General features: G+C 44.0%; 3 protein-coding genes across 3 annotated transcripts in view; 1 reads left to right on the top strand and 2 right to left on the bottom strand.

The window, feature by feature from the left end:
- The window catches only part of LOC119445984 (evasin P991-like), a 17,420-nt gene extending 16,672 nt beyond the window's left edge, over nt 1-748 (bottom strand). The window contains exon 1 of the mRNA XM_037710285.2: nt 687-748. Within this exon, the coding sequence (XP_037566213.2) occupies nt 687-693 (7 nt within the window). The 5' untranslated portion in view covers nt 694-748. The remainder of the gene's footprint in view (nt 1-686) is intronic.
- Nucleotides 749-20,125: 19,377 nt separating this feature from the next.
- On the top strand, nt 20,126-31,867 carry LOC119444086 (uncharacterized). Its single transcript, XM_049665059.1, has 5 exons — nt 20,126-20,177; nt 21,352-21,419; nt 23,620-23,666; nt 26,521-26,623; nt 31,684-31,867. The coding sequence occupies exons 2-5, from the start codon at nt 21,362-21,364 to the stop codon at nt 31,812-31,814; spliced, it is 339 nt and encodes a 112-aa protein (XP_049521016.1). The 5' UTR covers nt 20,126-20,177; nt 21,352-21,361; the 3' UTR covers nt 31,815-31,867.
- A 3,206-nt stretch (nt 31,868-35,073) lies between these two features.
- LOC125944393 (uncharacterized) lies at nt 35,074-59,481 on the bottom strand. The gene is made up of 10 exons (XM_049664818.1): nt 59,225-59,481; nt 54,503-54,881; nt 52,727-52,819; nt 50,272-50,346; nt 47,746-47,811; nt 45,263-45,406; nt 43,562-43,651; nt 42,502-42,671; nt 41,681-41,806; nt 35,074-35,161 (listed from the first exon to the last, which is right to left on the bottom strand). The coding sequence occupies exons 1-10, from the start codon at nt 59,479-59,481 to the stop codon at nt 35,074-35,076; spliced, it is 1,488 nt and encodes a 495-aa protein (XP_049520775.1).
- Nucleotides 59,482-72,089: the final 12,608 nt, after the last annotated feature.

Genomic DNA, 72,089 nt, shown 5'->3' with positions numbered 1-72,089 from the left:
ATACAAAAGAGTTGCTTTTGTATGATATTGCGATTTTTAGGTGTCATATTTACGAACACTTCATCATCGTCATCATCGGCCAATATTTATGTCCACTGCAGGATGAAGGCCTCTCCCTGCGATCTCCAATTATCACTGCCTTGCGCTAGCTGATTCCAACATGCGCCTGCAAATTTCCTAACTTCATCACCCCACCTAGTTTTCTGCCATCCTCGACTGCGCTTCCCTTCTCTCGGCACCCATTCTGTAACTCTAATGGTCCACTGGTTATCTACCCTATGCATTACATGGCCTGCCCAGATCCATTTTTTTAATGTGAATTAGAATATCGGCTATCCCCGTTTGCTCTCTGATCCACGCCACTCTCTTCCTGTCCTTTAACGTTAGGCCTAACATTTTTCGTTGTTAAACTCCAAGTTTCTGTCCCATATGTTAGCACCGGTAGAATGCAATGATTGTACACGTTTCTTTTCGGCGACAATGGTAAGCTCCCAGTCAGGATTTGGCAATGCCTGCCGTATGCACTCCAACCCAATTTTACTCTTCTCTAAGTTTGCTTCTCATGATCATGGTCCCTAGTGAGTAATTGACAGGTCTAGAGGCTGACTGGCCTCTAGACTTACGAACACTTACACCACTTTAATTTTACAATGCCAAATTTTCATAAAATTTCAGGCGCAACTTACTGCACATAGCGAGAGCTGCCGCAAAAGTCGAGACAAGGTAGACGATACGTTGTGATCCAGATGAGCGCTGTAAGTAGAAAAGAAAAGCCCTGGTTCTTACAAGGCCAGCATAAGAAAAAGCCGGCAGATCCGACGCCTTGTGGGAATCGATGTTATTCGAAGCAGTATGCGGGGAGCCTATACGAAACGAACATGAGGGCACCAAGACTTAGGCGGCTGTTTCACGACCTACATGACACGCCTGTCATGACATTCATATCATGAGTCCTGAGGAGCCCTTTTACCTAAGCCTAAAAGACCTTAAGGCGAAAACCTTAGTCATGCTCATGATTATGACTTCGACCATGAATCTTTAGCCTTTTCTTTCACTTAGTACCACATCCGAAGCCATTACATTGGTTTTTGAGTGTTAATCTTCTTTCGCTGAGTCAGTCATTTTTGCCGAGTCATGTTCATGACTATGGCTTCTACCACCATTCTTTAGTGTTTCCCTCACTTAGTACCCACGTGCTAACCCATTTCAGTGGTTTTTGAGTGTTAATCAATTTTTGCTGAGTCATTGTAATTTTTTCTGAGCCATGCTCAAGACTATGACTTCTACCATCATCCCGTACTGTTTCCTTCATTTAATATCCACGTCAGAACCCGTTTCAGTGGTTTTTTAGTGTTAATCTTTTGTCACTGAGTCATCGTCATTTTTGCAGAGTCATGTTCATTACTATGGCTTCTACCACCATCCTTCGGTGTTTCCTTCACTTAGTAATCACGTCCGAACCTATTTCAGTGGTTTTTGAGCGTTCATTTTTTGAGTTATTGTAATTTTTGCTGAGTTATGCTCATGACTCTGACTTCTACCATCATCCTAAAGTGTTTTGTTCACTTAGTAACCACGTGAGAATGCATTACGGTGGTGTTTGAGTGTTAATCTTCTTTCGCTGAGTCATTATAATTTCTTCTGAGTCATGCTCATGACTATGACTTCTGTCATCATTTTTTAGTGTTTCCTTCACTTAGTACCCACGTCAGAACCCATTTCAGTGGTTTTTGAGTGTTAATCTTTTCTCGCATAGTCATTATTATTTTTGCTGAGTCATGTTCATGACTATGACTTCGACCATCATCCTTTAGTGTTTTCTTCACTTAGTAAGCACGTCAGAACTCGTTTCGGTGGTTTTTGAGTGTTAAGGTTTTTTGCTAGGTCATTGTCATTTGAGGCGGTTGCTTCATGACCTACATGACACGCATGTCACGAAATTCATGTCATGACCCATCATTTATGTTCATCATACACTGTTGTCATATTACGCCAATTTTGGTAAATACCAAGTCAACGATACGACCATGAGAGCACCAAAACGTAGGCGGCTAGATAGATAGATAGATAGATAGATAGATAGATAGATAGATAGATAGATAGATAGATAGATAGATAGATAGATAGATAGATAGATAGATAGATAGATAGATAGATAGATAGATAGATAGATAGATAGATAGATAGATAGATAGATAGATAGATAGATAGATAGATAGATAGATAGATAGATAGATAGATAGATAGATAGATAGATAGATACTGTCAAAGTGGCAAATGCTCGCCAAGAAATGCTTCGCCGTTAAAATGGTTTCCAAACCACACTTTGAAGGTGGTTGGACTAGAACGACCACTAGAACGATTACACATTGCGACGTAGCTTGAAATTATTCTCATGGCGACATTCACATGCACTTTGCCTAAATACTAGCCAAAGACGTTTCAACGGCCTGCGACTTGGCTTGCGCCGATACTTCGTGCACCTACAAAGAGTGTATACCAGAGAGAAGAGAAATGAACTTAGCCTCACTTTCGCCGCATCTCGCATGCACGCTGCTATTCAGGAGTCTTCACTAAACGTGGTCTTCCCATAGTACAGTCACAACACAAATCACTAGCTAGGCGAGTTCTTGTTTTACATACGAAAGTGTTGTTACGTCACTCCCTGCTTCGTATGGCAGGAAGTTGCAGTTGCCGGAACACCAATGCATTTATTTGCAAGCTCTGAAAATGCATATCACGAAACTGGTGTCATCCTCAGAATCCATTTCAACAAGATAAGGCTTTAGAAGTCATAGGCAACATTTCTTAAATCGCAATGTGTACCGTAACAGAATTTCTTTAAAGTTTATTAACGAAATTTTGTAATTATTCAAGTTTTCATTTTCATTTCTAGTATAAATAATGTCCGCCTTGAAGAGCAATTCGGGTACATTCAACGGGTAACTTTTAAAAAGAAACAACACCCTTATATACAGGGTGCTCATTTTTAAGTTTTACAGAATTTTTAGAAATCTGTGGCAGGTAGCATAATTCTTATAATTGAGCTGGTTTACTAGATGAAGCGGAAAAACCAGCACGAGAAACCAAAACACAGATTCAGTTAATAAACAAAAACTTTGTAATTAACTTCTTAGCTAATTCCTTTACGACACATATTTCAATTTACGAATTGTGGCCGGCGAGCTTGTCAGGCGTATCCACTTGGAATTAATTTCCAGAATGACACTTGTTTGAAGATATGCGCCATCAAACTCGCCGTAAAAATGCACTGATGTTCCACTTACGTTTTTACCAAAATGCTTTTTTAGACGTTGAAGCACAAAAGTAACTGGAACATCCATGTATTTTGTCCCACACTTAGGGAAATAATATCTCGAAACTGGTGTCACCCTGAAAATTCATTTCAATTGGATGCGCCTTGCGAACTCACCGGCTACAATTCGTAAATTGCAATATGTTTCGTAAAGTAATTAACTAAGAAGTGAATTAATTACTTTTGTTAATTCGTTGAATATGTGTTTCGATTTCTCGTGCTGCTAAAGTCCGCCTCTTCGAATGACCCAGCTCAACCATAAGAATTATGCTACCTGCCACAGGCGATTTTACAGCGTAAGCTGTTATGGGCTAATTCCAATAGCCATTCCGGTTCGCGATGTCGCCGCCGCCACCGTTCGACGACCCGAGCCTCCACCAGTATGGTGGCGCCATCTAGTTAAGGTGCCTGCAAACGCAGCGCGCGCAGGCGCAGACGACGAGATGCGATTCAGACAAGGCGCGCAATCAATGCGATTCTGATGTAAGATGCGCGCCACGTGTGCAGAGAGCATTACAAGCCGCAGCTCGCACTCGAAGCCGGGCGGACAGTTCAGATCGTTCTCGTCAAAACGAGGCGAAGAGACTTTGCCGCGAAGATCCTGGTGTGCGTGGTGCCGAAATTGGAGCTACTTTTGAGCCGCTCCACCAGCTTACGCTGTGACTGTGTTGCGTGTGCCGCGCAGGCCTGTGACTTTTTAAAAATTCCATAAAACCTAATTTTGAACACCCGGTATATCATAAGAAGCCAACAAACAAGGACACCAAGAACAACACAGGCGAAATTAGTCATACTTAATGAGTTAACTAAATGATAAATTAGTACACGTACAAGCAATTTCCCCTGTGTTGTCCTTGGTTTTTTTTGGCTTCGTATGATATGATTAATAAATATCGGGCCCTCGGTTTCCTTTCTTCTCGCTTATATATATATATATATATATATATAGCCGTGGTCCCTTATCGGATGACGAAGCTTTCACTATATCTACGTATCGAAAGTGAATAATATTAGTTTTGAAATACACAGTGAAATTTCAAAATTGAGGACAAGTACTCATGAAGTAATGTCCTCACAGCAGAAATTATATCTTGCCGCATTTACGAGATATTAGTTCCCTAAATGCACTACTAAATGCGTTCGCATTCTAGTTAACTATTTTCCTGACTCCTCACTCTAGCAGTTCACTGACAGTTGCGCAACGCCAATACATCTTTATCAGATTTCGGGCATGGATGTGTCAAAACTGGTTACAATCTTCGAATTTATTCTCAGTTGATAGGGCTCGATTATTATGACACTTCATTTTGCATTCACAACATCTGGTGTACTGAATAATTAATAATATATTTAGTTGAACATTTTATATACTTCAACATTGCGATTTAGGTCCAGGTGACTTCCGCACTTGGAAAAATTAACCGTTAAAGCCAGAAGCATTGTCATAGACGACAGCATTTCATTTCTTCGGATTCTTAAAAAATAAACGAGTAGTATGTTGAATGCGCGCATTTACAATATATATGGGGTCTATTAGCGACGACGATGTTCTACGCTAGCGAAGTCATTGCAGTGCCTGCAAGAACTACTGGCATAAGTGTCGGGATAAAGCTTGTGTAATAAAGCCGGGCTGGGATACGAGCCTGTTTGCAATAATCTGAGGGTCAATGCCTGCGCTGTATTTAACTTCTTGTGAGGAAGGGGAAGTTAAATAGAGCGCAGGCATTGACCCTCAGATTATTGCAAGCAGGCTCGTATCCCAGCCCGGCTTTATTACACAAGCTTTATCCCGACACTTATGCCAGTACTTCTTACAGGCACTGCAATGACTTCGCTATCCTAGAACATATGCTCTGGCGTTGCCTCTCGTTGCGAGGCACGGCACAAATCAATGAGGACAAGTGGCTCTCCGCTATCAAGAGCCCCGATGCTGGGGCGCAACTATGGGCTGTCCAGAGGGCCCACGATGCGGCGGTCGGGCATGGTGTGACTGTCCCAACGTGGGAGCGGCCCGCTGCGCCCTGAGTCGCGTACCTCAGGACTTTCATTAAAGTTTTACAACCATCCATCCATCTACGAATAATAAAATTAGGGTATTTGAGATAAAATTTAAATTTATCCTTGACGCTTGTGTCATTTTCAAACATCTGCAATTGTTCCCGCATCGTCAAACAGCAGACATTTCTCAAACCTTATTACTTATCTTGAATATTTATTTCGGGGCACGTCATAAGCGAGCCATCGATGAAGATCAGTTCTCAAGGCAGATCCCCCTATAATAGTGTCATGAGTGTAACGCCACTCCCTCATTTTCTTAGATAACAGAATAAACAAACTGCCATAAAAAATTCCTGTCCCACATAGCTTTTTCACGAACTGCCCAACAAAGGCTTCTAGGGCAACATAAAGTAGTACACTAATCCATTCCGCAACAATAATGCAACTATTGTCTTCGAATTTTTACTAAGCCTCGGAAACCGACTTCATCGGATTACGGAACAGAGCTAGAATTAGTAGTTTGAATTGATAATTCGAAAGATAATTGGTCAACCTTCTGAAATGGTTCATTGACGGATATCGCAGGCTTTCTAATATTCTCGAAGGCAATAAATTTCGCTAGAAAATTTTGTGGTTTTTCTATTTAGTGCAATGTAGTCCGCTATTAAAAATTGCCATCGCATAAATAGCATTTATAGTCATCTTTTCAAATCATAGAACTGCTGTTCTGATGAAATTTCTAGCACGTACATTTCGTGTCATCCTTCTTGCAGCGGCAGTCCAGCGTCAAAGCACCAACAAACTCTCGCTTAATTTATATACAGTTGGCCGTAAGGCTGGCGTCAATCTTTCTTCTTATTTTATTAAAAAAACAAACGTTTCCTTATAAATACTACAATTCTTACTGAATTTTCTAGTGTAAGTTCTCACTCAATGAGACAACGGGACATTTCCTATGATTCTGTTTCCCTCACCATTTTTCAGATTCGTGTATTGCAGCTGCCGCTACTATAAGCCATAACAAGTTCAAGACAGTCATAACTGGATGTACATTTTGTTCACGCGAACTCAAGTACGTCTCGTCTGTGATGCCACCTGGGAAATTTATAGTTTAACCTAACCCATAAGTCCTTTGTCTGGATAAGTAATGCTCAGAACATTATATTTTTTCAGCGCAGTAAGGCCGCTCATTTCACCTCTTTTCTACGTCACTAGACGCAAGCGGAATGTTTTCGTTTCTGGCAAAGCTGCATTGTTTCGGATAACATTTTTCAAACTCACGAGTCAAAAGTGGGATTTTGAATGTTTTGACAGTCATATTTTGAGGGTGGAGGTTTCGGAAGTTAAAACTACCTGTCACACAAACCGTGTTTACTCGTCTTGGCTTAGTTGCCCTTCCTATTCTTCTGAACGGTAAGTTGGGTGACGAACATATAAACATAGTTCTCAGCTTGAGAGCAATGCTGAGTTTAAGCAAAGCTTCGTTAGACTCCGCCTATAGCTTTTAGTTTCCTTCCATAGTAAGATACGCCCTATATGTTAGTGGAGTTTACCAGCTCAAGCGTAGTTTAGAACAGACACATCATTGTGAATTTGGTGTTACCGCGATGTCTTTAGCGCGTGCCCCAAATACTATAGCCATTAGGACAATGGAGGTGGCGCGTACGGCAGCTATGTCAATTCTCGCAAAATGCCAAGAAGAAATGCCGACAAATAACGATTCTGGAGCCAAACGAAGAGTTCTATATGTTGAATTCCTGCGACAAACTGATCGCGACTATTCGTTGTCCACATAGAAGCAAACAGATAAGTACGGAAGTTGTCTCTCGGTTGGCTATATTTAGCAACACGAGGAATTCGGATAGTTGGTTAGCCATGAACTTAAGCGTAGTGTGAAGGGTAAAACGGGAAAGAGCGTTAATAGCATCAGTAATAAATAACCAACAAAAATTATCTGAAAAACGCAGATAAAATATAATTCTATTGCCCGCAGTCCTCGTGACAACTGTTTGTGCCTTAGTACAACAAATGATTTGCTTATGCATACGGTTCAATCACGTGCCACGGGTGATCACCATGTATGCCCATGTTGGCAACTTTTTAACAACAGAGCTGTTTAAGCCAACCGTCAGTCAGTAAAGCGTTACCAAAAAACATCGCTGAGCGATGAGTCACCTGGGTTGCCTAGCAACCCCCTCGGGGAGCGGCGTGTGCTTCGCCTTCTCTCCGTGCCGTGCACATGTTGCCTTGACATGGGACATTTAGGAGAGGGAAGTTGAGCATGCGCGCGGCGCGCGCTATGCTCGGGAAAGAGAAAGTGAAAATCAGAGCGAGAGAAAGAGAGAGAAAGAAATTGTAGCACCACCAACGAGGCAACGCGCAGAGCTGCTGCCGGCGCCGTCCGCGTTTCTCCGTTTCCCCGCGTTCGAGTCGAACACGCACGGTGTGCGTGACTGCAGCAGGCGCCTCTGGCGGCGGCTTGGCAGGTTTCGGCCAGACACGCCCCGATAAGTGTGAAGGCGCAGCTGGGTCGTGACGTAACGGGGGAGATAAGGCTCAGAGCCGCCGCGACGGCGGCGGAACTCTAGTTGACTCTGCGGCGAGTACATGTACCCTTGACATGGGGCGACCAAAGACGATCCGGACAGCCGAAGAAGTCGTTCATATTGAAGAGCGTCGCGCGGCCAAGCGAGAATCTGCGCGTCGGCGGCACGCCGATTCAGAATACCGTGCCTAGCAGCACTTAGCATTTCCTAGCAAAACTTATCCAAGCCCAGTAAAACCTGGAAGAAAGGCTAGGTCGATCACCATCTCCACTATTTAATCCAGCCTTACATCACTAGTGCAAGCTGCCCACGTTGTGTTTTTTTTCTTCTTTTTGTAAGATATAGTAACCGGCCTCCTTACCATAAACTGAAATCTGAGAACCTGTTGCGAAATTCGCTGCCACGTTTCCGTAGGTGGTCATTGAGGCCTGTCTGGCCTGCGTAAGAACACAACTTAGACTCTCTGGACCACATCGCGTACACCCTATACCTAGAGTTACAGTGCTCAATAACGTGCTCTCGTTTTCACGGACAAGTTCGCCTTGGTACAGCTGACAGCTTGTGTTGCGCGCAAAAAGCCACCTGTACGTCAAAATATTCTCCTATCTTCTCCAGACGGGGCAAGACACACATGAATGTGCAAAATTATCTCAACTTTGCGATGTTTTCCTATTTCTTCTGAATGGTGTGTGTTCATGGGCTGACATCATGCCAGCGCATGATTGCAGCCTCTGCGCTAGACGTGAGAGGAATTCGTGGGCATCCTACAAGCGAATAAATTGCTTCCGGAACCTACTGCAATAACACGCCGGCTATATTGATTTATTGCGTCATATAAGGAAGTTCACAGGATGTCCTATTTTTACATTTTTTTTCTTGCAACCAATTTAGTTTAACGTGACATTGATTTCACCGCACAGGGCTAAAACTACCGACAAGCCTTCCCTTCAGTGAAGAAAAGTACTGAATTAAAAAAGGCTAATAAATTTTGATCTGGCAACTTGTGTTTAAGACTCGTGAATGTGAAGGCAATTCTGGAAGCTTTGATTAGTTGTAGTCAGAAAGGCGAATAAATCCTGCAATAGCGCTGTTCAGCAAAACTAAGTAAACATAAACGTACCTTAACCTTTTACCAGATGGGCACCTGGCAAAAACTTGCGTAACCTTCTGTCCAGTTCTCACAAATACATGAACACTGAAGTGCAGATCATCTATGTTACCACAGAAAAAAAATGAAGCCTTCATTGATGTTTCTGGCTATGAACTCATTCACTACAATGGCCCCTTACAGAGCCATCTTCTCAAGAACTGCTATATTTCGATGCACATAACGTCCGTGTTCGTCCGCTATTGTGTTGCGTCTTGTGATCATCAGAAGGCTGCACAGTCGTCGCCACTCTCATGGCCTGTGGTAAAGTGATAGTCAACCAAGTGGCCAAGCTGCTTATGCACGTATGTTCTTATGTTTTATGTCTCAACTACGCGCACAGGGATGATATTTGCCCTATTTGTGCTCCAATTTTGGGTTTGGGAGTTCTTGACCTTATGAAATATTTAAAAAAATATCTGGAAAAAATTCGTATTTACGAATTATTAAGCATATGCTATGCGAAAACATAATCGAATGGGGTATAATTCAATTCGTTATTCGAGAGTTACGAATGTTAGCACACCTCAAGTTCTGAGCTTCTCCGAATTACATGAAATTCTTGAACGCGTTATACAAGCAACGCCAAATCAGCGCTTCTGAAATGGCACCGCACACATACATGTAGCTTTGTTTTGCAGACCTCGGGATGTACTATCAACCAAAAAACTTTACGGACCACGGGATCTCAGAAAACGCTAAATATCCGAGCAGCCTTCAAAAGTAGCCAGTAAAACCGTACATCACAATGATGTTCGCATATATCAGTAGAGGCTGGAAATGAGAATACCAGGCTGCTTTTTGAGGCTGCGGAGATATTCAGCTTCTTGTCAGATCCCTCGGTCCGTAAACTTTATTGCTCGATAGTAAATGCGTGAACGAAGACAGTTGGGTAAATTTTTATTGCGATGGCAATTAAATAGACACTTCAGGCAAACTTCTGCCGTCGCCATGAGGTTCCTTATAAAGTCTAAGGGCGATAAGATGGTCGCCGTGCGCCGTATGTTGTGTGTGCGAGTGAAATCGTACGAGGGTGAGCCAGCGATCGCGCCTTGATCTCGCCCACGCAAAAGAGGGAAGCTGACAGCAAACGCGCCGTCTTCCGTCGTGCGAAAGGCCGTGGGGAGATGGGACGGAGAGGGGGACGGAGAGATGGGACAGAGAGCCACACGTGATTTTATTATCATTAATGGTGACGTAACTGACGAGCATGTGATGTTATGGATGTCATGACCTATCAGTCATGTTAGTCATACATTCGTATCCTTCCATGCCTATTTTGGTATATACGAAGTGAATGAGAGAGACACGAGTTTTCGATAGGTTTTCGATGGGTTTATTTCCCCCGCAGGGTTTCTGTGGTCGGACCACGAGTGTTTTCGCCTAGGCATATACAACTTCGCTGTAAATCCACAGATGCGTGTATTGTCAAATCAGTGGTAGCCAACGGCCACATCCCATGAGAAGTGTTTGACCGCACAGGGAATGTGTGGTGGTAATTGTGAGGGAATTCGTGGTGGAGATATTTGTGATGGAACGGCCTTTTCTGGCATTACGTAGTTGAAGAAAGATAAGAGTGGAGAAAACGTAAGGTGGATATTGCAGATTACATGAGTATACAAGCACTTCACTCTCCTTGTGGTGCCATTCCAGCTGCTAGCACCATCGCAAGAAGCAAAAGATAAAGCCGGCGGCCACATTAATTTACAGTTCTGCACTCAGTCACACTGGGAAAGAAAGCTAGTAAAAATATTACTTAAAGTCGCACACACTTATTGTGTGCGACTTTGATTAGTAGTAGGGCATTTGTGCCTGTCTAAGAATTGCGACAGTAAAACATTCACCCTCCGAATGTCTACATCAACGTCGTCGTCGTCGTCGCTGTGGTCGTCGTTGTTGTGGTTGTTAAATATGTTACTGCTGGAAACAGAAACATAGTCGTCTTCTATGTCTTCTCTTTATGGAGTAAAATACTTTCATAGCGTAGCCGCAAATTTTGAACTAATGATGTCGTGTTTGTAAAAATGCCTTCCGGAGAATAAGAAATCATGGTCACCAGTATGACAGTAGTCACGGGCATAGGAAATCTAGAAGTACTCGATAAACATAGCAGGGTATCAAAAAATTAGCATGGAAACACAACGAGGGGGGAAAAAAGGACGAGATTTCACTGTGCTCGCAAGTCACGAGTTTTCATCTATACGCTCTAAGTGCGCATCTACACGAGTTTTCACGGGTATATACTTTGGTCTTTTCCACTTAAGCTTAGTTGCAATTCCTGTAAAACGTAGACCTCTTTTCTCTGCCCGTGTGTTTGTGCACTCGTCTCCAAGATGCAGTCATATCAACTCACCCAGTTTACTGAGCTTCTACGAAACATAATGGTGCCAGCTGCAGTTTTTTCAAATATCATAAGTTTAGGTTACCAATTTTTCGCACAATGAAACTCTGAAAGCCGGTTATCGCTTGAGAAAGTTTCATATAACTGATCATCTGATTTTGACGCTATTGCTCGCACATAATTTCTTCTCGCAAGCTTTTGTCGAAGCGTTCGAGATACGATACTCTTTAATGGGGGCTGCACAAGTCACGATAATCGTCGACCTTGTGCTCTCATCTCGACACCAGTCTAACCTTCGATTTCATCCTTGTGTGCCTATCTGCTTATATAAACAGGGCAGTTAGTATTGTGTTAGCCATAGGGTGAGTTCCGACTCCACCCGCACTCATCAGGTTCCTGTGATTTAATGGGCGTTCACTGCTGCTATGAGAAAGCCCCATTATATCAGATTGCAGGACACTATCTTCGAGTGCGCGCGCACACACACCCACACACATGAGGTAAAATACGTTAGAATTGTATAATGACCTTCAACTTGGGCGCATTTTGTCTGACACCCGAAACCAGTAAATTCGGCAAGCCGTTCACCAGGCCAACATTGTGCGCACAGACACAGCCAGCGAAAATGAGGCTGTTCACTGCACTGCACACAACAATGATCTGTCTTCACTTGCTCGTCAAGAGCAGAGTGCATGAAAGACAATTCGAAAATGATGCAATCATCAACTGCTTCCAGTCCAATCTGTTGTCATTGTCATCGGCGTGCGATTCCGGGACAGCCACGCTACGCAACCCCGCCGCCGCGCCTCGTAAATTGTAGGAATTCTCCACCTGTTATGCCGTGGCCGATTTTGAGCGCAGCCGTGCTTATATTGGTTATAATAAGCACAGCTGCACGCTGTTTTTCTCGCATACGCCACCTGTCGCAGATTCAACAGCACGCGTTGTCCATCATGCAAACGGGAAAACACATGCCATTAATTTCAAATCATTCTTTTTTATGTTCATACTGAATGGCTCAGCACAATATACGGGTCGAAAACAGGCTGTGAATACGTGTATTTAAGAAACGTGATAGAGTGCATGAGAGACGCGCCTCATTCCAATGGCGCCGCCGGAGTGATAGTGGCACTTCGTTCACACTGGTTCACGTGCGAAATATAGCTAATTGATGTTTTACAGATAGGAGACAAATACTGCAGAATATTTTTTTAAGCGCATATCCCACGTAGTTATGCAGGGGGCACGGCTGAATATTTCATGCTTATTTCACGCATAGCAGCGGCCAGCAAAATACTTTGTCGTTCGTACACACTGCGATAATTAAGACGCTTTCCTTAAGTTGTAATCCTTTGTTAAAAAGTTTTAAAAAGGCAAGCAGCGTAATGTAAAAAAAAACGAAGGAGGAGAGCAGAGTGAACGTCCATAACCTCAGGAAACAGGTGATGTGCGTTCCATCATTAACACCTTAAGAACTCAGTGCGAACAGGCTGTTCTTTTTTTTTATTGTGAACAAGATTTCCAAAAATGTTTCATAACATGCAGCACAGTTCTACTTATTCAACTTATTCGGAAATTCGTCAACGGTACTCAGCATCTCGAAGTGACTAATTATGACCCACTGCTACCGTCCGTGTCAACAGGGTCCGCTAAAGACGGTGCTCGGCATGCACTCCTTTCTCTTATCTTTATCAATGGTATTCTTTGTTCATTTCTATCAATAAATCTTTTACCACGAATGCGCTGTTTACTACAGATTATTGCCGTTCTAAAATCTTCTTCGAATAAAACATGGTTAGTTCGTCAATAGAGAACCGCAGATACGGCGTATTGCTCTTAACCTTTTTCCATTCCCTAAGTTCGTCACACTTCTGTTAACGCGCGTTAATGTCTTGTCCGTCTTGTTGATAACCTTTCGTGAAGCTTGCTGACTGATTACACAATCAAAACGTCTAACGCAGGGTTTCTATTCCTATACTGTAGCTGCTCCTTTGCCCCGAACTGTGCAGCGACACTGTTGTAAAGTCTCGTGCGTTCAAATTTCTACTGTCGGTCTTTTTTTGCATTGTGCTGTCTAACTCCCTCTCCCTTACCCTCGAGCTCATGCAGAAATGGTAGTTGCAATTTTTCAAAATCCTTCTTTTTAAAGAAATAAAGCCCTCCAGCTTCTTTTTCCACAGCGCAACTCTCAAGCACAATATGTAATGGCGGTCATCTATTAGTATTTTCTGTAGAGAAAACACGTGATTAGTGCATGTCAGATACAGGAACTATAGAGGTGTATTCCAAAATCAACCAGGTAGGTTTATAGGAAGCAAATATTGCTTAACCTTGAATGGCACAGCCATAAGGTGTCTGTGATATGCATACGTACGTAATAATGAAAATGAACAAGTGGAAGCGATTCCCGTACGGTTGTTACACGTATCCAGGAAAGCAAGAAATTTGAAGCAGCAAAAGAAATTGCACAGACAGTTATGTCATTCTTCAGCGTCGTAACTATTCCAAGCAGCGAAACGTCTGAGCAGTAAATAAAACTATGCGGCTCCAGTGCACAACCGACGGGTCAGGCAGGCAAAAGAGAGCTACAGGTTTTTCCAAGAAATGAAAATCATCATCAATTGCAATGAACAGTCTAAACCAACCAACATAAAAGTGCACCTCTCCCAAAGCTTGTGCCTTGTTTCTTACTCTAATATTGCATCTGACGTTCTATCACACTGCTGTTCAATTGCTGAAATATTGTCACTTATGTGCAGCATAGCTTGTACATGAAAAAGTGGTTTTGCCATCTGAATGTACCACATTTCACAGCAAAATAAAGAAAGCAGATGAAGTCCCCGCACCACGCTACAGTACAAGCAAGTCGACACACTGACCAAATATTTTCATGGTGCCCTTTCACGCACCCGTAAAGCACTCTCAAAGGTCACATCAAATAACCGTGGAGCCACCATTCTGTATCACGAACCTGAAGACAGCGCATGGATTGCAGAATAAGTCGTCGGACCGCTTCTCCTGTTCTTTTAACGGATCTGAAGTGTGACGGCACTCGTTAGTGAAGCGCAATTTATTTCCAACTTAACTACGTCGCTAGAGTGCAATAAATCCTCCCTTCGCGCTGACATCATTTCGCTTTTCACATCTGCTATATAAATCGGGGGCTTGCGCGTAAACTGAGTCAATGCCACCAGCTTTCACCAGGAAAAGCAGCTTGCATTCAACGGCTGATTTATATGTATTTTTGCTCCATACACAAATTAGCAGCTAGATGGCGAGACCGGCTAATTGCTTCATGTTCGTCGCGATTGATTGATATTTTCGAAACGCCTTTGTAAACATCCAGCCTTTCTTGTTTTAGTTTTTTTTTTCTTAAGCCTTTTTTGTGTATATCTGCGGTCGCGTTATTTTTTTTTTAACACGAAAGTGTTTTATGCCGGGGTCCACCAAGACTTCACTGACGTATTTCCGTCACGGAAATACGTCATAGAACATAATACAAAGAAAGAAACCAGAAGAAAAAGTTCCACAAACATGCAAAATTTGGAAATCGAACCCACGACCTCTCGGTCCACGACGATAGATCGCCGAGCGTTTAACCCATTGCGCCACAAACGCATTTGCAGAGAGCTACACAGACGCGCCTTATATATCTAACACTCCTCCGTGTACCCGCGCTCTTGCTCGGGGCGGTGCCGCCGCCTACGAGCAGAAAAGAGAAGTACTGCATTATGACACTAACGCGCACCGACAGTGAACGCTTCGGTGGTCTCAGCACTACGACGCCTCGATGCCAGCATTCGAAGGGACGCTGGCATCAAGAAGCACTACCAACGCCACCTAGGTGGCGTTCACCGTACTCAGCACAGCGGAGCGTGGCCTCCGCAATTAGCTCTGAAAATGTTTCTGAAGTTGATCGCGGAGGCTGCAATTACGACGCGCTGTACGCGCTGATTTGACTCGGTGACGATTCAGTTACGTGCTTTGTCTTGCGCGTTGTATTAGTGTGTCAGTTACGTGCTTCGTCTTTCGCGTTGTGCTAGCGTGTGCAGCGTAGTGCAGCTTCCATATGCACGACGGTTGCTCATGGTCATCGACGTTGGTAGTCGTGATGGAGGAGACGTGCCACCAGGCGTCAGCGTGGGTGCATCAACGCCTAAGGGCGCTTTAGCCACAAAACACCAATAGACATTATATATCAATGTGCAATAAACATTACAGTACTTCTGTGAAGACACGTTTCACTTTCGTGTTCTATACCGATTCCTATATAAGAGGGATCAACCACATTTTTTTCCTGTAACAGCTTGTCGCTAGGGCATTCGTTATATGTGGGTAATTTCACGCAAACTGTACCAACTTTAGCGATCGACAATCTGCGATATTTTTCTAAAATTTTAGTCGCTTCAGCATAACACGAAAGGTCATTTCAAGAAATAGTTTTTTCGAAAGAAAGTTTCCACCGGCACGGAAGTATGCATCGTCAAAGACATTGCCAAAAACTGCGCTCAAACATTTTTAAATCAAGTCTTCTATTTTATCAAGAGAATATGACACCTAAAATTGTATTCATCGCTTATTAGTCAATCATACATTTTTATAAACCCTACACATATGAGCCAATTGGTTCATATTTCTGATATTTATCAGCTAAGTGCCCAGGGACGGTATTTTGTAGCGATGCGTTATGCTTTATTCTATACTAGTCTTATCATCCACCGCTCACGGCCGGCTGATCCCGTTGATAACGTGAGCGGACCGTCGCTCTGACCACTGACCAAGCGCGAAAAGCGCGAAAAGGCATTAGCATCGGAAAGGCATCGCTACAAAATAGCGGCCGAGGAGCTGTCAGCTGGGTTCTAAGCTGATAACAAATCCCAATGACTGTAAACATTTTTTAAGGTGAATTTTAAAATAAAGGCAAGTATTCGCGACATGAAGCATCATCGAAGTAGCACTGTGTGGAAACAAGCAGGCCACTGAATAGGGAATAAAAACTCATAGAGGACTCACTGTGAGAATTTTGAAAGAAACTGCTGCGTCACCAATATTGTTGGCAGTTGCGAAAGGCGCAGATACATTAGTTTGCACTGCAGTTGTATAGCTTATGGTTGCGATAAGCATGGAACAAAAGGAATTTTATTGGCAATGGAGTACTGAGTAGAATAGTTTGGTTCCAGAAAGATTACTTTATGCAAATAGTAAAAAAAATTATGACTCAGAGAAAATTGGACCCACCGCGGTTGCTTAACTGCTATGGTGTTGGGCAACTAAGCACGAGGTCGCGGGATGAATTCCCGACCGCGGCGGCCGCATTTTGATGGGGAGAAATGCAAACAAACAGAGCCCTTCCTCTGTCGAGGGAAGAGGGGTAAGTGAAGCTTGTGGCAAGGCGACACAGTCGAAGGCGTTCCGCTTCGTTTGCCCTAAACTCAGGGTCGGCGGCTCATCGCTGACGTTTTGCCTGGACTTCGGAAGCCCTCACAGTAGAATCGGCACGTCGACAATAAGCCCCTTCCCGAGTGAGTTCGCGGCCCCGTTGCCCAAACGCAGCCTGCTCCTCGGTGGAACGCACTACGCCGTGCCTTCCCATCCGATCGCCGAAACTGTTCTGAGGCAAGGGAAGCCCGGCGGAGCGCGCGCCAACCCCTTTCCTTCCATTTCCCTCCCCGCGACAAACCAAATGACCTTGATTGGTCGGGCGCGTCACGGCACAGCTTTCCCCGCACCTGTTCTTTCTTTCTTTCCTTCCTTTTTCTTCATTTCTTGGCCCTGGCTCATACCCGCATATCCAATGCGGGTATGCGCCACACGTAACTTTTGCATGACTACGCCGTCACCGAAATCTGTAACGTAATACAAGCTTCGCTTGAAAACGCCCTTATCCCGTGCATTGGGGGATTAAGCCGGATTGCCTCACTACGGCGTGCCTCGTAATCAAATGTTTGTTTTGGCACGTAAAACCCTGGAATTCATTCACTTAGAAAAATGTAAATAGATACGTTCCTAATTGAACAAAGATAGTTACTTTATTTAAGCATTTTTCCACGCAATGAGCGAGCAGTCCGTCTTGAAGAACATATATTTTATGAGCCACGTGCGGCAACGTTTCAAACTAGCCTGTTAAACAAGCAATTTAGTACTTGGTCAAAGTCCGCAACCTGTGCAATTCTGCAAAAAGCCAGGGAGGTGACAATGCACGGCTAACTTCAACATTTTTTTCAGAGTGATGCTCGGACGTGTACCGGCACCCAGTGTAAGTGTCTCGGTACACTCGAATTTCTCAGCGAATGTGCATATGGAAAGCACATGTATTGTAAAATGGTTCTTAACTTAGCTTTTCAGTAGGACGACATAATACGGCAAACAGAGCTAACACGAACAACGTTCATCAGCAAAAGCAATAAGCCAATTTCTGAAAATAGTTGTTCTGTTACAAGCACACAGAAGCACGTGTACATTCGATACAAATAATTAATCGTGAGAAAATAAGCTAAGCCTTAGTCTGTAGTCATATTACCAGTGGATACCTGGTGTGATATTTGCAAACGACAAACCCCTTCCACATTTAAGGTATTATCATTAAGCAAATAAAGAAAAACCATGCGCGATAACCTGCTTCGTTCTTACTATGGGTGCTGCACTATATCTGCAAGAAATTTAGGAACAACTTTTTTTTGCTATTTCACTATTTAAAATGGGCAGAACCATTGCAGTGGTTTTTTTGTATGACCACGTGCGCATATGAGCCTTCACTTCAAATCTAGGCTGTCTCGCGATATCGTTGAGACGAGGGGAGAAGTTAATTTGGCAGAAACTATTGGACAGGCGGGTTGTTGCATTTTCATAATAAAGCTTGACGCAAACACGACGACGCAAGAAGGTCACATGACAAGGCGCCTTGTTCAGTACCCTTCTTTCATCCTGCAGTTCACGCTTAGCTTTATTATGAAGAACAAGCTAAAGCTTGAAACCATCGAGGCATGCTATAAGAAAATGTGTTATCATGCGATCAATTCTTTTCTTGCAAGGTGAACTTGAGATCCGAAAACATTTTTTTTTCTTGTATGCCTATCAGGCTCCGGGTAAATAATTATCAACAATGAAAGACCGATGGAAACTTCACACTATTGTTCAGAGTTTCAACGTATGTCGCTTCCGGAATAAATTTAGTAGGAAGATGGCGCCTGCGCTGTCTGTAGACTTTCTTGTATAATTTCTTCGTTCTTGGTGCCATTGTACGCACTAAACTTCAATAGAATTGACTCTTGGCCTAGGTGGTTCTTGCTGAGTGACATAATGCCACGTAATTGTCGTCGTCTTTGTGTTTCTTTTACCTTCTGTGTGCGCTTTTTCCGGCAATTATAGCACTAAGCATTGCATGCATTCTAACAGCACATAAAGCTACCAGTGCGTTAACACCTGCTGTGAATTTATGGAGTTAACGCAACGAAAGTGTTGTGGCATGCTTTCCCGCGGAATACAAGTAGCGTGTGACCAATCATGTGCATGGTTTTTAAAGAAATTAACCATAGCTTGAGAATTATTAGCAATGACCTTGGTGTTTCGATACTTAATGACGCCGTATATACTCGCTGTATGAGCATAACAACATTTCTCCACTCTTTAATATGACGCAATAGTTCAGCGGAAACCCACTAGGTGGAAAGAAGTAATTAAAATGAAAAGTGAAACATAGACGGAATCGTAGCAGTTGCTACTAAGGAATCCCATACAGGTTCCTCAAAAGAAAAGCCTCCCAGTTGAACAAAAATTTGTCCTGGTCAGGGACTTGAACCCGGGACCACCGCATTTCGGGGGCAGCCGCTTTGCCATCTGAGCTAACCAGGCGGCTAGCAGATGGTCGGGCGAAGTCGAATTCATCAACAACTCGAAGCAAAGGCAAGTGTCTGACGTAATAGTTCAGCGGAAACCCGCTAGGTGGAGAGAAGTAATTAAAATGAAAAATGAGACATCCACCCAATCATAGCAATTCCTTAGTAGCAATTGCTACGATAGGGTGGATGTCTCATTTTCTATTTTAACGCTTCATTATATAAAAACAAGTATAATTTAGACCAATGCAGGCAATGTATGATAAGTAATGTTCAGTTTCTTTAAAAAGATTGTGGAATATATGTTTACACATTCTTCATTTGCTTCTTAGCTTGGTGTATTTGGTTGTATTATTGTAACTGCGTATTTACACAATTTGCTTGTGCTGAACAAATTGCAAAATTGTGTTAGCCATCACGAGCTTCACACATCTGAGAACTGTGGTTGTTAGCATGAAATAAAAAAAAGCGCTTATAGCTTCTAGCAATGAACGCGCCTAGGGCTAGCTAAATGTGTGCGCTGTTTATTCATCTACGTTGCGTTGTTTAATATTAGATTTTGGCAAAGTAACTGCCTGCTATATGCTGAGGAAGTAACAGCAGATTTTAACACCCCGAAAGTGCGAGTGCATACATAATATCGCGGGGAAGCTCGCAGGGCCCACCACGATCATAATTATTGCAGGTTATACAGGACTTCGGGACATACGCATAATTGGGCAGTAAACAAAACGCTGGGTTGACCACTGCGTAAAGAGTTGAAGAAGTACGCAGCTGCGTGGCTGGCACGTAATAAAGGCATGGAATGAGAAATTAGGCAGTTGCCTTGATTTTCTCGTGCACTCGTTCTGAATGAGAAATAACAGGAAAGTCATTTTCCTCCTTTCTTGTTTTCTGCTCTAGAAGATTGCATGCGGAACTCTTTATAAAAGACGCTTTCGTCAAACGGGATGAGGTAGCTACGAGCTCCGTCGCAGTTCGGCCGTTCACTAAGGTAAGTTGACTTCTGCGTTCTGCTGAAACTCTGCTCCTCACAAAGGTGAATCTGCCAATTAATAAGACATTTTGTTTATTTTATCTATTTATTCATACTGTCAGCCCTTGACTGGCTATTACAGGAGTGGAATTAATATACATAAACAGAGGAGTGGCATTATAGTGCACTTGGGACTATGCACTAAAAAAGGTATGCGAGAATAAGAATACGCAAGTAACAATATGCGAGACATCGTGGCACGTGGAAATGTTTTACAGCGAAGGTGCATAGGGATAGGGTTTCGTGTGAATGAAATGAATGAATAATTTTTTTGTTCTCCGTCAACGTCAACAAAAATGTGAGCCGATCCTGGTGATTGTGCAGAAAGGGTCCATGCGCATAGCACATACTCCGGTGGACTCCGGGTGGTGGGCTCCGGGACGCGCCGTTGAACTACCCTTGTCACACCTGGGACATAAAGGGGTCCCAGGCACAAGGGTAAGAACGTATACTGCGATCGGATCTTAGCCCAAAAAGGCGACCCGCGTCGGCCATGTCTACGTTCGCACCGCCCTCTTTTTGTCGGCGTTCCAAGCGCTTGCGTATCTAGTTTCCTTTCCTTCCGCTCTCCCGTGGTAGCGGTGCCGTCGAAACGTCAGGCGTGTCTTGTTTCCTCCGGCTCCTCGGGGCGGCGCTCCCGTCGGCCACGCAAATGTATATAAACAACCAGAAATACAAGTTGCCTTTCACTTGGCGTTTTGTGCACGACCTTGATTGGTGGTGTTAACCGCCAACAGCGACGATTGCATTTTGTCTCTAATCCTGCCGTCGCTATTCGTAGGCGCGTTGCTCCTCCGGAATCCGGGCTATACGCGAATATGATGGAAATAACATAATAATAACAGAGGTGATACGAGACTGTGTGTACGTACCTGTCATCACGATGACCACCGATCAAGACAATAAATGTTTATACCTTTCTTCAAAATTTTGTGTCACCGCTGTGTCGTGTGCTAAACAGCTTCGCTGGTCATCCACCTTCACGGAATAGAATGGCTCATGTTTTTTTTTTGTATTTTGTCATCTAGTTTAGCTTCTGGTACACAGTCCTCTCTCTGCACGCTATGGAAAGTAATGTAAGAAGTTTGTTGAAACATTCAAAAGACAATTAAATCTGCATTTTATTTTCTAGACCTGGAACCATGCATCTCGGAATAAAGACCGGTTACTTAATGCTACTCTTCGCAGTTCTTGTTACTGGTGAGTGTTTTGTTTTCTCTCTTGTTGACAGCGGTCTTCTGCAGTAATTCGGACACGAGCTGCGCTGCTAACCTACTAACGCTGTCGCTGCGCAAATGTTATCGCTGCATTGGTTTTATTTAAATGAGTAACGGCATGGCACCTCATTCCGCAGTTGTCAAAAATGAGCCAGCCTAATTTCGGTCAGTTCAATGCATTTCATGTTGAATAAAATAAATGGTAAACAAATATAGCATATTTTTCTGGTCGACATGCCGCCGTTCCTGACGGCGTAACTATATGTTGAAAGTAATTGGTATATAAATACGACCTTACGCCGAATGACGAACTCGAAACCCTGCAATGGCGCCTGAAAAAGCGCGGTAGTAAATATAATACAGAACTATCCCGGCCATATGGGTGAGTATTTGGCACAAACAAGTACAGCCCTTGATTGGTCATTCTTCTGGTTGTCTGACTTATTGTCTTTCAAGGCACACAAGTTCGTCAGCTATAAGAAAAAACGGTCAAGTTTGCACTCGGTCGTGCAGAGCTTAGGCACAGCGAAACTGTCGATCCTCAAGTCTTACTGGCTGCTACTGCTAGGTATTAACTTGGTTCCTGCTAGGTCCTAACTTGGTTTAACTTAACTACTCATGTCGGAAGGTATTCTCGAGCTATCATTTTCGGAGGTACCTTCCCTTCCGCGACATTTCACGTGACTAGCGCTGGACGCGTCGGCTCCTACGAGCGACAGCGTTCCTGGCATGCCACTTAGGCAGGTAGGCTAACCAAGGCTGGCACAGTGCCAAAACGCTGTTGCTCGTCGACGCCGAACGCATTGGAAGCTAGCCACTCGATATCAATCGGCCAGCCTTTTTTTTTCTCCTGGCTCAGCGCGCCGTGGAGAGAAGGGAAGCCGGGGGTCGGGAAGGGAGGGAGCTTTGCGAGGAGGAGACCACGTGCGCGCATGCACGTGGTCTCCTCCTCCTTCTCCTGGTTGCCATGGCTACGTCACGGCAGTTTCTTGGTACGAACCACAAACTACGGCTGGCTTAAACAGCTTCGCTGTTAAACACATTGGTGAGAACCTAAGAATTACAAAGAAGCTCCAACCACAGAAACGTAGTGCACCTACTCTACACATCTGAAAGAGAGCTGAACCAGCAGGAGTCGGCTCGCAGCTTAATAACTTTGGTCGGTTAACGTAAACGCTAGGCCAATTAGAAAATAAAAGCTAGTTGTTTCAAGATAAAATATCACCTTTGGCTGAGCATTGACGTAAGGATGCCCTGCAAAAAATATGCCCAGTCGTTCAGGTTTCATCCTGATTCCAACGAAACAAAGGCCGATCAGTGAGGAGAGAATAGTTGATTGAAGCACGCTTAACCGCTTGACGTCAGGTAAATAGGCGAACTGGCTGGCGCATACTACAGTTGTGCGCGTGCCTACAGGTGAATGAATTTCTTTTGATCTATGCAAATCTTTGTTTAAATTTGAAAGCGTACGTATAACCCTGTAATTCTTATGTTGTCAACGACTATAGGTGGTCGACCAATAGCTCCGCATATGAGTTCTTTCTTTTCTGAAACGTAGCGTCGTTCTTTAAGCCCGCTTTATATAAGTTCAGCATTAGGACGCCGTCCCTTTCCTTACAGGATACAGATTCTGCAAAGTGCCTTCCTGTTTCTCTGCTCTTCCTTCAATAATTCTTTGCTGCTTAATCCCAGCAATGCCTTCTCTTCCGTACCTGTCTATAATCTCTATAGTTCATCAATTATCTCACTGCTTGCTTTACTTCTTCCTTTCGTTCTGCCTTATATGCAACCGTTGCATAAACGTGTTTTCTTTTCTCTCTCTCTCTCTCTCTCTCTCTCTCTTTAGCGCCATCATGACTGCCTTACCTGCACGTTCATTTTTTGTCACCTGCCCAACTTGCTGCTTCACCGGGTGGTGTTTTGGGCACTGCAAGAGTTTATTGCACGCAGTAGGATAGCTCCTACACATACTTCAGCAAAGTTAGGCACGCAAAGCTGACTTTGCCGTAGGCATGCTGAAAGTGACTGTTACAGAAACATTTAATATGTATTCTATGCTGCATGTAAAGCTGCTTTGCAAAGTGAGCTGCCCTACGTGCAGCTTAAGGCGTTTTCACAAATAAATATTCTATGAGCTTCATTTGCAAACACGTTGATGGATTCTATGATTTTTTATTATTCAGGAACGAGGACTGAGGAAAGTGTTAACAGGTGCCACGAAGATGCGACGGTGAGTTCAATATGACAGCAATGAATAGCTTACTGGTTTGAAAAGAGATCCGGCTCCTGTGTTAGTTTTATAAATCAGCAAGGGAATACATACTCGCGCAGTTATCCTTTTATGTAAGGTAATTGTTCTCCTCATTCGGTCAAAAGCAAGTGTGTTTTTTTTTCTTTGTTTTAAGTCCCGAGACTAAATTGTTTGCAACACTCGTCTTTTTCTTGACGTAGTTGGCAAGAAAGTTATAGAAACGACTTGTATTGAGAAAAACATGAACATTGTGCTATGTAATGCGCAGTACGCAGTAGGTTATAAAGAAATTCTTGCTGAAGTCATTTTATTTGGAAGGCACGTTGTTTTCATTGACTTCAACCTTTCGTTGCGTCAGACATTTTGTTTATTTTTCGTGTTCTTCTCTAGAATTTCTGAAAGAACCGTAATGTGGCGCGGTGAAAAGTAACCAGAATTTAGCGAGGTATAGATGCCCTCTTACGTAGCTGCGCAAGGCACCGCCTGTTGCCTTCTGAAGGCATGTGCAAACGTCAGTACCCAGCTAGAAATGCAGAACGGTCGGTCTTGTGAAATCGCCCTCGTATTGGTGTTGGTGGGCGAGTCGGGTTTTTTCGTCGGTATGTAAAGAAGAGGCTGAAATTCCGTATATGCAGTGACACCGGCGATGCGATGACTGCAGAGTGCACTGTAATGTGTTACATTGGGGCAACCGACGGGTGCATGTGCATGCTTTTGCATCAGGCACAATCCAATGGTGAATTAAACGTTTCTTCAAGCTTTCTGGCGACTCCCATTGTAATAGTGCAGATTTAAGTCACCAAACCAAGAACTCATTGCTTTGATTGCTAAAGCTGTCTCGTGTAATGTGTCCTACCACAGCATCACCACTATCGCCTAATCACTACATGATATCACCTGTATTACACAGCGCGAGCACTTCTGCGCCGTGGGTAAACGTGTACGTACCGGGGTCTGTACAGCGGGGGTTATGTCACCTTGACATGAAAGGAAATACAGCACACATATCTTTCACGCCCTGAAGGACCAACTCTATCGCCTTTCTCCAAAAAATCATCCGGCCTAATCTTGCTTTTTAGTAGCGCTCCCCTGCCTTACGATGATCGTGATCGTGATATTTAATGACACACCCTTTGAAAGTGAGTACCAACCAACAAACAACCACCTAACCTTCTTGAGCTAATTAGGTTTTGCTATTACTGTTACAGTCTAACATTTTACCTATCTCCATACGATCTTGTAAACTGTCCTGTGCATGCAACAACCCCGCACCCAAGTGTTCCCTGCTTTTTTCCACGAATACTCCAAACACCTCTTGCTTATCTCTACCGCTGACCGATCAACGGTCCCATCAGCCTTTAATTCGGGCGCATCTGATAGGTGGACGTCTTCTGCGGTTGAGGTTGAATTTGACTACATCGGCATTCCATTACAATGTGCTGCGCTTCGTCCGGACGTTTTCCTGAGGCAGACAGATTCCTCACCCTCTTGGGAATATTTCCATCCGGTATGTTTTTTGTCTCAAGAAACAAACTCGGGTCTCAGAAAGCAAGACAATGTCCACAGCTGTGCGACACACACGGCACCTCCGAGAAGTTATACTGAGCGACGATAACGTCCGCTTTTTTTTTCAGTTTCTCAGCACTCTTATTTAGGTTCCTATAAGAGGCCGTCTCGCATGTAAAGAGAACGCTACTCGCAATCGCATTTCCGCACGAGCAAGGACGACCTTTCTGTAAATGTGCGAAAGTCGTGCAGTTTATGAGTGCATTGCCTGCCTAATGAGCATCAATGTACTTGTTCTCTTATCTCAACCTTTCATTAGCCCTCTCGATGCAATCAACCCCACCGCGCATATCCTCCGCGTTTGTATCACATACTGAAGCACTAAGGTTACCCCTACCTTGTATTGCATAGAACATTTTAAATGCTCCTCAATGTGGGCCCCTCAGCCGCAATAATATCATGTGGCACTGACGAAAATTGAAGTGCTTCAACTTCATGTAGCGTAAAAATTCTCAGTGAGAAAATTACAGGTTTATTTTTGAGAAATCCAAACATTCTGTTGATATAGCAAGGGAATGAAATTAATCAGTTTAATTTTATGAATTTTTAAAAACTCTCCTCACTTATTCTGTTATAATGAGTGATGTGCGAATTGCTGGATGTGGATTGTTCCCCAATCATAGGTTGCCGTACACAAGACGGCAACGTTTCATTGACGGCACTAGGCTCCCAAACAGTGAAGATGTAGGAGCAGAGACACAGTGCCGAGGATAGAAGAACCACCGTACGCTCTTTCATTATATTCAATTCTCAGTCGAGGTCCGCTATCTTGTGTCGGTCAAGGAAAATGTGTGAGGAAGCGCACGCGCAAAGTATTCCAATCCCTTATAAGGTGCGGACATTACCTTCCATTCTAAATTTATATATTACTCGTTTACTTAATCCTCTTTGTCACTTTTATTAGTTGCTACTCAGTTTTATTACTTTCATGAAAAAGCTCAATTTCCCAATTTTCATTCTAAGGAGGAAATATGTGGTGCCGCGAACCAACCAGAAGCTGGACGTATGTAAACAAGAAACTGGATTATGTTCCCAGTTTGATGCCTCTTTTCTTACCTTTTACATTTCTGTAGTGTTCGAACAAGCATCCCTGAATATATTCGGTCTGTCCAGGCACCCTGGACAGGCCGCATAGTAACCCAGAAATTTCGAGTTGGCAGTACATGTACCGATTTGTGGTTAGTAAAGAGAACCTTATCTCAGGCGTTTTACGAACCTTACGCTGATTCAAAAAGAAATTACACGCGATGTCTACGTCTTTCTCCAGAGCGCGAAAGAGGTGCAGACAGAAGAAGAACGGGGGTGCCGTGACCGATCACACCGTGACCAGAACCGCTTCCTGGCTAACAAGCATGGTGCCATGCAATCTGGTAAGAGCTGCTTCATGGAAAAGAGTACCTGTGAGTCTAGTGTTGTGGTGCTTCAATTCAGGGTCGGTGATTGGTCCGTGTAATGCAGTAAGTTCTTCTGCACTGCTCCCAATAGCAAGCAGCCCCAAAGATGTTAACCGTTCCAGTCGCAGTCAAGTGAATGGGCTTGATAAGTTTTACAGGGCTGCACAAGCGAAACGAAGTTGAAGCATGTATCACGCGCTGTAGTAGTTCTTGTAAACGTTTATTCCATGAAAGGGATTGAAGGGTAAGTGGGTGAGGCCCTCAGTCTAGGGCTTGCCACTGGCCTTAGCGGCTGGCCGGGCATGCTCGAGATGGCTCTCCCGTTCGATACTAACAAGCCAGGTCTCCCACTACCTGTTTCTGGGTATTTGCCCTAGTTTGGGGGAATTGATATTTGGGGGCCGCGAATCGCACTCCCACGTAATATGGGCAAGAGTGGGCAGCTCTCCACACCATGGGCAGATGTCAGGGTATTGTGTGGCGCTTATACGTATGGTGTTGTCGGTATAGATTTGTGTACGTGCTCGTTTGTAGTCGGCGCCAGTAACGACCCTATTCACCGGTAAGGTTCGGGTGTGGATTACTAAATTTTTGGCAGTCACGTCGTTGGATTTCCGAGACGTCACGTGAGTTTGTTAGAGGTTCGTCGATAGGACTCGTCGACGCTCAAATGTGAAATGTGCGAGCTAGCCGATCCTCCCTTTAGTTTCCCTCTAGTCCCGTGTGTGCTAGGCACCACACGATGACATGTTCTTGTAAGCCATGTCTTAAGGCCGCCTTAGGAATGTTTCTAATTAAATAGAGGTGGCAGGCAACTTGGGAGTCTGTTAGTACCAAGGCTGACTCTCCTCTCCGGTCTTTATCCTTGATGACTAGGGCGATTGCTACCGCCTCTGCCGTACTGGCTGATTTTGCTTTGGTAGAGGCTGTAGCTGTCCCGTTTTTAACAGCGGACTTGTTTAAGCCGATCGTTAGTCTGTAACGTGCGAACAGAAACTGTGGGCCGATCCTGGCGGTAGTGCAGAAAGGGTCCAAGCGCAATGGCACATGCCCCTGTGACCAGCGAAGTGAGCGTGGCTAAGTCGGGCTAAGCATGGTTTGGACTACTTAAGCTTAGTCAGTGATCGATAGCGAATCGATAGCCAATCAATAGCTAATCGATATCGATCAATAATCAATAAATTTTGGAAAATGATGGGGATGACTTGGTAGTGCTTAGCCCAGCCCAAATACGTGGTCAATACCTTGCGATAGAAAATCGATAGCCAATCAATAGCCGACCGATCATCGATGAATATTTAATAAATTCCGGAAAATGCTGGGAATGACTTCGCAGTTCTTACCCTAGCCCATATACGTGGCCAATATACCTTGCGATAGCCAATCAATAGCTAATCGATGATCTATCAATAATAAATGCCGGAAATTGCTGGGGATGGCTTGGTGGCCTAGCCCAAAAGCCAGGACTAGTTAGGTGCCCATCAGCTCCGCTGTCTCTTTAGAATTGCGCCTCCCGTGCAAGCTTTTTTTTGTGTGCTGATTCTTTCTCTATTCTGCGCGCTTTTCTGCTTCACCGCGTCTTTAAAAATGTGCTTCAATAACGACCTTACTACGCCAGGTTTGATCGACGGTTTTTCTGGTGGCAGTTGCACGCTGGCTTGCTGTATTTGAGAGGGTAGTTATGCGAAAATGCTTGTCTAACGATACCGCATATAGCCATATTTGGCCTATTACAATTAGCCACCTTATCAACATCAGCTTTTGCAATATCCTTGTGTCGAAAGAAAGAACACATAATGGTGCAATTACCATGAGATATCGCATGAAAGTAGAAAATTTTACTTAGAAAAATGCTTCTTTTTGCATGCAGATAGAGTTGAAACATAACAGTAAAATTCCCCAATGTTAATGACGCTATTCGTGTAGGCAGTCCAGGTATGCTACACATAATAACTAAGATTCATGCCATCGAAAAGACAGCCAGAAGGGCACGTAGAGCCAGCACAGACGATGCACCACGAGGTCGTCGAACATTGTCTAACGCAGAACCAGGCAGAGATTTAGTGTTTCATTAGACTGACTAATGCCTAGCAGATCACTTTTCGTAATAGTTGATGTTTCGTTGATTCTATTTCCGCATTTTTCAAATATTATCGGAGTTGACGGTACGTATAATGCCTTGCTCAATTATGCATGGAAGTACTCCATGCACATACCAGTAGAGTCTGGTTTATGCGTCAAAATACATTATTTAAAAACTGCACTGCACAAGTGCGCGATGCTCTAAATGAATTCAAAACTAAACTGCTCATTACACCAACCCCATTTTTTGGATGTTACGATGAAAATTGTTTTTTTATTTAGAATTATAGGATCACCAGGAATTTACTGCCAAAATTATTCTCTTCTGTCAATATACAAGATGCTAAATATGACATGAACAACACTGTATTGAAACTAATTAAACAGCGTAAAATAGTTTTTACTGAATTTTAAGTATACTCGTTGTGTTTTAGACGCAGACGCATTATTTATTCGGTTCAGTTTTTCTTCATTTTCTTAAAAGTTAGTATTCAAAAATTTCTTGAGAGCTCTACAAATATGCTTTTAACTGAGCACCCGTAATATGTGTGTGCAATGCGATGTAATAGAAATTAGCCACCGTAATGATGCTTAATCCAAGTTTTTTTTTTACCTACAAAATTTTACCAAATTGGCAGCGCATCCATCCTTTGCAGATGATGAGCGACGTTAATTACATTCGCAATCTACGTTATTATGAATGTGCAATTCGTTATGAAATGTTTTATATGCTACGATCATTGTTATGAAGAGCGGTGCATACCCTGCGGCATATGCCCTGAGACCCAATTTGGTGTCGAAAAGCTTCATTAAAGAGCGACTATGCACAGCGACTCGAGTTGGCATAAAAGAGTTTCATCGAATAGCAGAACGTGCCCAGTATCACCAGCTCAGTGGTCCAAGTCGGTCCGAACGTTGGTTTCGATCTCGGTTACCTGAGCGCAGCAGCCCAATGACATCATAGCGCATACCGCAATTTGCACAATGTCGCTGGTTTGTTCGCAAGGCGTGTCCGCTTGAAAATTAAAAGGAAGAAACCAGTTTGCGGGAGTTCATCCCAACAGTGTGCTAGGAAATACATTGTTGTTCCAGTTATTTTATTGCGTTAGCATTCTTCGGGTACTTCGCACACTTTCCGGGAATCTGGTTTGTATGTATCCAACAATTTCCCGCGCACCTGGATCACATGGGTAGTCAGTCCATGGTCGAATGGTTGCCGCTCTTCAACGAACATCTTTCGCGCCGACTTGGTTCCTGTAGTCGCTTCTGGCCTTCAATGAACCTCGGTGATGCCAACTTCAATCACTGTGCTAGTACGTTTGTACCACTCTTCAATAAACGTCTTTGACGACAACTGTGCTAACTATCTATATGGCCCTGGGAATGTGCCACTCTACAACGTTGAGTAAGACCCCTTAAATTTCTTCGATGCTGAGTGTAATCGAACCCACGTCACAAGGGTCGCTCAAGGACAGCAACCGGACGCTATAGCAGGTTGCGCTACAAATGCACTGGCTGTGTGCCGAATGCGATGAACCTCTCGCGAAACTGGGTCACTGAGTTTGTGCCACTGGGTGTGCGGCTAGCGAGTGAACAATTCTCAGCGTCGCAGGCACCGGCACGCCACGCTTCTCGTCTCGGAGAAAAGGCGCACATTCTCGGCAGCGTCACTAGATGGCATAGCGAGTCCAGAAATACGGTCCCAGCATGACGCATTTCTCCGCTTTCGTACGCACCGGCAGGTGCGTACGAAAGGTGCGGCTGCACGCGGCCTTTTCAGGTGCGGCTGCACGCGGCCTTTTCAGGTGCGGCTGCACGCGGCCTTTTCAGGTGCGGCTGCACGCGGCCTTTTCAGGTGCGGCTGCACGCGGCCTTTTCGGAGGCCGCGTGCAGGCTTCGCGCTGGCGGCGCTACAAGGAACCGAGTGTTTTTAGGGCATCGCGAAAAAGGAGTCCCGGCGCCGCACACGCCTAATGCATAACTTCTTTTTACGGTGGCAAAAGGTTGCGTCGCTATAATGACCCAATGCTAAACGCATTACCTTCGACAATCACCGTAAGATGGGCCATGCCGAAATTTACTGATTCAATGCATAGAGATGCGCGCTGCTAAAAAAAATGTAAGCGGAACAACAGTGCATATTTGCTGCAAGTCTCACGGTGCCGTTCTTGAAACCGGTGCCGTCTTCAGAAAGAATTCCATGTGGATACGCCTTCGGAATTAACCAGCTGCAATTTGTAAACTGCAATACGTGTCGTGTCGTCAAAACGTTTGATGCGAAGGCGTCAAATGGCTCATTGAGCGAAGAAGCCAGCGTCTGTCACCTGTAGGAGCGAAACAGCGCCTAATTTCCCAGTGGCTGCGACGCCACGTCACGGGCATGCCTCGACGGAGCAGAGTGAGCGAAAGGAAACACCTGCTGCTGTGATATTGCTTGAGAGCAGAGTGCTATTGCCGCGACGCCACGTCACCCTCGCTTCTCGCTCTCAGAAGCCTGTGTTATCGGCGCGTCCCTTGTCCGCGCAAGCTCTCGCCTGCGTCCTAACTGCGCCTCGGTCAGGCAAAATCAAAACGCGCCAAGCGTCTCCACGTGCTCGCTTGCCCGCGAGGAGTTCATAACTCGATGATCGCTCAGCAGCGTCCAATTTGACAGTAATTCTTTCGCATTCACAACTCATAAGTGCTTAGGTGTCATTGGATTTTATTCTACATATTTTTATGTAGTCAATCACGCACTTTGAATTCTTGTGCAAGAAGTGTCCACCTGTTTCGAAAATTGAGCTCAACAAAAAAGAATTTTAAAAAACACCCCGGGCGATTTTTGAATTTTTTTAAGCAACACTTGGTACTTAACAATTTAGAACTCTCATTGAAGCAGCGCTTGAATGTGAACTGTTTACAGAATGAAAAAAAAAAACTTTTGAGATGAAGTTCTCATTATCCCTTTTTTAAAGGCGAAGTATACCCCGAAGAGGACCGGGTACTTGAACAGATCTTTTCTATGGGCAGGAAAGTGAAGCCGTATATCCCGTTCGTCAATCGACGACCGAGGAAAGAGCGTCAAGGAAGCACTTCGTGCAATTAGGTGTGATTAATTGGTGTACCTAAGTGAACAATAAAGAGTGCACGTCTCACAGCATAGACATGTTGCCGGTGTCCTGCTGCTGTTGTTAAGAAGGCCTCTACGGAAGCGCCATGGCTTAGGCGCTTTTCTGTCGTGCGCTTTGCGCTCTTCAATATCGAGTGCTTTCTGCTGAGCGATGCAAGAAGATATAAAAAAGGTTGACAAGCAAGAACAATTAAATATGACTTTTGCAAAAATAGTCTAACGTTCATCCCGATACACGAAAGCCCAATGTTTAAGAAGTAGAACGTTATAAAGTTATGTTGTGGCAACATAGGGCTATCTTTGTAATTATCGAAATAATAATGAGATTCTACATCTGGCGAATGTATTATCATATTACAAGTAGAAAGTTATGAAATTGCATTGTGGCAACATGGGGATATTTTTCTAATGATCCATAAGGTCATCAGAGATTCTACATCTGGCGCACGTGCTACGCTAATTAAGATACTGCTGTTCTTCTCCATGTGGTAAGTATTGGAACCTTTATACGTGGTAGTGTTACACGGAGCAAAAGGAATGCTTCTACCAATTGTCAGCTGCACCAAACACTCGCATCACTACATTGGGTGTTTCATGTAATTAAAACCCAACTAGAAAACTAAAATGGTGCTCCTTAGACAAATGAGACCAATTCTGTATTGTTCGCAGTCATCTTGAGTTACTTATAATCATTTTCGACGCGTAGCTAGTTAATTGGGTAAGTCAATAAACCTACACAATTAACTAATTTCTGTTCAAACAAAATAGAGCATTCTGAAAAACAAAAGCACTCATTAGGGTGTTTTTTCGACGTTATCTCTTACGTGGCTGTTTTCTTGGCTCTGAATAAAGGAAGCGAAGTATAAACAAAGTTACGCTCTCACGCGTCTATATGGCAGCGTTCGCGGTCGTATTTCGAAAGGACAAAGCCTGTATACACATCGCAAAAGAAAAGCGAGCGCCATCGGCATCCTGTCTAACTCAGCGCCTTTGATTTGAAGAAAAAGAATTTCATCGCCATTCTAAATGATAAGTGATACAGGCCGGCGCTGCACATTGATGCAAACATACTTGTCCGAGCTTCTCTTTTGTTTTCTGTGTGCGTGTTTATTTCTTTAAGATAGGCACGAGCGATTCAGCTGTTTCGAAATGCGATTGAGAGCAATGCCATGGAGAGGCATTGCTATATGAGAAATTCGCTTCACAGTCCGAGTCGCGAGGGCTTTCTTTGCATGTGGACTGCCTGTCGCGTACAAATGGTAGTCTGTTATATACATAGCTATGCATACACGGCCCGTTAACACTGTATGCGTGGGCGTACAACCAGTTTTTTTTTTTTTGTTCGTTGGTCTCTTTTTGCATTACTGCAATTTAGTCGGGAACAATCTGGGGGGTGGTATCATCTGAATCGGTGAAAGCACTGCGTGCTCGAGCAAAACGTTTTGCATATGCCTAGAAGCAAGGCGTGGCTGAGGAGCATCCGCCGTTCGCGCGCGCACGTAGACAATGCGGAACTCGATTATTCGACACAATTTTTTTACCTCAGAAGCTGTTTTTCTCCAGGTTTCCCGCAGACTTCTTTCAGATACGAAGTAAAACTAGGTCATCGTTCAAGGCCATGGCAACCGGCCTAGCTGCTCGCTTCAGGTTAAACGGGTAGCCATGTCAAACCCAACTGCCCCCTCAAGGGAACTGAATGGTAGTGTATAGTTTCGTTACCCTTCACTTCACTTTTGTAGCAATTTTCGGGTGTTATCTTAACTGCTATGGGTATTGCCCTCGCTTTGGTGCGAGATTCCAGCTCGTGTGTTTAATGCCAAGAGCTCTTCGTTCAGAGCCTCTTTCTGTCCCTTGCGAAAGGTTTAATAAATCAACCTTTGATTTAGTGTTGTTGCGAGGTAACCTCAAGAACTGGAACTCCGAAGCGCAACACTAACCACTGCCGCCTTGCGTGCATTTCTTTTTATAAATTAAAAAGCCGCCATGCCGACTATCTTGGAACGCCACCACATATTCGCGAAATTTCAGATGCATTGCAGGGGCTTCTGCACGCTACCGTCCACTTTCTTTTTAACGCGCTAAAGTCACAATATAGGTGCCCAGGACTACAAAAAAGCACTAGCTGATAAAATTTGCAGCTCCACGTCACGTTTCGTCATTCTGATGAAAACGCCAAATTGCATTTTGCAAAACTTCCGTTTCCCGGCGCAAATTTTAAAACACGTCACCTCTCGACAGCCAATCACAGAGGCAACATGCGGATAATGGCGGCCGTGCAGCCGCCATGCATGTTACTGTGGCTAGACTGGTCGAGAATGTAGCCTCTGGTGGCGGAACGTGCAGTGAGTTCGCAGTTTCGTATCATCCTGAAACTCCTAGTTTCGTATAAAACGCGCATGTGTCTAGGCGGCGCGGCGCGGAGCACACATTGGACTATAGAGGGGTCGGTTTTCGCGCCACCGGTCGTAACATGATGAACCTGGCGTCGCCAACCTCCACCGACCCATTCGCTTTAAAGATATCAATGTTTCCACCTTCAATCTGAATTAGATCAAAGTGAACATCACTAGAACCTATAGTGAATATCTTGTGTGAATTACAGTATTACATTGTTCAGATCATTGCAATATACCCATTAATATTAAAGACGTTTTTTTTTTGCACGTTCTGTCCCACTCGGTGAAATCAGTCTTCGCAAATACAAAAGTCACCAATCAAGACTCGCACCGACAATTATCGAGTCCATCACTGCAAAGAAACTTCCGATAGCGCGTCATCCTCCACAGCCCGGTAGCGTCGAAACAACCTTGTGTTCAGGCTGTGGACACTGCCACTGATGCTCTGCAGAACGTATGATGAACTCCGTCCGACTGACATAACCCTCCGCGAAATGCTGCGAAGGGCTCTCCCGATCCTAGACGTCGGGGGGTCGTAGAGCAGCACGCGCACATCGGTTGTGCTTGACTGGTTGTTACGACGGTCCTTTGCTTCCTTCTTCTTTCGCACCTCCATTTCCGTCTTCTTATTCTTGACGTCACCGAAGACCAACTTCACCTCGATTGCGTCCTCCGGCGGCATCCCTTTCGTCCGCTTCTTGGAACTCTTCGTTTCCTTCTCATTTCCATTACTCTCATCCTCCTTCTTGTCCTTCCTTTTTTTCTTGAATTCTTCACCCTTCGTCTTCTTCTTCCTTCCGCTTTCACTTACCTTACCTTTGCCGTCCTTACGATTCTCTTCATTTTTCCCTTTCTGCAATGCTGGATTCTTTTGTGCTGCCGCTGCTAGTTATGTGCTCTTGAGTCTGTTTCTTCTTCTGTTTAGACCTATAATTAAAGCCAAGCGGGTGAAACCAAAACTTGTCATCACCTTTGGGTTCAATTATCGAGAGCTGTGCATTCACAAAAGTTTGCTAATAAGTTCGCGTTCACGTACGTACGACCGAGCTCATTGCTTTAAGTTCGCTCTGTACAGCCACAGCCGATTGAAAACATCATTTATGTTTCACCAGTGGTGGTCGAAGAAGAAATGTGGCTGGACATTTCTTCTTCAAACACTGTTAGTCACTACGAGCCTTCATCTTCCCTTGAACTTCTGTAGTGTTTGCGTTTGCAATTCCATCATCTATTTTACTTAATTGCTTTTCACGTACAACTTATCCAGTATAGCTATAAGCTAGCAAAAAAAAGTTATTGCTTTTATTGGCGCCTCCGCTACGCAAAAAAAAAACGGTCCCGTGTTCCAACGACGCTGCTCGAGGCATTGCATGTGTAATAATCAAACTCTAAGCCATTCATTACATAAAAGTATTATTGCAAAGGTAAACAGTGAAATGCAGCTATATAAGCTCTCAACCAAACTGTTAAATCTGTATCGTGATCGTGTAAGTCGTATGGATTTCTGTATATGGAATATTTTTGACATGGTACGTGGCCCTAACTTTATCGCTTTTGGTAGCATACAACATGACCAGCCGAACTCCTCACTATGGCCGTGTCATGGCACCTGTTCATGTATGTAAACTCTGATTTTTATACTGGATTGGATATATAAACGTGATAGTGTAGCAGATAGTAAACGTCAACTTGACCATTAGAAGCCGAGAGACAGGCCTCTGTTGTAGATAGTAGCTGGCGATAATGAACAAAATCAGATTTTTAAGCGAGCATGCAGTCAAGAAGCTATTGTTGCTAAACATATGTGTCTAAAAGCTCTATACAGCATTTTATAGGAAAGAGCTCGCCTAAGAGTGAGGCCTGACGAGGCGTCATTACTGTTTAGTCCATCGCCATCTGGCGTATATATATATATATATATATATATATATATATATATATATTGAATGACTTCAATGTTGACATTGTTCACTCCCGATGCGGCATTTCTTAAATTTTGGGAAATCTAATTGTATCAACTAGTTTAACACACGTTTGGTTGCACAAATCTTCTAGATTTTAGTAGTTAAAACTGATTAAGTGAATGTACTGGAATGTTTACTTTTTCTTACATTTTTGAATGATTTGCGATTCTTTGCGTACGTTCGAACGTAATTCATATTGCTTCTATGACTATCGGTCTCAATATATGACTTTTAGGTTCTCGTCACTGTGAGAACGCTTTCTCTGCGACGCATTATACCCCCAAAAATAACGAGCTGTTTCCTTAAGCATACCATGAGACCTAGCTGACGTAAAAAATGTAGTATTCTCTCTTTGTGAATTTATGGCACAAGTTTTTTTAGATACCCGTCAGCAAACATGCGGCAAAATAGATTGGCTACCCACTTGCGTTCTCAGAAGCCTTAAAACACGATATTTGATTACCTTCTTTCTTCCTTGTGTAAACATGGGTAATGAAGCAACTACTGCTCATATATAATAAAAGAACGGGACCACAAGTTTACTAATGCATTCAATATGGCCAAGGTTATCCTTCTGTACTCGTTGGTTTGTACATCCTACACATCAACACGAACAAACTATATCCTACGGCGATCTTTGTTTCGGTACTTGAGAGCGTATCTAAATAATATACTACATGTAGTTTCTATTACGCATTGTCAATACATAATATGCATTCAATCTCTAATTGTTTACAGTACTAGCCATGTCGTACTTTGTTTTAAAATTCTATACTCTGATTTGCAAGAAGACTAAATTGAAAGCGGTGCGTTTTGGCTTTAACAAAACGCGTGTTATTTGAGTCACAATCTCTATCTACCAAGCTACAGCTGGTATGCGCTCAGTTCTATAGCCGGTTGCTTGGAAAGAAAAGTGCCTGTTTTTGTTTTTGCTTTTGTGTTTACCTTCGGCGTTACCACATTGAGCATCTAATCGATTTGCTTTTAGCGCAGGCGTGGAGTTCCCGCAAGTGCGCATAACTTAAGGCAGATACCGCCTTTCATAGACCAAATAATAATCCTAATGTCGACCCAAACAAGCCAGAAACACCGGCTTTCGTATGTATCTATTGCGTCCACAGTAATATGGGGCTAATAACTTTGAATTGTTCAGTGGCATCATTTGAACTGATAGAGATGCCATCAGTTGGTTTCACCAGACAGTTGAAACTGATCAGACACCTTTACCAAAAGCCTATTCATTTTATACACGGTATTTTGTGAACCATATTCTTGCGGATGCTTGAGCATTAGTGGTTCTCTTAGCATTAGAATGAACGAATTAAAAAAATATGAGTCAGGGTACTTTTGCTCTGTCTCAGGCGAAATGATCATAATATTCCGGTCTCGTTCGTTACTTTCAGTTTTTGTAAGTGCACTGAATGACTCATATAGCTAAACCAAAAAGCGTTCCAATAAGCCTACCAGCAAGTGTCCTAATCATTACCTTGGTGGCGCTGTGGTTGGCTTGGGCGAATACGTCGAAGTGTCTGAAAAAATGCAGCTGAAAGAAAAATAAATTTCATACAAATAAGTAAAAATAAATAAATAAACGGGCAAGGACAGTTCATGCACTTATTATTTCAATAAGATAAGAAAAGCTGGAAAAGGAGTAGCAGAATGACATTGGAAACCATAGAGGCGTAGCTATTGACATGGTGTGATTGACAAAAGCAAGAAGGAATGTGCCAAATGCAGATATGACACATGCTACATGTGTAACGTGAAATATCGATTCGAATCGAATTGGCTCAAAACAAAACTGTGAAGAAACCACCGATGATGATTGTCAATGTAAGGGAACAGCCGAACGCATTTAGAAAGTTATTCGCTTCTATAAACATTAAACACACGACGCGCTTCAAGCCGTATATTTTTTAGTGACAATATCTATTGAGTGTTTCCTCTTTAATCGAGAAATTCCACAGATAAAAAGCTGTTAACCAGCACATCTGTAGCAGTAGTATAGATGGATAGCACATGTGTCTTAAGAAGCTATAATAGTAGGTTTTCGTCTGCGAACGCGCCCTGCCCGTCAATGGTGCGAGTGCGCACGCCCTTTGCATTAGCGGTGGCAGTCCAAACCCGTCAAACAGCGACCACAATGAAACGGCGGAAAAAAGCCAACGAAAGCTATTCACTTTATAAGAGTACACGCACTGATGCTGCCAATTTGTCTGGGTTTTATCAGTGCCTTCGTTCATGCTGAGTTCATGCATAGTTAGAACAATGCCATCTCTAGGACAGGACCCTGTGAAACAGCTGCACATTAATAACCCAATAATTATAAATCCCGTACATAATATGGCACACATCAAATACATATTCGACTTGTCAATCCAACTACAGTGTCCTTGTTATGAGGGCCCTTCCTCCAACTGTGAGAATTCCTGTGTGCTAATCTTGATTACGGTGATCCCCACCTTTAAATATAGATAAAATTATCTAAGGCCAGCCTTCTTCAAGAGGTCAACCGGCAGAGAAAGAAGTCTGCGTCTTAATACCCCAGTTACTTATTGGTAAAAACTGCCTCGATATTTCAACTGTTTTGTAGCGTTTGCTTAGGAAACGACAGTTTGATTCATCTATATCGCCAGTTAACAAAACACGTTGCGAGCTAGTTAGTGATGCATTATTTTTTCTTTCTTGGAAAGTAATCAAGCGCTACTTTTCTATGACAAAGACACAGAAAGGCATGAAAGAACGTCCTGTCATGCGTTTTTATGTCCTCGTCAAAAAAAAGTGACTGGATTACTTTCTTAAGAAAGAAAAAGTTATCCCCACTGACTAAGTGCATCCTTCTTCAGCGAAGCTGCTGCTTTGTGCACACTACACTTTTCAATCGTTCCTGCGGTAAGCTGTTGCTGAGTAAACACCGTTGTCTTGAAATGTACTTAGCGCCACTGGCTGTAGCGTCTCAAAACGGTTTCTCGCATTCTTAATCAGTGGGCTCGGAAAACTGTGTGCTAAATACAGGCATTCAGTTTTTTAACTTTCTGTATCGCATATATAAAATTTATTGTCGATGTTTCTATCTTTGTTGCTATATTGTGGTTTCTTAATGCATTGTTTTGTTTTGGTGTATGGTCTGGAGACTATGTTCTATCAAAGGTCCACCTGGCTGCTTTAAAATGTGAACATTCCTTAAAGGCGGCCTGGTGAGGGCAGCGCATTTCAGCCAGCTTTTGCTGGGTGCTTCTTCTACAATGAGTTCTACCGGCAGACCTCATTCGTACAGCTAGAGCACATATTCCACTTTCAGCATTGAGATCAATCTTTATTTTTTTCAGATGGTGGGTTATAACTGCTTTCCAAACTGTCCCACAATACACATTGGCGTTTCACGTTATTCTGTACCATAAAGCCTGTGAAATTGATGTTCGAACATCGAACTCTTCCCAAGTAAATGTATCAAGAGTTAACGTGTGACAACACGGCTATATTGAAATTTATCCTGTGTAATTTTCAACCAGAGACTGCCGCTTTTTTTTTTAAATGAACTGATCCGAGTGCCTGAGGGCAGTTTGCCACATTTGTTGTGATTCTGATTTCTATTTCCAGAAATCACCCCGGCTATGACAAGCAGTACACATTGCGGCCACTTTCATTATAAGGCAGTTACGGACGTTTTAGCAAAAAATGTAAGCGATGACTTCATTTTCCAAGCAACGCAAATGGAAAAACATGGGAGCTAATTTTTGAAACGAAAGAAAGCAAAAGAGTGTTGAATGTAGCCTAAGGAAAAGAACATAAAGCGGGTGGCGTAAGAAAAGTGGAGGCAGAGCTACAAGTTACGAATGACACGAGGACAGATAACACTGCAGCTGGAAGATAAGCGAACGGAATGAGATTGGACAATTCTGGGCTTAGGAAAACTGTAGTGGGTGCTCTACTGCAGCAATGCATTGTTTCCTACGAGGATGGAAAACATAGCACAGAGCGGCAGAAATTTTGATTCTGTGACTATGCATCAAGAAATCTTTAGAGTATACTGTGGGTTTGTCGGCGCAACGTGAGGACGATTGTAGATCTTTGAGAAATGTCTTCTTGTTGCAGTGCCCCTTAACCCTATAACTGGCAAGATAAGGAAAGACTTGACCTAGAATGTTTTTGTTGCTTTAGTTCTTCTTTACTCTGCTCAAATACATACCAATTGCAATATTAAATGGTTCTCTAAAAACTAAGCGAGATACAGTAAGCCAAAATTATTGGTGACAAGGTGGTGACACGTAAATGTATGGTCCAAAACTAGTCTCTGGCACTTGCTTTGGCAAGGTCAATGTGTGTTCTTGTGATGTACCTTTATGAAGTTAAGGAATAAGAGCTTGCTTAAAAAGGAAAAAAATCGCATTCGCGACAATATGATCTCCACCTGCACTAAAGGATAATGGCAAAACCTTGAGGTTTTGTAACCAATACATCTGCTGCTGCTCACGCTCGACATTTTAGTGAATACCACTGTTGAGCAGGTGCATAAATAAAGGTAAATTGAAAGGTACAGACTAATCTTTGGATTTGTCTAGTTTTTTCAGATGCTTTTCTTAGGTGAACAATATTCTACTAGTTAAAGGGTTCATATACAGTCACGTTGTGGCGACGGTGCAGAACAAACCCGTGACAAAGCTGGGAGTCACGAATTGGGAGAACTAGTGCCCACAAAAACAAGCGACGCTCGAAGCACTACGATAGCGGTGAGCACAGCCATCGGTCATCCAATCGAGGGGCAGAAGTCACAAACCTTTTCATTCGTAAGGGCTCTGTACATTGCCCCACCAACTTCCGTTATGACATGTCTTTGCGCCAGGATTTGCTGAAAGAAACGTAGCTTGCACTGGAGGCTGCAATGCTAAAGAGACAGCTGAGCTCATGGGCACCTAGCTAGTCCAGGCCTTTGGGCTAGGCTAAGCACTATGAATTATTTATGAATTATTGTAGATTATCGATGACCTATTGATTGGCTATCGATTGGCTATCACAAGGTATTGGCCACGTATTTGGGTTAGGCAAAGCACTACCAAGTAATCCCCAGCACTTCCCGGAATTTTTTTATTATTTTTCAATTATCAATTAGCTATTTATTGGCTATCGATTGGCTATCGATGACTGACTTAGCCTAAGTTGTCCCAACCATGCTTAGCTAGACTTCGCCAGGCTTAGCTTCGCTAGTTCACAGTGGGGCCATTGCGCTTGGACCCTTTCTGCACAAACGCCAGGATCGGCACACATCCCGCTTTTTTTTTCTGTTAAGGTGCTACAAATTACGGCCGGCTTAAACAGCTCCGCTGTTAAAATTCTCCTACGATCCATTTTAGCGAAAGAAGTTTTTGAAAAACGGGCCTGATCAGCGGGCCAAGTGCGTATACTAATGATCACGACACAGCAGGTACTGTAAAGCTAATGTGCTAAAACTGCACAGTGTCAGTGGCCGTTCAGAGAAAACACTTACCTGCAGCTCGAAGCTGAGGACTCGCTCTCCGAGATGCTGCTCTTCCGGGTCTTTTCACGCTTAGGCACTCGCTCCTGCACCTCTGTCGTGCTTGGCTCGCGTGGAAGTGGCGTCTCCTTCGGCATACTGTTGCAGAAAGCCGCGTTTACCCATGGTTGTGACACCATGTGATAAATTGATCAGATTATTCAACGGCCACTACGAAAGCTTGATACTATGCAGGATCAGCTGAGGAAAATGGAGCTCTGCTGGACCTTTTATTCCAGTCAAATCGGGCTGCCAGATTTTCGTCTATATTGCACGCAATATCCTTTTCACAGTGCTAAATTTTTATAAATTCTACTTTATACATTCAGTAGTTACAATTTCACGCTGCACGAAGTACGCTTGGGCAGTGTCCAAAAGAAATCCAGTGCACTTCTTGCTTTGTGTGCCGTCATTCTTTGGAAAAGCAGAGAATTGGGCAAGTTGGTCACCCGTCATCCTTATCGCTGACAAGAAGCTTGATTGTACGAGTAACCAATTCGCGAACTATCAGCAATAGTAACTAGAAATGTCCAGGCGAATGTATACGGCTTTTGTAAGTGCAAAAGCCGCACAAGCACTTCTTGAAACAGAAATGCTTGTGTATTAGCTCAAATCAAACAGCTTGACTCAGTTTACTTGTGCCAAAATTGACATTCGGCATCAATTGCTCTTCGTGATAAACATGTTCCTCACCTTCGTGTATTCGTTAAACTCAGGCAAGCAACTATAGTACCGTATTTAGTATCGCTCGCGAAACAAAAGCAATGCAAATTTTATTTATGCAAAACACTCACACGGACACCGCGAAGCTCTCAAATAGTTTTGTTCGTTGCGGCTTCGGTTCGGGTGGCCTCGGCTTCGGTGGCCTCGGCTTCCTAGAGTACAGCGTCGACATACACAGTGCCATGAACATTGCTACCATGCCCACGGCAAGGAACGACGCCACGCAGAACCAGAAGCCACTCTGTACGAAGATTAAAAGAGGTCAATAATGAATTGCACCAATTCAAGCAGCTTGAGATGCTCTCAGAAACATTTCCAAACTGCGTGTCAGGACAGAAACAAAAAAAACCGGCAGCACCACCTTTGAAATCACCATGCCGGACACTTGTAATCACTTATGCGAATCATGTCCTGCTGCCTTTCACGCCTCTGGAATGCGCACAGCAAAATGAGATAGCCTGGAGAAAATACACTCTTTGCATTCGAGTGCTTGAACATGTTTTTCTTCCTGACGCTCTTGAAACATGCCCAGGTAATAAATTAACTTTTTTACCGTAGAAATGTCTTTTTTTTTTCATTTCATAACCCACATCACAGCCTTTCTGAGCTTCTACTATCAAAGAAAATGTCGTGTTTCCAATCATTTCCATCGCTGAGCTTTTTCTTTATCAGTTTTACTGTTTTTTAAAAGAGCTTCAGTGCACACTGCGAAATGTGAATTACCTCGTTGGAATGCAAAACTATCTTCTTTGCAAACATATTATCATGTGATCGGATTAAAGGCTTGCACTTTAGAGTCTTTCTGGCGTAGAATAAATGGTCGTTCATTTCAAAAGTTTTGTTCCGCCGCATCTAGGTTCACCTTCGTACATTCCAACCATTGTCTTCCAGCCCCCGTAGCCGGATTGCTCTACTGATTAAGCCCCATTCTCGGTCTTTATACATCAACAACGTTCTTGTAGGCAACAATAACTATATTAATTTGAGCGCTAAATAACAATGCGAGATGATGAAATATTCTCAGCGTCCAGGAAGTTCTCAAGAACCGTAAATGCTATCGTTTTAGAAATAACGCATAGTTCCAAAGTGCCCAGAGTGACGCTAGGCGTAGCAAGCACAGTGACTACTCACAAAAGGTTTGACGACGCCGTCACAAATGACGCTGACGGAAGAGAGGTACATGGTGTAGGCGGGTGCACAGTTTGCAATCGTGTCTTTCATCTGGCAAAGGAAACAGCACGAGTTAATCATGAAAAGGTACCACACGCCACACTGCGTGAATCTGAAAGCTCGAATAGCCTGTAACGAAATACTTTATAGAACACTTGCATAAAACCTCGCACTTGAACGGCCGCACTCAAAAGGAGGATAGGCGTAGGGCTTTCAAGTGCAATCACCGCTTTCTTTTCCACAAACTTGCTTTAAAGCAGTACTGAGACATTTTTCGAAAGTCGTAGGCATTTCGCTACCCACTGTATCCAAGCAAAAGGATGACAATTCGCAACTATGACAGTTACTTATCAGATACCTTAATTTCGGACTAAAATTTGGCTGAAAATGCCCCTGTGGGGTAATTGGCAATATCGTGGCAGCATGGTGCTCAAAAAACATTGCGGACGCCGTCGTGCCATAAGGCTATAGGTATGATGAAGTTGCTTATAGGACAAACTGTGTCTCATGCGCCTCTTCTCGCGGCGCTCGTGTGTCGCAACCGTGGTAATCGCTGAAACGGAGTGACCCAATGTATCACAACTTCGTGATGCATCCACCTTCTAAGTACCCAAACCGAAATTTTTCGTTGAAACTAGTATTGTAGTAAATTATATAGGGCGTATTGCTAAGCATGGACAGCTGGGCTAGTTAGTTGTTCATTTCATTATGAAACATCGTTCCAGCGCACAAATAAACATGGACGAACAGACACAGACAAGAATACCTAAAAACATTCGGCGTGCGTACTTGTTGTCTTTCCCTGCTCGCTCGAGTTTTTTCGTGTGCCAGAACGATGTTTCATATTGGGCTTTCCGGTATTTCTTCTGTGGCTTACAAGGGTCACGCCTTCTTTTAATGGCAATAACATGACTAGTAAGAAGTGTGACGTAAGTACCCCTTTAAGCACACATGTTCGCAGTTAAACTAGCGTTCACTGCACATTCCCTCTCCGTGCATTTACTAAATTTAGCAAGCCTCTACAATGAACAGTTTCAGTTCAGCTCTTCGGGTATGTTCCTATTTTCTATGTACCAGTGGGATCCGCGTGAAGTGCGCAGCTCTATCAAAGTGAGAAGCATCGAAATAACCAGCCGGTACCAGTTCAGCCAAGGAAGCATAGGCTAAGAAAGGGTGCAGTATTGTGCACCGCCTAAACAGTGCTGTGTTCTGTACACCACTGCCTAAACGTCGACTGCAGCAACTAAAGAAGCAATATTTATCCAGCGATATCCGTTGAACTTTTATAGCAAAATAATGTTGCTATTTATTCTTTCAGTTTTTATTGACATTTTAGGAAATTAAATGCTACATTGTCGCACAAGAGTACGTTATTGCGGTAAATATCTTTTAGGCGGGAAACTTCTATTCAGCTCTCTCCCTCTAAACTCGGTTGATTATCGCTCAAATAGCTATGCCAATAGATATCTCCTGTGCCCTCATTCAGCGATAGCAGCCCATCTGTTCTACAGCCGTTTAGAGCTCACGAAAACTAACATGAATAAGAACATTTAGTTTAGGAAGTTTTCTTGACATGTGTAATAGTTTTTTTTTTGTTTTATTCAAACTAAAGATTTAACTTCAAAGTCATTGTGTACCCAAATCATCTCAACACTCGCTCACCTGATTTACGACGTACTCGCTGTAATACTGCACCACACTGGCGATGTTTTGCTGGTAAGGTTGCACCTGAAGGTTAACCTTATCTATCGCGTCCTGTAGCTTTTTCGTGTCACCGATTGCCATGATTGCCTCGGACTTGAACACCTGGAAACAGTTTAAAACAAGAAATTCAGACGCTCAATTTCTCAGCCGCATGTTGTCCGCTATTTTTCCCGACAGAATATGCACTTGCAAAACGTAGACAAAATTATAGGCCTGACAGCGCATGCGGCCTATAGGATGCTTTAAGCAAGTCATGCGTGAATAGTTACAATCGCACAGCAATTATTGTCGTTGTTAATTAGCTATTTGCTAACTACGGCACTTACATACCTTCACACAAGAAGCAGGTGATGCTTAAGGCAACAAATAATATTGGTCACGAACTTTTCTAACATAAAGACTGATTTTCTAATGGCAATTACAATGAACGGATGATAAAGCTAGCAGTTCAGATGAGACGTTAAACTACCACAGGTGTCGAGAACTAATCAGGGCCCCGATTGGCAAAAGATTTTTAATCTAGAATTTTTGGTAAGAAAGAATTTCAGCCAATCCGGATGCGAGACATATTTAAGGCAGCCGGTCATTGGCAAAGAGCACATAAGAAAGCAAAGCTTTGTAAATCTGGCCCCAGATTCGCATATAACGGCATCTCTCAAAACCTTGTTGTTGGTTTGGGAAGTAGAAGCCCCAAATTTCGTTTTTAACGTTGGAAGCAATAGTGCTAGTCGTGGCTAAGTATTCTTTTATACAAAATAAAACGCACGTGCTAGCTTAAATTTTGCAGTGAGGTATAAGGAAAAACTGGTACAACATTGAGCGAGCACTTCTCGCAGAAGTGGTAGTTCAGCAGAAGTGGCGATCCTGTTTGCAACGTCAGACAACCCAACATGTCTTACTTCGACGCAGTAGACCAAATTTACAAACAAATGTAAGCCGAAGCCTACCATACTGAAGGAAATGCCAAGCAGCTGTCATTCTTTCAAAGCCACCCAAGTTGCAATGTACAATCTGCATGGTGCAGAATACGGGAGACGTCTACTTCCACGTTAAGTTCAATCAACCAAGTCAAAATATTTTTGTAGTGTATAGCGATGAATGTATCATGACCGATTGGGTAATCATTTACTGCTTTGAATCCAATGCTTCACCAAAAGTTCTCATTTTTACAACCTGTGGTGTGTGCCTTCATTAGCACGTAATACATCTCGTACGCAGCCAGCAATGACGTCAGGAAAACTCATGCAGCAGGAAAGACGTGTTCTCGGATTCCTATTCTCTCAGATATTGGCACGATAATACCTCAATAAAGAAGGAAACTGAGGGTTGCGAAATTGGTAACGTAAACATAAAATATCTGCTCGATAAATTTTCACATAGCACGCACATGCATGCCATTAACCTACTTATCGACAGTATGATAAGCGACCCTGTAGAACTTTTTGTTGCAGTTCCCAATTCTGACCATCTCTTCGTTCAGTGTAGACGATGGATGAGTCTATAAGTACAAGTACCAACCAATAAAGATCTTGCACGTGTCAGGCGACACTATACAATGCATTCCTGTACTACCTCAGCATCGCCAACAACGGCCGCTAGGGACACGAAGAAAATGAGTCGCCATTCCAAAGGACAATGGCCAACGCTTCATTGATAGTCTGAGACTCCTACACTGAGCAATACTGAACTGAATCTCACGAATATTCACTGCTCTGATCCCCATTGCGAACATGTAAAGATCACGTGCACTTATGAAGCACCACATTTCGGACGCTCGTGCCTCGTGATAAGCGATTGTAGGTGCCAGTGTGAATGTTTATCGCATGTCTTCAATGTTGTTTCCACTACTGGCTAGGTTGTGTTCTGGCACCACACACTAAACATATCAACACCCTTATGAATGCAAGAACGGTGCTTAGTTTGCGCAACGGCTATCATCCTCACCTTCAAAGCATAAGGTCGAATTGTTGGCGGGAATAAATAAAGTTCTCTTTTCTGAAAAAAAATTTCTATCAGGAAAATGAGGCGATAGCTGCAATAAACTCGATAAAAGTTCCAAAAAAATAAACTTTCTTAACTATCGCTGTCAAACTATCCCAATTCTTACACGCACCTAATCGTCATATTTTCTTTTGACAATTTTCCACTGCACCTTTTCTTTTATCACAGGTCTACGTAGTTGGAGCTCACTGTCGAGTGCATTGACAATTTTCATAGCATTAAGGTTAAGTGTGATAGCCATGGATCAAACCTTATAGCCACGCTTATAGACACGCAACCTGATGGGCACGCTTAAAGGTGAGGAAGCTTTACCGTTAACTCTCAACATTTTAACGCATCTAGGTGACGACAGTAGCAGCGAACACAATAGCAGCCGGCCAATGGAAGACAGCTTTTACGAAAGAAAAGCTTTGCGAACTGGGCTCCATGGTGTTACGTACGTCTACGGGTTTGCTGTCAACCTTCATCAGAGATTTCATTTTCTTCAAGGAATCCTGCAGGACTTTCTGCGTAGAAAGCACGAGTAAGGTACTGTTATCCACAAAAGTCGAGCAAGAATGTTATGTTGGGCCACTCAGCACGAGATAACTGAATAAACATACGCAGACGCACCACGAAAAAGACGCACCAATTAAGCGCATAGTAGGTACACAATCATGCTGTCCTAAATTAATAATGAACTGAACCTTCGCCTCACTAGTAATATCTATCACGTGCGACAGATATATTTAATGGTGCATTCGGCTGCTTCCTACCGCGCTCTGACTGGGATCGCGACTACGTGTGAAGCTCTCTTGACCGGAGCCGCAGGAAGCATAAGCAAGGCGAACGTGCGGCCGCTTGCCAGAACAATCAGAGGCCGGTAGAGAAAACACGTCCGGAGTTCTGTTGTAAAGAAACAAGAGCCACAGAGAGCGATGCACCCGCCCACTACAATCACGCATACTGCCATGACAGATGGCATGCCTAAAACGGAAGCTGCAGAAGTCACCTGACCAAAACTTCGGCAAATCTCGCTCGCGCTCCAGCATCGAAGATGATAACGCCTTCGAGAGCTCTGAGCTGAAGCCCGGCACTCTTAAAGTACCAGCTAAACGTGTTTCGATAGCTCAATTTTGACCAGCAGTTCGAATGTACAACAAGCGTTCACGGTGGCTCTGCTCCTTTTAGCAGAGTGATTCAGTCCCTCTAGCAACCTAGGGTTCTCAGTACGTTGCATCGCCGGTGTCCTGTTTATATATAAGCAGGGTGTCCCAACTATCACGCAGCACGATTTAAAAAAAGAGCAACGGTGTTACGCGGAGCAAACCTAGTGCTTATTGTTTCCAGTACAGTGGAGTAGCCGCCAGTAATTTTTTCGTTACTGAGATTTAATTAGGTAATTGTAATTAACTATCTAACTCGAGAAGTACTGTTCTAATTATCAAAGTGTCGATGAGAAAGTTGTAGAGCAACATGAAAAACTACCGATTCAGCTTTCTGTTGCTCAATACGGGCTACATAAAAGTGTTTTTCCGAGCATGGAAAAAGACCGCGAATACACGCAAAGCGCCTCAAGCGGCCAGTCGGCGGCAATTCTGCGAGTATTCGTTGACTTCTTTCACACTCAGAAAATCACATTTGTGTAGCACTTGTTGGGCAACAGAAAGCTGTTAATAGCTGGTGACACTTTGATAATTAGGACAGTACTTCTCGACTTAGATAATGAATTAAAATGACCTAATTAAATTTCAGTAGCATGTGTGTGTGTGTGTGTGTGTGTGTGTGTGTGTGTGTGTGTGTGTGTGTGTGTGTGTGTGTGTGTGTGTGTGTGTGTGTGTGTGCGTGTGCGTGTGCGTGTGCGTGTGTGTGTGTGTGTGTGTGTGTGTGTGTGTGTGTGTGTGTGTGTGTGTGTGTGTGTGTTTACTCATTTTTCAGTTTTCTAGGGCATACCGGACAAGAAATGCTCTCTCCTGACGGACGTCTGTGTCGTGACGATGGCGGGCAAAGTCGGATGACGGGGTGTGTGTATCAGACCTTACTTAGTTGGTTGTGCGGGACCACCTTATATATCCTGCCTCCATAGCAATGGTCGGTAGTGCGCATTTATTTATTTAGCGCTGATCACCAATGTACTGTGGATATACTGTGGAGGTAAATGGAGATACTGATAGCTTCACGCAAGATATGTCGTGTGAGCGGCTGACCGTCCAGTAAAGTAATGCATGTGGTCTTGACTGAACAGCACGAATAACACCCCAAGAATTCAAGCACGGAAATTTGGTTCATGACCAAATTTCCACTATGTTCTGTTCATGCAGGAACATGACCAGAACATAGCCATCTAATCCATATTTAATTGTCACGTGTACATTATTTTACTCATTACTGATAAATGTTTTTGACCAGATGATCACTTCTATCATGCTATCACTATTTTAAGTTATCGCTCCGTGCATATTGCGCCGGAGCGATACATTGCTAAAAAAGGGGAAATAGAAGTGATTATCATGCATCTCAGAAGAGCACGAAGCTAAAAGGAAGCACAAAGGAAATCGCCCCGGATAGGCGTTGTTCCCAGGTTCGATGCCAGGAGAGAGACACGTTTTTCTTTCTTTTTTTTTCAACTGCGAAGCTTCCTTTTTCACAAATCCGTGTTTGTTTCCAACGTGGCTTCGGGCAGCTCACGGGTGTATGACAATTATCTCTTCATGTGGTGTCCTCCACCTTGTGGAATTTCGCAGAACTAACTTGTAGTATCAGTGATCTTCCTGTCATTCCCTTCTAAAACTACTCAGACGAACACAATGATCTGCTTCATGGCCAATGTCCCAACATTGTTTTTCCTTAGATGGAACAATGTTCTCAAACACTCAGTTCTTGGACAGTTGTCAGTTTTCTTAGTTTGAATTGACCTCAGTGAATATGAAACGCAAACCGTAGCTGTACTTCTTCGTTTGTTCCCACATCTGCACACACAGACTCACCTTTTTTAGATCGCAGTCTATGAGATCAGTAATAATCTTATCCACATCCTGGAGTGCATCTGTCAGCTCTGATGACTGAAAGTAGTAGAAAAAAAGGTCTGTTCGTTATACCTTATACATAATTCCTACTTTCTCGTTTGGAAAAATGTACCCAACTTGTCTCAACTTATTTAAATGAAAGGGTTAGAATCTGTCCAAGTTACAACGCAGCATTAATTATGGCGCCAACTCAAGGAAAGCACAGAACCCTACATGAGAAGAAAAGCAATTTACTACGCACTTCTAAGAGCGTGGTCATTATTTCCCCCTACATTTTCACAAAATGAATAAAGCGTCCATAAAGCGGCAACAATTATTGGCCCCGTAAGTGCGTACAAAGTAAACGGCCGTACGCAGTGGCAAATTAATTCTCAAATGGCAAACTGCCGGTTCAGGCGGCGACGTATAGTTCTCAATTTTGCAGTAGTTAACGCAATCTGAAACGTTCTACGTGCTTGTGCACATTCTTCCTTCTCGTGCATAAGTTCAACAGACATTCGTGCAAGCAGTCTCCAACTTTTGTTTTTATTTTTGACTTAATATGATCACTATCCTTCTTGTCCCAACAGACATGGTCTCCTAATGAGCGCGCATGAAGGCGAATAGTTACAAGTTATAAGGCAAGATGAAATCCAGATAACTGGCGTGTTGTAGACACGTAATAACTGTTCCTGCTGTGCTACGCGTACAACAAGCTACAGCGTTGCTATATAGGATAGCAAGCTGGCTCATAGAGTCAGCTCTAGGCTCTCTTGTACGGTAGTCGCTGATTGCAGCAAGCAGGATGGATGCCTGGTATTGTTCAACTTGTTCTTCTGAATAACAGGTGTGCTTGTATACGTGTACATTTTTCTTTTCTTGCATTTTTGTGGCTCTTGTGTTCGAGTTTGCGTGTACTGTGTTCGCAAAGTGGCACTCAAAAGCCACCTCATACACAACTTTACATTTTCAGCGCATGACCTTTAGAAATGACGTCACTGGCTTTCTTTTTATGGTAGTTAACGGCTAATGTTTTGAGAGGAGGACTATCATGTCACATTAGGCTACTATCCTTTGCCGACTATTTATCTTGTAAGCTAATTAATGTAATTAATGTAATAATTAATGTAATTGGAGTACTCGGCGCCACATATGGGCAATGATCCCCTTAAGTTCAGTTGACAAAAACACGTTACTTGAGCATATAATATCGGCGAAGCGGTCTGCTCATAACTCTTTACATTGTCTCTGTGACTCTGGCTCTCTTTAGCTGAGTATGTGGTGGCGGATACTGGAGCCATGGCGGTTGCATTTCACCAGGGGTTAAATTCAAAAACGCCGTTGTAGTCGATTGATTTGACGATCCTAGGTAGCGAAATTATTCCGATGTCTCGTTGCAAATCTATTCTTATACTGCTGCTGCTGCTTTCGTTGAAACATTCCACCAATCAGGCTTTGGACACCGCCTCTAGTCACCATCATTTCCATCATTAATCATTATTCTCCTTTCATTCGAAAGGACACTTGAGAGGAGCTTAAAATCCGTTCAGTGCCCCCAGCTCCACACCAAACAGAACCTTAAATTTCCTACTGCACTTCTTGCATTGACTCTTCATCGTGCTTGTTCTGTTTTATTTTGTTTCATTTTCCAAGACAGTCGTCTCCTATTTTAAGCCATAAACGAAAGCAGTCCATCTAGTTATCCGAATCAGATCAGCTCTTGAATAACCGCATAACGTGTACAAAATAATTTAAGCATTGGTAGATCACATTTTAGCGCACTTCGTCATTCAGTAAATAGGACACTGTGTTCTGAACGCTCACACACACAAGAAAAAAAATGTCTCCATCTCCTGCTAAAGGGAACCATGTGTCGATGCGAAGCAGCGGGGAGATGGTTAGCTTGAGTGGGAGATGGTTTCGCGGCAGCGACCCGAGCGCTCATCGCGGCGCTGCACAGGAGAGAGAATGAGGCGCGCGCGCTCCGTCATTTTCATACCGCGGAACTACCGTGGCGGCCCCAGCGGAGCATGCAGCTGTCGCATCACCTGTCGCGCGCGCCACTCCGGATTCCTAGAGGAGAGAAAGGGGGAGGGGACGCGCATGCGCTGTGGGGGTGTGGCACGCGATAGCCGCTCCGTACAGTAGAGGATTCCTAGAGGACAGAAAGGGGGGAGCGTAGAAGAGGATAGAGAGGGGGAGGGGACGCGCATGCGCTGTGAGGGTGGGGGACGCCGTGGGAGGAACGGACAAAGCCCCCGCCATAAGCTGCTTCGCATCTAAAAGAATATTATTCGACGGGGCGAGGCTCTCGTGAATTACAACGCTGTCTCCAATATGATTCTCTAGCTCGCATCGTTGCTATGTTCCGCAGCGGCTTCTATGCTCACAGGCAATGTTCTTAACAATGCCAGAAATGAGTACAAAGAGCGCTTACCAATGCTGTCTGAGCAGTCATCTGCCGTGCCATGGCGTCGAGCGCAGTCTTTAGCTCTTCAGCGTACTCCCCTTTTGTGCTGATGTCCTCAACCTAGGAAATAAAACACGCAGCGGGGTAATGATTCAACATGCGTTTCTTATAAGACGATCAAAGAACATTCCTTGAAGGAGTATTTTATTAAGCAGCTTTAAGAGAAGGAATCCCGAAGTTGCTCTATAGCAAAGGCGCACGTGGGGACGCTTTTGACTGACCTGAGAAATGGTGGAGGCGGTGCGAGCACGGACGAGGCCAGGAGAAAGAAACTTAACGCCGTTGCAAGACTAATCTTGCAAAGGCATTACAATATATCGCAAAATGTATGGGTAAAAAATATGGCACTTTTGCCTAAAGGGTGAGGAACTACCAGCGATCGCAAGTTTTACCGTTGCTCTGGAGCTCCTCAAACTGTGTTCAACCACACGTGGGGCGACACGTCGACGCGACGCAGGACACAAGGTAACTCCGGCAGGGCAGATGGAACAACGCCATGGCAGCTACCAATCTTATCACAATGTGGACGTAATGAGGAGCTTCGCCAATAGCGTTGCAGGAGTAAACTTCGATGGTGCGCGAGATGAGGCCCAACGGGAAACCGTCGGCGTTAGTAAGGAATATTAGGCAACGTTAGCTGTATACAAACAGTAGCTGAGCAGGAACGCTAATGTACTCAATGGTGTGCGTACGCACAGCTGTCATGCCAAGAGCTGAAGGCAAAACACTGTCCACCACCAAGCCGATTGAATATGTCGACCGGGCGCCCGTTCGCTTCGATGCGTTGGCATCCGAACGCACTCAGAATCTCTTTCGAGATTGTGAGTGCGTTTCGAGATGATATGGCCTGTACTAGAGATAGATAAAAAAACTGTTGGAAACAAATGTCCAGTCCTGACGAGTACGAGCGCTTTTATGGAAACATTGCTTCCGGCTAAGTATTCGCTCGTTCGGCGACTATTGTATTTCCAATCAGTCAATGTATCTCTCTGAAGTGACCAAATGTTTATACAGCACTTGTCCTTTTCTAGATTTCCGTCCGTCCTCGGATTGCATCCTCCTGTACAGCAGTGTCATACAGACGGCGCGACACGTTCGAGATCGCGACACTCAGCTTGCATAAGCACTCACACTGACCTACACGAGGAATCATTTTTGATCAAATTGGCTGCCCGTGCATACGCATGTAATTTATTCAACCTAATTAATATGATAACTATTTGTGCACGCGAGACGCTCAACTACTCTATACTGACCTTTTCGTGTTTCATACGACTACTTAGCTAGAAATCTCTTCACTATTACGTTTGCATTCTCACTGACGTTTTGAGGGCTCCTTATTGAATAGTGCCCTTTCATGGCATTGAGATACTATTCTGTAAACGTGGCGATATGCTGTAAAAAGTCGCAGTTTCGCCCGAAAGGCCAAGCATCGATTGCGACAGCAAATTACGAGACAGCTATATAAATTAAGGATAATAGATTTATCGGCCGTATAAACTTGTACACATTCCCTTACTAACTAAATAACAAGCATGGTGTCCCGCACGCACAAGAAAGCATGAACACATCTGACTCGGTACTTTGTTCCGGTACTCGGTACCAGACCCGGTGCTTTGTTCTGCGTCCTTCATTTCTCTTGGTGCTCATGCGCTATAGAAAGTCCCCGACTAGTCGTCAGCAATTCATGCTTCCAACATAACTGAGTTAAAGGTAATAATGATGAGAAGGTTGGACGCTCGCCTTCGTTTCGATCTCTTCGACCTTCAACGCCTGCAGTTTGAACTGCCGCAGCGGCTCCATAGTTGTGGCCAGAGCGGACAGCGCGCTCAGGTTGACAATGCTCCCCAGTGAACCGCCGTTGATGAACTGCAGTTTCGCGTTCAGCTGCTTCTGGTCGAAACCGTCCCAGAGGAAAGACAGCTGCTTCTCGTAACCTATCGCCTTCGACGCGTTGCGAACGAATGGCTCGCCCACCAAGCGGTAGGCACTGCGAGGCTCGCTGTCGCAGGATCCGAACCGCTTCACTATATTCAACAGGTAGTCGGAGCTGACGGCGGTCAGAAGCTTACTGGCGACGCTGTCATCCTCGGTGTTGATCTGCACGAGCTGGACCAAATACCTACGAGGGCATTTCGTTAAACTTATATGTAGTTTATCCAGATTATGTTTGCTTTGTTCCGTAATAGGAAGGTTTTTAGGAGCCCAATGTGGTTTTATACTAAATAATGGCAAGCGACCCTGAAGTATCGGTATTTATTTATTTATTTATTTAGTTGGTTAGTTATTGTACGCTCAGGGTTTTAGAACATTTAACAGGAAAGGGGCACAGAAAGAGCACTTACAAATTTGATAGGAAGCTCTTTACATGAAACAGAAAATAGAAAATCAGAAGAAGCACAAAAAAAATGAGAATCAAAGATAACATGCTGGCTTAAGGTGCATGGAATGACAAAGATGTTGACACACAGGACATTGCACTATGCATGCATACACGCACAAAACAAAGAAATACAAAGACAAGAAAAAAACTAGTGTATAAACAAAACAAAACAAAACAAAAAAGACACCAAAAGGATCTGTTAAGTTCATCGCGGAATCTGTCTGGGTTAGTGATACTGGTGGTTGAGACGGGCAGTTGATTCCAGTCACGGCAAGCTTTGGGCAGAAATGAATGGTTAATATGTTACCGTGTTTCCTCGCGGAATATGAACTTTGTAATGATGATCAAGGCGTGCAAGTACGAAAGCAGCACGCTATATCCAGCGCGATTTTGGTACGTGGTTGTGATAATCTATCCTTTGGGAAAAGCACAGGCGAGAGAATTTTCTGCGCATGACAAAGGTAGGGAGGTTAAGGCTATTTTCATTGTAGTTACACTGGTTGTTTGATGATAGTCAGAAAGTGCAAAACATGTTGATCGATTTTGGACTGCTTCGAGCTTATTGATGAGTGTTATCTGGCCGTTGACCCATACGGGTGAAACGTATTCCAGCACAGGACGGACGTAAGTGATAATTACCTGTTTCTTTAATGACGATGGTGAAGGGAAATGTTACGTTTTAGGTAACCGAGCATATGATTGGATTTGTATGTTACGTAAACAATGTGATCAGCCCGCGACAGTTAGTTATAGGTACAGCTTGGCTGTCAATCACAACCATAAGTGTACGCACGCATCGGTTTAAGTCCTTGACTGCTTACCAAGAGACACGAGCATGTTTTACAGCCGTACACGCTCTGTATGCGAACTTGAAAGGTTTCCGAACTCCCTATTTAGATGCAGATTGCAGTGGACGAATTCGCAAAGCTTTTCGTACCTAAGGGCTATTTGCCATTGGTAGGCCATTCTCGCTAAAATGTCCAGCATCAGGACTGCTTGACATTTTCTTCTACAAACAATTCCAGCGTAAGGGGATTTTGTGAATTCGGATCCAATTCCTTCAATACGTATTTAGACTCTGGTGCCAAAATGTAGACGTCGTGTATTGGCGGAAAAGCCGCCCTACGGAAACTTCGAACACTGCGCGGACAGCTGGAATACCAAATGTAGATTTATTTCCCTGATGTGGACACATATGAGTTTGATAAAGGTGTTTCAAGTATATGCCGAAATATTGATCATTTCTGGTCAAATAAATCGTGGTTCATGGCAAGCAAGCAAGTCTCTTCCACGGTCCAAAGCTACACAAACACCAATTTACAGCAGCAATGGCAATAACCTTTTCAAAAGCAGGTTTTGTTGCAGGTCGCCAAGTACATCAAGAATTCGTGATTAAATGAAATGTACATCAAGGAGATTCGTCAGTGTTTTGCGCTCACCTACACAAACTTGTGTTCTTTTACAAGTATACGGGCCGGCCAGAAAACTTTGACTTACTTGAAACAACCAATGGGCGGCAAATTACAAAGCAAACGACCATCCAAAATTTGTAGATAATCGCGATATCAGGAAGAAATGAAAATGTACTTTATAGGTAGGCGCTTTTCCGACCAAAAGGACAAGACTAAAATTACACAGTTTATAATAATGGCGTACGTTAGCTGTCCATTATATCTGAAATTTATGTCAATGTGTGGTATAGAAGAAGGGAAGGGGGGAGACTTTTGTAACCTTGCAAAGAAATTCCTTCTGCCCATTCCTTCTGCCGCTCGCCATCTCCACGACGCCGTTCGCTTTCCCCAATGCCTACCTGTCCCACTTCTACCGAACAGGAAAACTACTCACCGCAGTTTCCAACACAAGAACTGCGTCGGTCTCGAATAGTTTAAGACCTCGCTCTTCTTTAACGAACGTTATCGAAGTATCTGTACGTGGAAGTGTTGCATTTGCTCTAGTCCACACAGGAGCCGCCGTTTCTGTAATTACCGAAGAAATTCGTCGCTCATTCATAAAAGTTTTGACATACTTGTCTGCACTGTCGATCGCTACAGCAAGCGCACAGCACATTATGCCTGTTGTTGCATGCACTACCAGCATCACCATTCAATGACTCAGGTACACAATCGTGTTTGTTGTTCTGTCTTCCTGCTCATACTAAATCATCTTTGCGCGGGACTTCCTTTCCGATCGCAAGGCTATTATTGATTGTTCTCACACTTAAGTCGAATCTTCGCCGCTTCCTGACACCCAGTTACATGATGCTGATGATTTCTTCGGCAAACTGCTCTTAGCTTGTGCCACTACGATACCTCCGCACTCATCTGTGATTGCGACCGTCTGCTCCAACTGTGTTACAGATACCACTGCCCTTTTTACGCCGTCCCATATTTTCATTCATCGACGATGTTCTCTTCTCTTCAGTGTCATCACTGTAAACAGGGGCTGCACTCCTATGCTCGTCTTCAACGATTATGCCTCGCCCCTTATTTATGCCTCGCACAATCAATGTTTCTGATACTTTTTGTGACGCTTCTTCCCCTTCCACTAGCGTAGATTAGAGCAATGCACGGGCCGATTTTTGCAGCCCGGGCCCGCCCCGGGCCCGTTTTTACATTGGGCGGCCCGCCCAAGCCCGATCAAAACTTTTATGGCGAGACCCGGGCCCGGCCCGGGCCCGGAAATAATCTACGTTACCCGCCCGGCCCGGCCCGCCACTATTTTACCTTAGGCCCGAGCCCGCCCGAGCTCGGCCCGAGCATGGCCCGAGCCCGGCCCGACAGCGAAAAATACATGTTTTTCAGAGTTGAGATGCCCGAGAATAACTCGCTCCACGTTGAATGCGCACCACCAGAAAGCTCGGGCCCGGCCCGGGCCCGCGTCAAAATACCCGAGCCCGACCCGGGCCCGGGTCAAAAAGCACACGCCGTGCCCGAGCCCGGCCCGAGCCCGTGAAAAAAACTGCACTACCCGGCCCGGGCTTTCGGGTAAGCCCGAGCCAGTGCAGTGCTCTAGCGTAGATTGCCTGACTAGAAAAACACACCTAAGACGGACCTCCCCACGCTCTTCTATCAATAAACTTCCTCTCCCTCTACCTTAATCCGAAAGGTGAACAGACACCTTTGTTTGTCAGAGCTTTCTTTTTTTGTGAATGTCTAATTTATGCAGTTTTCCTGGCAGCAGCACGAACTTTGAATCAGAACAACGGTAATCTTAACCACATTTACGCTCGCGCCCTCCATCATGTACTAAACTGCCTACGACCACGCGTCCTTGCTCTTTCCCCTTCATTGCAAACAGGATTCCACTGTGAGCCCCCCAAAACGTCAATATTTTTTTTATAATTTTCGTCATCTTTGGAGGCGTCTCTTTTGTTTTTCTTCGTGTTCTCTCCCGACCTGACGAGGGTTACTCGAGCTCTCGACTTGATACACTCCGCGCGCGAACAGAGCTACAGATAAAAATTTGCCGTTTCACCCACAGGACGAAGCATATTGCTTGTGAAGGTAAGGTTTAGCGTTTGCGCTTGATCGCCTCGAAAGGTGTTCTAAGTTCACGCGAGTCCGACTGACACGGACGCGACATACGCCAGTGCGCCATAATTTCTGGCACTCTTGAAAACGTTAACACGCCGTGCGAAGCCTGTACTGACATTGCTAAGGCCCCACTACGCTACCGGTAAAGAGCCGCGCCAGCGAAATTGCATCACTTTGACGTTTCAGCACTTATAGTATTCGGTACTTTTATTATTTATGAGTGCGAGTATACTTAACATAAACCCTATATGCGCTGTGAATAGGCTTCAAAACATTTGTTTGTGGGCTGCCATTCTTAAAATTCTCAGAAATAATTTAGTCACGAACGTAAGAACCCCTTTGAACATCTTTGGCGGTTGAATAGCATTGCAATCTACCTTGCCTGCACGGCATGCATAAACGCATGGCTAAGGCATTAGCCTTAGGCAATAATTACTAAGGCAATAGGATACACGAAACATCGCGGAAACGTAGAAAATTCGCTTGGAGTGTCCATATAACGGATATCACAATGCCACGAAAATGTACATTGTTGCCACAGGCACGCACCTAAGGACAGCAGCGACACCAGCCTGCTTAAGGTCCGCCGCTAGCGCACATCCGCAGCGCGTAGCCATGAAAGCGGCGACGAGACCCGCCAGGGTGAGCAGCGCAGTGAAGCCGAATAGCAGCACGAACACGCATGCGCCGAGGGAGAAACACCAGCGACCCGAGCGGTAGCTGCAGCAGCCCTGGGCCGGTGCCCATGCAGTCACGCAGAGGCCACATGCGTACAACGACGTAGGGCACAGCAGCAGCAGGCACATCAAGGCTGCGTTGAAGCCAGTAAACCCTAACACGAAAGGCTGGAACTTCCTGCGACGGGGCGAATGAAGGAATTAAGCGCTCAGTTAATAAACTTCTCGAACGTTTACGATGTGCTGGTCTGTGCCGTGGCTAGCGCTGTTATCCCTGAGGCTGTAAAACAACTATGTTGTACACGACGGCGAGCTCAAACGATCCCCTGTCCTGAGTGGAGGCTTGTTTGAAAACAGGGGTTTTGTTCAACTACCTCGTCCGCAAAGAAATGTTGGACAATAGTTGGGCCATTATACCTGTTATAAAGTTTGTTTCATGCAGTTTTCGTGTCGTCTGCCGCAGCTTTTATTTAGTTGTACATACTGCAGCGCAATAAGCACTACAGCGGGAGCGAATTAACAGAGGGAAATATACGCAGCAAAATAACACGCAGCGATAAGGATTATGTGCTCAGACTATAATACATCTTGGATACTTACTTGCCACAAAAAGTCGTAAAAGCAGTCATCTTGAGCCCAGTCGCCTATTAGGCATTGGATATAAACTTTAATGGTAAGGGTGTGAGGCATCGGACAAACAAGAAGCATTACGGGTGCAAACATATTTAGTGTGTACATAAATATGCCCCCTTCGCACATAAATTGAGCCCCCGAGATCACGGCACCCTCAAAACTGACCGCATATTATAGACAAACTTCGGCTCATCGATTTCGTTGATTAGCTTCTAAAGCTAGCCGTCTGCATCACACGTTAAGTTCTTTCTTCCAAAAGTGGCGGAGGGGGGGGGGGGGGGGGTGGCTAGAGATTTGCTGGTGGTCAGGTTTTTATGCATTGCAGTTTCGCGCTGAGACATTGTAATTCTACAGCTTCTGATGTCACGGCATGTTTTGATTTCTGTTACTGCAAATTACCGTCGCCTTAGCATGCGAAGTATGGCTTGCGGTCGAACTACAAAGTTTCTTTTTTTTTAATTCCTACCTCTAGCAGTGCTGCCTATGTACAGGGTGTTCAGAATTAAGCTTTATGGTTTTCTTAAAATTAATCACTGGGAGGCATGCTCAGACCACTTGTGCAAATAAGTTATGTGGCCAGGAAGGCACAAAGTGAGATGATAATTGCCGCTGTCAGCAGTCCAATTAACTAAAATTGAATAATTAACGCGTTGTTGACTGCTGTAAGTGCGTATGTTTGTATTGAAAAGTTAGAAGCAGTCGTGTTTCTACACAGTGTCAGTTAGAATTCTTTTAGTCTGTCTGTGCTCTGAGATATCCGACTCCAAATTTCAATTGTCGTTCGCATGATTACGCATGCAAGAGAGTTAGGATCGGCGCAAAGCTCCTTCCTGATGTTACGTGGCTGTTGCATGCGGCGTTTATTTTGATAACGGAGCTGAGGTATTTGGCAAAGATGGTAACTGTCCCCCTTCCTCTCTAGGCAGGCGAAATAAAATTCGAAGAACCTGGAACCGCTGTCGTAACACGCGTACGCGCAGCCTGTAACGATGGCGGCAGTTGTCATGCCAAGATAATGGCGGGTTGGCTCAGTCAGCTAAGGCGTTGCCTGCTGAGCACGAGATCGCGGGATAGAATCCCGGCCGCGGCGGCCACATTTCGATGGAGGCGAAATGCAAAAAAAATGCCCATGTGCTTGCGTTGTAGTGCGCGTTAAAGAACCCCAGGTGGTCAAAATTACTCCGGAGCCCTCCACAACGGCGTGCCTCATAATCAGAACTCGTTTTGGCACGTCAAACCCCAAAAAGAAGATAATGGCGCGAGCGGAGAAGGCGGGTTGCAGTGCGCGTGCGTAATGGGGACTGGATGAGCGGACATTGTCCTTGCCGGGGCATTGCAAATAAAGTGACTGCTGATTTCCACGTATTGTAAGTTTTATTGAAATCAAGAGCAACAAGTGCACTATCAACAGCAAAAACAGTTTTAGCTATGCTAACGAATGTTTCGTACTGCCGCTTTAAGTTTGGTGTGCTCATGCACAAATCTCATGAAAACACTTCACCCATAAATATTTCAATGCGCCAAAAAATGTTCAAAATGCCTTCCTTCCACACCAACACAAAGCATAAACCGCTCTCGCATCGACTCGATAACTCTGCGCAGTGCTTCTGGACGGATGCTCGCACAGGCAGATATTATCCTGTACTTCATATCACTGAGATCACTGTGCTCTGCTGCATACACTCGATCTTTACCGTAGCCCTACTCCCCCCTCCCTGAAAAAAAAAAAAGGTCGAGCGGAATAATGTCAGGAAATCTCGGCGGTCAAAACATCCTCCTGTACGCCCGATCCACTGTCCTGGATAAGGTGTGTCCAACCAGCTATTTGCTGTGGTGAAGAAATGTGGTGGCGCTCCGTTGTGCTGGAACCACACTTGGCGCAGGTATTTCAGGGAAATATTGGAGACAAAGTTGTCGACGACGACACCTAATATTTCTTCCGTGTACATCTTTCCGTTCAAGATTGTCCTCAAAAAAGTAAGGTCCAATGATCCTGTCCCCCAGTGAGCCACACCACACATTCACACTCCAGCGAACTTGATGCTTGTGCTGCCGCAGCCAGTGTGGAGTTTCTTCTGACCAATAATGCGTGTTCTATATATTCACAATTCCATTGCGGCTAGACCGAGCTTCATCTGTCCAAATTATTCGGCGTAAGAAGTCCTTCTCTTCATCAATTTTGATCAGGCCCAATTTGCAGAAGTCAAACCGCCTTTCAAAGTACGCCTTACTTATTTCCTGGTGAAGGTAAACATGATATGGATGGAACTTATGCTATCTTAGCACATTTGCGACAGTTATAGCGGTGCGACAACTGATCGGCAATCTGTCGGATGCTGAGTTCTGGCATCGTCGTTACGCACGCGACAACCTCTATTTCAAAGTCTTAATCAACGATTGTCTTCCTGGTTTGCCTCGGATCATTGATTGACCCTGTTGTGCGAAAGCACCGAAACACGCTTATGAAGGTAGGTCTGGTTGGAAGGGGGGCGGTGTGCGTGGCGAGCCGCGTACAGCCGCATTGCCAATGAAGCGCTGCTATTCATCTCAGCCATTGCAAGTACCACTTCTATTTTTTCTTCGGTAGAATACCTTGTGCCACCAGAAGCAGCCATATCAGCACGAAGGGACTCCACATGGATATTCTTGGTTATCCTTCCGCAAAAGGCGCCGCTTTCGAGAAGCATTCTAGTAGATGACAGCGAAGCTAACGCGTTCACGTGTTGAAACCCCGGTGCGATCTCAAGTAATACAAAAATGGGACGAAAAATTATCTCCTGTTATCGCGTTAAACAGGATCATGCCCTCCGCGTACGGCACACCGCGCTGTCATATCTTGATTTCGCCAGCCGAGAGAGGAACAGGAACAGTTATCATATTTACCGCCCTGTTGTCAGACTAAACGCCACACGCTACAGCCGCGTCACATCAGGGAGAAGCTTTGCGCCGATCCTCACTCTCTTGCATGCGTAATCATGCAAACGAAAATTAAAATTTAAAGTTGGGTATCTCAGAGCACAGAAAAGCTAGAAGAATTATTCCAAGTGAAACTGTGTAGAAACACGACTGCCTCTAAGTTATGAATACAAACATACACAGTTGCTGCAGTCAATAAAAAGTTAATCATTCAATTTTAGTTATTTCGTCTGCTGACAGCGACAATTATCATCTCACTTTGTGTCCCCCTCGCCAGATAAATTATATGCCCAGGTCGTCTTCGCGTGCCTCCCATTGCCTAATTTTAAGAAAACCATAGAGCTTAATTTTGAACACCCGGTTTGTGCACTCTCAATGAAATATCATATGGAACCAGTGGAACAAGTGAATGCTTCAACGCCAGACAAAGCAGCACGACCAAATGTGGTCGTTAGCGGACACATATAGCTAGCGTCGTGTATGACTATGGGGTCGTGGCGCTAAACAGCTGGCTATTCATGCGCACAACGAAATTTACCGGGAAGCTCTCATTGGCAAACCTACCTCGGACCGAGACCCAGTGCTCATGTGTTTGGGCAAGTTTGGTTTAGAGGAAAGGTCAAAATCGGGTGCGTATGTGCACGTTTCATTGCAAATAACGTGTAAGCGCATGATTGTGATGGTGCTTCCTCAGTAAACGGCATGCATAAAAAATATTCGCACCTTCTATTTTACAGTTATGTTTTGTAAGCAGGGTCTGGCACCCATCTTTCTTACAATTCCAAGGTTCCGTGCAAGTTCCAAGATTCCGTATAAGTTCCAAGATTCCGTGTAATCTTCGAACTTTGCTCTACGTGCAAAACAACTTTGGACAACAACGTATAAACGTCCTGACGTCTTCTTTTATGCATATGGGTGCTGGAATCAGCAGGCTGTGTTGCAATAGCACAGCAACTTGCACTGAGACATTATTTCAGTTTGAGTCCAGTAACTTCATCGTTGAACTACTTTAACACGAGCTTAACAACTGATTTGAACTGCAAAATTTGTAGTCTATTGGCATGAGACAAACAAAACTTTATTTTAACAGAGATCATATTGACAGTTCTAACAACCACATTTTAGGATAATCCAGGGCAATCTAAGGAAGTTTCGTATTTGATTTAGGGGCAAACAAGCTTGGGAGGTGGTAGCACTGCATAACACGCAGTAAAAAACACGTATTCTTGCGCAAAGATGGCAGAAAATTGGGAAATCAGATGGGAAATTGACACTTGTGGTCCAAATCAATCCATAACGGGCTCACTTGCTTCACATTGTATGATCACATGTTTTTTTTTTCTGTGAACGCACTCATTCCAGAACAGGCGTGTGATTCTAACATGCCCACTGAAGAGTTATTCGCACAAAAAAACGTAAAGCGGTCACAAGAGAAAAAAACCTTATCTCTGACATAATATTCACCATATGCCCTTAATGAATGGCGCTAGCACTTACATATTTTGGTGCCAGTGAACGAATTAAAAGACAACGCTTCAACCTTCACCTGTAGTTTCCAATTATGTGCTCGTCTACGGCTGCCATTAGATCTTCCGGAAATTCCAGTGGCTCGATGTAAAAAGTGTTGGCCCTGTCACCCTGGTCGTCTCCGAGCTTCTGGAGGTAATCCTTCGCAGCTGCAGCCAAGGAGATAAAACACCAGACGATGCACATGTTACAGGAAGCACCCGTACTGTTTAAAAAAACACCCGCCATACGTTATAATCAATTCCTTTTTGCTGTCTTACGCGTACCACGATGAGATGTCATAATCGATTACTTTAAAAGATAGTTACAGGTTTTTATCCATCTGCGAAGACCGTCGGCATTGTGTTAACAGCCACCTTCTCTGGATCCTTCACTTTTTATACCATGAAGGAAGTAAAGCACTCGCTTGTATTCATGTTCACGTCTTTATTTGTTTACTGATGTTCTTGGTGTCAGGCTGTTAGCTGTTTCATCTTACCCTATCAGATATATGGACTTCCTTGCTATTTTTCTTGGCTTTCACATGGTCCGGGTGGCCACGTTACTTTACGGGTGAACATAATGTTTTGTCTCACTGGAAGCTTGATCGCTTTATTACCGCCAAAGCCACTAGGGAACAAAATAAAGTATTTTGATATTAGTGTTCACAAAGAAGACTACTTCAGGAGTGAAGCGTAGCTGTAAACAATTACGAGCAATTTTACGTGAGCGTCACGTCTGCCACTTGATGAAGAAAAGAATGCCTTTAAGACATATTAGGTAGAGAAAACATCTTTTATGTTTTCACAGCTATGGCTACATGAGCCATCGCTTAGTCCAATCTCGCGATTGCACTGTTCTATCGCACTGTTCTATATTATAGAAATCATCAGTTTGTCTTGACGTTGTTCGGAATAGAGCGACGGCAGCGAGCCTGAAAAGGGCTTTGACTTCCGTCTAGCAGATGGCAAAAGCACGATTTTTCACGGCAACAATTTCATTCTACTGTCTCGCACGGTCCGCGATTACAGTATGATGAAACGCTGATCTCTCGGAACATTGTGACGTAGATAAAGATTAGGCAAAATTATATGTACAAAATATATGCAGAGGAGCCGCAGCCATGATGGCCGAATAACAACAACCATGAACGCACTTTTTGGATCGTCATCTTCGTCGCCCTGCTGATGGTCTCATCCAGAATGCGGTAATAGGCGGTAACAATATCCACTCTGGCTCCACGCAAAGGCGGCGCGTGCACTGAGGTCCTCACGTATTACGGCAACGTATCATATATTGCACAAAGCTAGAACTCTGTTTTAGGTTGGACTGCATATTTGGTGTTGTAGTGGGGAATCACTCATTGGCTACAGAAAGGCACGAAGCAGTTTCAATGGCCAACGCAGCAACCTAGTCATCCGTAAACGTTTTTTATAAAATCTGCTTGCCTGTGATTAACTCTAGCGTTAGCAATGTGTACGCTGTTTTACGCTTCATTAATAAAGTATGTTGCTATCCAGGTGACATAATTCTGTTTTATATATAATTCTTGGCTAAAATCATTGGTGCCTATTTTTTGTTAGCGCCTGCGTAAGACCTTCGATGAGTGTTTTGCAGTTTATCAGCTACGCAGAAATTAGCAATATTTTTGGCCGTACCAAACTTTACAGCTGCCTAAATAAAGAGCAAAGGACGAAAATGTTTAACTTTCTTTGAGTATGAAGAATTGAGATTCGGTCGAAATACTATGCAGTACCATATGAGCTGTATTGCGGGCTAAAAGTGATTCAGTAGAAGTGAAAAATCGGATAGCTTGTATATGTAATACACATATAGGGTGTACCAGCTAATGTTAGCCAAGCTGTTCATGAAATAAAACAGATTAAAGAAACGTGGTGCAGCATACGATATTAAGACCTTTGACGACCGAATAGCATTGGCCTCCTAATTGTATGTTGAACAGGGTTATTTTGATTATTTTTACTTGAAATGCTTGGCTAACGCTAGCTGGGAGAAATGGTATGACCGGTAGCTATTTGCGGCTTGTTTACATATGATCACGCATTTACAATAGCTCTTCCAATTCATCTTCAAGTAAACGTTCTCTTGTTAACCAGTGGCCGCCCTGCGCATTTGTATTACTCTGCGTCATATAGTTCACGCTGTTCTGGTACCATTTAAGCGCCATTGCCAACAAGCTAAACGACTCTTTTCGTAGACTTCCAGAAAAATAACTCACTGCAGTAGAGTGTAAACTTCGACCACACCATTGATATTCATTATAAAGGAGGCTCATAGGAAACGGCAGCACAAACAAGCAAAATCCACGCAGAACAAGGCGCAGAGTACAATGCCTGATCCATCGTGCCTCTTGTTGAGTGCACCACCATCTCCTGCGCTGTCGTAATAATTCACTTATTCCCTACATGGCACCGCCTTACGTAAAAATCAGCCTGTATTTCTATATACAATTCACAAAAGATCGCGACCGTTTTAAAAACGAAAGGCAGCCTCGTGTGGTAGGCTAGCTCTTTTCGGTGATACACAAGAGATAGTGCTAGCAGTCGACCCCTCAGATGTCAAAACACAGGTTCCTCAAATATCAATACACTGAAGTGACGTCACGCAGAAAGAAAATTCAACCAACAAGGATTCCTAGTGGCAAAACAAGGGCAGAAATAAAGTGTTTATTTTACGATATCTAGCAATATCTCATTATAATATCTAACATTTTGTCTTTCTGGCTTCCTTATTTGAGCTTGCGCGATCTTGCGAAAGCCTCAGTGCAAGTGCGCTGGACGTGCCCAGCAAGTGTTAAAAAAAATCGGATAACGACGTGTGCTCTTAAACTACGTACGGACTTACAATTGACGCCTGCATTCACAGCTTTCACAATGTCGTCTTTCGCCGTGGGATTAGACGCCTGAAAGAGCGGAGCAGTGCACAAGAAATAATGTTCCTTAAAGGAGATACGTATGGTGCGAAGAAGACAACGATTTGTTGAAATTAACACAAGCGGTAACTTTGTGTGCATATGTTGGAGTACACGTACACTTTGGTGCTCGAAAGCTTTATTTCAAACATAAACAAACACAAAATTCGTTGCTGTGGTCTGATGAATGCCATCCACACGCTGCAATGACTTCTAATATGAGACAAATAATTCAGAAGCTTTCTACCGACCCTAATTGTTACGTTAATCTGAAATTTCGTTACAGAGCACGGTTTCCTTCGGGTAGCGCTCGCGTTCTAGTGTTCAAACCTGCTCGCTAGCTCATCCCTTGCAGAGCTGTTCGCATATTCAAGTACTATCGCTCTTAGGTTAAGTGCAAAAAGCGCCATCTGATATTCGCCAATACTCTATGTCAAGTGCTACCACCAATTGCAATTGTTCAAGACAAGTATGCATCATGATCTAAGGGAAACACATTTCCCCCTCATTTCTTCTTATACGATATAGACGATATGTATACGATATAGACGTGTTTTAAAGTGTTAGCTTTTCCTCGCTGGTTGCTCAGTCTCCTGTCACCGGTTTTGGTGTCCGCATAGAGTTTCTACAAATATCGGCATCTGCAGAGGTGACCTTGGGCGCACACCAAAAGGTGCTTTCATTCGATGGAAGCGCACGCGACGCCGCTTCCACCAATGAGAGTGGAGAGTTTCGTCGTGACTTCCTGCAACACAAATAAGTGTCATGGCCCCCCGTGCGTATCTTGGGCGGGGGAATACATCGATGACGGACGCAGTATCATGGAAATATTGTGCGTTTCCTATCAATACACAGCGCATGCGCGGCACGCTTGCAGTGGGGGGAGGGGGGGGTTAAAGTATTTCCTTATACGAGAAGCGAGTTTGATTTCAAGAACCAGGAAAGGAAGTGGACAGACCATCAGCACCCCGCTCAGTTGCCTCGCGGCGGTACAGGTTGACTGCGCCCGCAGTCTTGAGAGCCGCGCGCGGAGTGTGTTTGACGCTCGACAGCGAGAGTGAAGACACTTAACTGCACCATAGCTAAAGCTTAAAAATTCGTGTTCCATAATCAAACCCACCTTGTTTTTTTAAAAACGATTGTATTTCTTGGGCTACCTAAACGCGAAAAACTTTTTTTGTCTGTCTGTCACTCGATTCAATCGCCCGGCCAAAACCCATTCAACCACCTGGCCAAAACCAACCAAGCTACTAGCACTTGTTACACGGGGTCATACACGTCAACATTATACAACGGAAAGAAACGTCAGGCCTATTTGAGGCAAAATATAAGTGCACAACCATGATCCGCAGCGTTCATGTAATTAAGAATACACATCGGACTGGTTTTTACGTTAGTAAATGAAAAATCAACGCGTTAGAAATGGTGCCGAAGAGACGCTACGCGTTAAAAACAAGCCGACTGAAGCCGCGGCTATGTAGCCGGCTTTAAGCCAACAGTTATAAAATGTCCCAACAGATGGCGCGAGAGCCGGGCGAACGCGGGAAATTTGAATTGAATTCGGCAAAACCTCCATTGCATCCATCATGGGAAAGTTAAAGGGGAGGGGAAGAGCACGAGGGGTGGGAGGGAGAAGAAGAGAGGGTATTGCGTATCAGGGGCGGCATAAGACTATCGTCTTTCGACGTCATTTCCAGCGAAGCAAGCAGATATGCGGCCAATCTTTTTTTTTTTTTTTTTAGGTCGCACTTAGAGGAGTTTTATACTTCTTCCCTGTTATTATGCCACCGGTGTTTTCCGCATGTTTCCTTAAATATAGCAAAAAAACGCATGCATGTGAATTCCAAGCGAAATCACACTGCGACCTTCCGCGATACAGTGCTAGCGTAGGGCTGGCCACCACTGACCTTGTCTACAACCGGTTGAAATTGTGCGGCGTTCAGTGTGTCCAGCATTACAGAGTAGTCGGCCATATCATTTCCTAGGTCTGTCAGCTGCGAAAACAGGAACAAAATCGGCATTGATTGATTGATTAATTGATTGATTTGGTTTACCGTTCCTAAGCGACACTGCGGCTATAGCAAACGCCGTAGAGGAGGGGCTTGGGATCAACTTCGACTACCTGCATGGGGTTCTTTACCATGCAGCTAAATCTAAGTGTGCGAGCATTTCGGGGGCAGCTGCTGCATATGCCACGGCCGCGCGAGCTCTATCTTGAAAGCGATCTGTGATGCGGACTGTCTAAGCGTCTAGGCGCCACCGAGGGCCGATAGCTTCGTGTGTGCTAGAGCACCCATACCCTTGCGCGTCACCCGCATTCATCGAAGTGAAACGTCACTGTAACTTTTTTTAAAGTCGTACATACTAAATAAGGCACTATCTGCAGTGTAAACCGCCACGCGACCACTCTTCAGGCGAATTTCTTGGAAAATGGAGTACTACTTGCATGCAAAATCACAGCATTCACCTAGTGACTAGCCAGCCAACTACACGTTAACCATTTAGTTACCTCAGCCTCAGGTCAAGTGCTGGATCCCCATGAAGTCTTATAACCTTAAAGAATTCTCAATGTCAAGATATCCGCCTAAAAAGCTGGCGTTTCCTTGGCGTTACGTTTTTCGCGGGCAGAGAATGATGTTTTTGAAGAACATTCTCCGGCAGAACCTACATATTTCTCAGAAACACTTGTGAAACGGATATGTCACGAAGATAGTGAAAATAGCATTATATCTGCTAGAAGGATGTTATATTCTCGCTGCCGGACTCCTGTGTCGAAATTTGGCCCTTTCGTAAAAGCATACATGAAAGCTAACTGTAACATTATATAAAAATTGTATTTATGTGGGAACATAAGAGTTTTATAGATGAATTGAATTCCATTCCGGAGTTTTACGCGCCAAATCCACGATTTGACTACGAGGCATACTGAAATGGGGGACTTCGGATTAATTTTGACAACCGGGGGATCTTTAACGTGTCCCCAATGCACGGGACACGGCCGTTTTTGCATTTCGCCCCCATCGAAGTGCGGCCGCGGCGGCCGGGATTTGAACCCACAACCTCGTGCTTAGCAGTGCAACTCTATATCCGGTAAGCTTCCACGGCGGGTGGTTTTATAGATGATCTCATAAAGTTACACGTATCTTGGGACAATGTACACCACCTTTTCTAAAATATATCGGTGCTTTGTCTACTATCTAATCAAATATGTGTAGTCAGGCAGTGTTGATCACTTGAAGTAAAGCTACAGGTAACAATGAAACGTTATCAAAAAAAATTCTACGGATGTGCGTGCAGTACAGCATCCATACAAATTTACCAGCGAGGAAATTTAGTTTAGCGCGAAATGGTATTGCAGATCCAAGTCATGAGCAACGTACAGTTTAAAATGATAGCGTCGTAAAAGCGTAAAATTAAGCTGTGCACAATTCCATATCTGCTGTGTATACGCCAATTATGTTTAGCAGCCAAAGTTTGATGAGTAGCTTGATGATCATTGACCACCATTTTGTGAGTGTGTATGCACATGGCCGGTACGTTATTTCCTTCCTTAATTTTAAACACGGCACAGAAACCAGCCAATCTAAATGACAGATACGAAAAAAAGTCCGAGAAAGTGCAGCGATTTATGTTAGGTCCAAATCAATGAACATGTCACAGTACTGAAGGTAGCCAGGTTGTACAGGAGCCCAGTTTATGAAGCTAAAAACCGCATTGACGCATTGACATTCGCCGCATTCATGCAAATAAAATTTCGACGAGTGGTTTTCCAGAAAAAAAAAGCACATAGATGCGCAACCTTATTCAGCTATCGCTGGTGAAGCTAGGCTAACTATAACGGTATGTTTCATCATGGTATCACCGCTCATTAGTATCAAATTTTGTGTCAAGGAATCTATCGGAAAGCCTCTCAGCCTGAAAAGCTTGTCTGCGATCTCCGTTAAGGCCAGCTTGAGTTCATCGCTCTGAAATGAACAATCATATTTTTGGCACACGTGTCGCTCTGTTTGTACCCCCCTCCCCCCACCCCACCCCCAAATCACACTAACATTTTCACCGAAAAAAAGTTTTACGTCAATGTCAACATTTCATTTTCTATCGAATGCACCAGAAAGGAAAAAAATGTCAATGCCAAATACAGCGATACATTTGTTCCCCCTTCACGTGTGTTTCAGCGGTAGCTACCCGCTTCCGCTTAAGATGTATGGCCCGGCCTTCATGACCGTCTCCAGACTTGCCGATGAGAAATTGGAAGATTGATTTTGTAGATTTGCTGTGGCGCTCTTGATCGCATCGCAAAGGTCGACATTCGTTTGGAGCGTGGAGCACATGGTAATAACGTTCCCAACTGCAGACATCTTTCCTGGAGCAAGCATTTTCTGCGTCGCTACCACACTTGTCGCGGTCAAATACACGTCCGATGACTGCTTCATGGCTTGTGCCTCCACTGTCATGTTCACGATATCTGCGTGAAACAGATGGTTCTTGGCTTCAGCATGCTAAACGCGAAAAGAAAATGTCTTCACAGGCAACAAGTGATGCTAATATTCTTTATACGTAACACAGTTACACACTAATTCTAATTAATGTTCGAAATAAAATGCCTGCTTTAACATGCGCGTGTCTTTGTTTCTCGTTTTTTTTTTCTTCAGAAGCTCTCACGTTCGACATAGCTTGAAAACCGCCTGTCCCTTTGCTGTTCTGTCCTTTCAGCACTTTATTTAATTGCTGTGCCTGCTCGCGCGGTTTG

The sequence above is a fragment of the Dermacentor silvarum genome, chromosome 3, assembly GCF_013339745.2.
Source record: "Dermacentor silvarum isolate Dsil-2018 chromosome 3, BIME_Dsil_1.4, whole genome shotgun sequence".
Taxonomy (NCBI): Eukaryota; Metazoa; Arthropoda; class Arachnida; order Ixodida; family Ixodidae; genus Dermacentor; species Dermacentor silvarum.
The sequence above is the reverse complement of the archived record's forward strand: the minus strand, read 5'-3'. Positions and strand labels throughout refer to the sequence as shown.

Excerpts from the sequence above, each read along its gene's own strand:
- LOC119444086 (XM_049665059.1), top strand. The coding sequence starts at position 21,362 with ATGCATCTCGGAATAAAGACCGGTTACTTAATGCTACTCTTCGCAGTT. Across the intron at positions 21,420-23,619 it reads CTTCGCAGTTCTTGTTACTG|GAACGAGGACTGAGGAAAGT; the intron begins GTGAGTGTTTTG and ends TTTATTATTCAG. Across the intron at positions 23,667-26,520 it reads GGTGCCACGAAGATGCGACG|AGCGCGAAAGAGGTGCAGAC; the intron begins GTGAGTTCAATA and ends GTCTTTCTCCAG.
- LOC125944393 (XM_049664818.1), bottom strand. The coding sequence starts at position 59,481 with ATGTGCCTGCTGCTGCTGTGCCCTACGTCGTTGTACGCATGTGGCCTC. Across the intron at positions 54,882-59,224 it reads GGTGTCGCTGCTGTCCTTAG|GTATTTGGTCCAGCTCGTGC; the intron begins GTGCGTGCCTGT and ends ATGCCCTCGTAG. Across the intron at positions 43,652-45,262 it reads GCGAGTACGTCGTAAATCAG|ATGAAAGACACGATTGCAAA; the intron begins GTGAGCGAGTGT and ends TTCCTTTGCCAG.